General features: G+C 38.5%; 1 protein-coding gene across 1 annotated transcript; it reads left to right on the plus strand.

Annotated features, from left to right (window-relative positions):
- Positions 1–743: 743 nt before the first annotated feature.
- Positions 744–58,095, plus strand: RXFP2 (relaxin family peptide receptor 2; the record flags this gene model as incomplete). The annotated part of the gene is made up of 18 exons (XM_082700554.1): positions 744–821; positions 17,242–17,388; positions 19,866–19,943; positions 23,088–23,193; positions 24,035–24,106; positions 31,286–31,357; positions 31,956–32,027; positions 33,507–33,578; positions 34,633–34,704; positions 38,597–38,668; positions 40,128–40,199; positions 43,483–43,554; positions 43,662–43,733; positions 46,228–46,299; positions 48,901–49,130; positions 49,746–50,156; positions 53,377–53,595; positions 57,836–58,095. The coding sequence occupies exons 1-18, from the start codon at positions 779–781 to the stop codon at positions 58,093–58,095; spliced, it is 2,214 nt and encodes a 737-aa protein (XP_082556680.1). The 5' UTR covers positions 744–778.
- Between the last annotated feature and the right edge of the window lie 13,994 nt (positions 58,096–72,089).

Below are 72,089 nucleotides of genomic sequence, written 5' to 3' on the forward strand. Positions count from 1 at the left end.
CTGCTGTGTTAGAAGCCGCTCTCAGGATGTAAGAACTAAGCTGTAATTCATGTTTTCTAATAGGCGTTCAACAAGAATTGAAGGCAAGAATAAAATTATCCACTTCAAAAAAGGAATATGGTTATAGAAGAAGTAAATGTTTAAAATATTGTGCAAGTGTTTTACAGTGACTATTAAACCCAAGGCCATATATTTTCATTATTACTATCTTTCTGTATATTATTTGAAAACATTTAAGTACACTTGCATAGGTATTCTCTGTGTATTAGTCAGTAAGTAGCTTTTTGTCATTTGTTTCTTGCGTTAAAAAACATATTCGTAGTTTCCTCACCTAATCAGTGAAAATCTATATCCCTTCGTATGTAAGAACTGTGTATGTTTGGATTTTAAGTAAGAGCAAATTGCACTACATGCTTTGAGGGGAAACAATTCTTACATGATTTAAATAAAATGTTTCCTATCTAACAATTCCAAAGTCTTCTTTGTGCCTCTCTGTCCATCCTATAATGAAATAACGACCAAGAATACAACTGTAGGTTTAAAATAAAATGAAACAGAAAAGAAAGAGTGAAAAAGATAGGCTGCTAGTGACAAGACTGTCTCCCCTCATGCCAGTAAGGTTCTAGCTGTGAGCATGCTCAGACACATGGGAGGACAGAAGTTACTATATCAGAACTCCTTCGGAGGTATAAGGAGGATACATCCAATACTTCAATTGCTGTAAACCTATTGTTATTTTTCTGGTATTAAACATCTCTTCAGCCTCAGACTGATTGCAATGTTCCTTCTCCTTCATTTCATCGTCCTGATAGATATCAAAGGTAAGGCTGCTACTTTCTCGCTTAAATGAGTGCAATTCCAAAAGAATAGGAAATAGAATATTTCTATTTAGTTCTAACATATTTATAATAGACTCGGTGCAGTGTTTGAGAAACAGACATCTAGTTTACACGATCATTGTCATGATCACTAATTGCTTATAGTCCCATCCTAGCAACAAATTTTTCATGGAAACTTGCTTTTATGTGTTACTAAAATCGTAGATAAAACATCTTTAAAAAACAATGTTGAACATGTCAGTTATAATGGAGAAAATAATTTTTAGTATTTGTAACAAAAGGATGACAAATTAATAAATTAAAATGTTGCCTTATGAAACTTCAACCTGTTGAAATAGCTTCATAAAATGCATGTAACTGTTAGTTGCTATGTTTCGTTGTTAACATAGTTAAACTGGGAACTGCAAAAAAAAAAAAAAAAAAAATGAAAGCCACAGATAAATCTAAAAATCAGAAGCTCTCCAGAAGGACCAACCTATATAAAATAAAATCATTTAAAATGTACAAAAGTATACCTATTTAGATAATTCTCTTTACTGTTCTTGATTTTTAAAGATTTTTATTTCAGCCAAGCTGGTAATTTTCAAGTTAGTGGTATTTTTCTTGTAAAGTTAAGAAAAAAAATTAATCTTCACATATTTTTAAAGAAAAATATAGACTTGTTTTGTTATGAGCTTGTACACTTATATCTCTATATAAGATCCACGGCATGTGAGTTTTATTATTATTATTATTCAAAATATCTGTTTAAGTTCATAGTTTTTCTTAAAGAATTTTGATAAAACTGAGAGTAAAAGAATTTGAAATTATTTTTATTTTCTGAGAAATTTGTTATAGGTTTTTAATAAACTCAAAAATGAACTCAACTGAACATTTATAATCTCGAAATAAAATGCAATACTTATGAGCAGTTATTTACAAACTAACAAATAAAATATTTTTAAAATATTAAATTTAGTTTGAATTTGAAATATTAAAATTTTGTTTGAAATTATTTTAAAATATTATTTTAATACATGATTTTTATTTTGGAATTTAAACTCTTTTATATGAAAACATAAGTTATCATTTAAGTGTGATCTTACGTGTTTCTTAAAGAGAAAGAATATATGAATTCACTTGACATGAAGTACTGTTGTAGAAAGCAGTCCATTTCTTTGATTTAAGGTCTTCCTTTGGTTCATATCTTATGTACATTTGTAATATTCTATTTAGTATGATTTTTAAGAATAGAAGTTAAGAAATAGGTTCTTGGAGCCAAAACACTTTATAGAGGTCATCTGTGCCCTTAATTCTTAACTGTACAGGAATTGCAACTATAGTTAACCAATTTTACTATAGTACTGCTTTTGCTTGTGGTAATGCATTTAATTGATTTTGAAAAACAAAATCTTTGGGATGAAAAACATCTATTCCTGAAATAATGTTTTAAGGTTGACCATAATGTAATGGTATTCTTTAAAAAAAAGAAGGAAAGAAATTTTAAACAGATGATTTGAGGTTTTATTTCTAAGTATATGCCGTATTTCAGATCCGTAGTACCACCCTGATAAATATTTCAATTGTAATTTCAATTGTAATTGCCTGGAAATTTTCATTTTCTGATTTTACATTACTTTTAATTGCCAATTTAACCCTTTATATTTAAAGTTATTTATTTTCAAAATTAGACATACTAATGCTTTGATATCTTACTCCTTTTTATAAAAATAATAATCACTTGTTACATAATTAGTGAACCTTCTTTTTCACAATAAAATTATAGATAGATAAAGCAGTTAGGCTATAATAAAGAAAAGTCATTCAGAATTATGTAAGAGCACAGACTGCTTCTTAAATTTACTTAAATATTTGCGATAGATTCTTAGGCCACAGCTAAACAAAAGTAAAATGTAGACATTTTGCTATTATCTTTTCTCTTCTGGCTAGGATCACCCTTGAATGCCTAAGGGATGAATGAAACTGACTAACTTAAGCTACAGACATTAACTGTTAAGTAAAGATAACATATCCTCTTATAACTCCATACATGTATTTTATCAATTTATTCACTGGGTATCCTTATTAACCAGCCTCAAACCACCTCCTCCTCAAAAAAAGTTTTTTGTGGACTAATTATGGACAGTATTACCAACCAAAAAGTCCAGGCTTCTGTGGGAAATTAATAGCATGAATGCCTACAATGCTACTCGGTAACTACCAGTTGCTACTTAAATAACTTGCAAACCTTCAAAATATGGAGTCAGTGGAAATAGGGCCCGAACAGTATTTTGAAGTGAGCAGTATTTGACTGCCCCCTAGTGGACAAGTTCAAAGCTCAGCTTGGAGGCCTCTTTTCCAAGTAACGTCACTTCTGATTGGTTGCTGTGACTTCAGAAAAGGTTTTCAACTAAATTTTAATTTCACACAATTACATCATGCTGCTGGGAGCTGTGAAAATCAATTATACTGCAAGCCAGTCATACAGAGAGGCTAACGAGGCACCACTAATGAAAAAGAAACTCACCTGCTTGAAGGCTGAAAGGAGCCCACTGTGAGCCAAGAGGGAAAACATCAGAAACCCAGAAGGGAAAGCTATTTGAGATATGTTCTCTCTAAAGGCACTAAGTAAATACACCCCGGACCAGACGTTATTCATTTGTTCATCTTATTACAAACAAATATGACCAGATATGTTAGGAGTTTTAAGGACTCTTACTAGAACTAACAAAATTGGCTGTCGCCTGGATTTTAGAGGAAAAGATTGGTATGCCTTCAAATAAGTTAGTATTGAAATATGGTACACTTTTATCCTAACTAGAAAACTGTGGCCTGAATAAAATTCAGTTAACTAAGAATATCTTTTGTGTACATAATTATATAATGATAAATGCACAACATTTTCTGGAATACATATTAATACTATATATAAATATACTTATATATATTAGTATTTGTATTTATACATATATTTATACTATACATATATATATTTCTACATCCATGTATAGTATTTAAGAGCCCAAAGTGGCTTGGTTTACTTTTTATTTGTTTGGTTAATATATAATTTAACATTCATCAGAAAAAAATTAATGTGCTTGTTTTACATGAATTATCTGAAAATGAAAAAAAAAAACCTGTCTTCTATGCTTTATTCACACTCATCATTTTCTCAGTCCATACTTCCAGTCATTGAGTATGTGCAGAAAAAAATTAAATTTGCAATCATTTCAACCGTGTTAAATACTTCAGAAGAGTGTCTTCCAATCAAAGTAAACTGATTTATTTATGCTCCTGTGACTAAATAAATTTTTGAACATCATAAGATTAGAAAGCAATTTCAAATGAGGAATTGGCTTTATTGATAAAATGGTAGACCACTTGTCTTATGCTGCTCCTTCTCTCCACTGTTCTTCTGGCTTCTGTCCTTACCTCTGTTCTTGTTTACACCTCTCTCTTTCCCAAAAGCCCCCCCCCCATCCCCTGCAGTCCCACAGCAGACCCTTGCTTAGATTCGCCTCCCACCACATTTACCCCCTCTTCTCCTCACCTCTGCACACACCCATCTCAGATGCCTGCGCAGCCTCTCTTGCTGTCATTTCTCCAGCTCGGCCTCTCACTGTGGTCTCCTCCAAGCCTCCTGGCCTCTGAAACCTCTTCTCTCTCATCTTGCTGCCTCCACTTTTCAACTCTTTTGTTCTTGGAGCTCTTACCTTCTCAGACTCAAGCTTCCCGCTTTCCATAGCTCAAGCCCCCTAATTCCTATACCTACTCTGCTTTGATTGTTAGCATCTGTCTGGTCATCTCCCCTTGGAATCCATCTGCCATTCCATTTCCTCCTTCCTCAAGCAGGCCTCGCCTCTCATAGCCTCCTGTCGCTCTTGAGCTTCCTGCCCAGAACTTCCTGTATCTGTCTTGTCCCCCTCGGAGGCCCTTGTCTCCTTGCTGTTGTTTGTGGCTGGTCCCAGTGGCTCCTGGCCTGGTCGGCGGTCCTCATTTCTTTGGCTCACATTGCTAGAGCACGTGTCCCAACACAAGCTCATTCCTTATACATATCGTGTCTCCTTATAACTTCAACCCCACCGTGCACTCGTGTTTTAGGTCCATGGTAATTGCCTGACAATTCTGAAATCCAGAAAGCTCTGAAAACGGAGGATATAAACTCTTTTGTCAAAATTGACCGTAAGCCATATAGACTCTTCACTTATCATTTTATTAAAAAATTTCACCATTGTGATACAGATAAATGTGTGTTCTTATATTTTGTGAATTTAAATATGTGTTTGATTAGGTGATTTTGCCCCACACCCAGCAGGGAATGTTATCTCATTTATAGCATATGCATCATATTAACTTTCTAGATTCTAAAGCAAATTATAAATTCTCAAATAAACGTTTCACCAATTGGGTTTCTTTGAAGGTGTTAAAGATCTGTACTCGCCATCACCCTATTCAGATTACCAACCGTCCCATGCCACATGACTCTCCCCAGTGCTATATGACTATTTTCTTTCCCCAGAGAAGTTCTGTATTATTAGAATAAGTGTTCAATGAAAGAGAGAGATCATTTTAACTATTTCTTCCTTCCTGTAATTCCAGTTTATTTTTTACTCAATCTGTTCAGATTTTTTTTAAAAATGTTTGGTGATGAAAATATTTTCCATTTCAATAATTCCAACTGTATTTAAATATGTCTGTTCTGGTTTTATAAACTTCCATTCCTACCTCATTATATTTTTCCTTCCATTATTTCTTTGAGAATTTTAATCATACAGATTTACACGGCTTTTTAAAATACTATCATCTAATTTCCCGGGGATGAATCCTCCCTTTTCTGAAGCCCTGGACATTTTCATAAAGTCAGAGGGACTTTCCTCCTGCATGCCTCTCCCTCGGAGGGATGCCATCATCGCCTCGACATCACCCACTGAAGTGTTCAGATCTGAGATGTAGTTGATGTTTGAATCCTGGGGATTTTACCAGTTCCGAATCTTTTGTGTTCAGTTTGCAAAGCACTACTGCTTCTTTCGCTGCTGGCATGGGCAGGGAGATTTCCAATTCCCAACCTTGGGTGGTCATCCCCCATTCATCATCGGGATCTCGGCCCTGTAGGTCCATGCACCTGTTGGCCCAGGCTGCATTCAGTCCCTATCACAAAGGGTTTTCGTGCCCAGGCCTAGTGCTCATCCAGTCCCACCTATGGTGCTAGCTCCGTGGCTTTTGCTTTGTTCATATTTGTGGAGAGTCCTCTCTGCTATGAGCTTTAAGTTTTAATGAAGAAACATAGTATCAATCTTTTTTGTGCCTATGGAAAAGTTGTGGGGAGCATATTCAGAACTTGCTCATATCAGAACACCTTGATGCAGAAGCTCAGAAAAGAAGGTAGTTTTCATTCTTCCGATTTTGCTTTATCAGAAAATGGACACTGATAGGCTCACAAACCAGAGATTTGGAGTACTAAAATGAAGTGCCATATGAATGTAAGATTTAGGGTAGGGGAGGTAGCAGTGTGGCAAGGAGGCTAGACAGGGTTAGGAGAACTGTGTTCGAGTCACTGCCTTATCCTTTACCAGCCTTGCCTTCAGCATACCAAATAATCTCTTAGCCTCAGCCATAATATCATTATATCTGCTGGGTTTCTAAATACCACTTGTGGTGATGTTAAGGGAATAGATTCTAGGATTCCGCCCCCAGTAGATTCTGTAGGTCTAGGCTAGGGCACAGGACTCTGCACTGTACAGAATCAGGCCAGGTGATCTGATAAATTTTTCTTATGGATAACATCTCTAGAAACACTGCTCTTACAGTTAGCCCATCAAAATAGAAGTAGGCTTTTTTCCAAGAAGAGATGCTGATTCCTGGCTATACTCCTTGTGCATATCAGGCTGCTAATTGGGTTCACTGCATGATGTAACATATTAATTCTACTTGAAATTTTCTTAATTTTGAGAATTATATGAACAAATTAAATATTTAGCAAGGGAATAGCTGAACCCATATTGTCTAATGATCAATATACAGCCTCTTAGTGGGTAGAAAAAAATATATAAATGATTTGCACATTTAACAATGAGGTAGTCCTGATATTAATTACCACTCCCCTTTTTTTTTTTTTTTTTTGGAAGAATCTGTCAATCCATGACAAAATGACTAGGGAGGCATCTCTTCTGATTTAGAGTGAGATCCTCTTTTTCTTTCGTCCCCTGGTTTTCATTACCCATTTTTTTTTTTTTTGTTTGATTATGGTCCAGTCAGCAGATGCCAGATAGTCATTTGCCTATCGCAGGACAAAAGTGCGAATTCAGGCACTCTCCTCACTCCTCTGCCCTCCCCCCACCCACATCTGTGTCTCTTTCATACTCACCCGTTTGTCTGAGATTTTCAGGCTCAACCACATAGGCTAAAAATAGTTTATCTATTATTGTAGATATTTCTACTCTTAATTCTTTTTCATGTAAATTCACAAAATATAAGAAATTCAAAGGATATTGATTCACCTCCATTCTTCCGTGGCGGGCTACTGCAAAAATATGCCCTCAAAAGTCTTAAATTCTGAGAGTGAGATAAGAGAGTCTTTAGGTAAACTTACTTATAGTCAGGAAAGGGATAATACTCCATGCTGAGTGTTGGTGAAGAATTCTGTTCCTTTGCTCAGAAACTATTCCTTTATTGGCTTTTTCCTACTTCCACTTATAAATGCCACTCTTGCTATAACTACCATTAAAATTATCTACTTGGAAAAATAAGTGGCCCTCACAAAGAGCACAGGGTTTTTCAAATGCAATGTGATGTTTATCCATTGTATGAGTGAACTGCAAGCGTTTTGTAAAGAGGAAAGCATGAGGAAATTATTTGTGCTATAACCTGACTCCCAGACATAGAGCATATAATATAAGTCAGTGTGGGCCACCTTACCTCCACCTACATAGAATCTACCTGGAAATCAGGAGAAACTAACCACCTCTCCCTTTCAATGGTACATAACTTAAGCAAAAATGTCAACATATGGGACTCCTGGGTGGCTCCGTCAGTGAGCCAGGATCCTGGGACAGAGCCCCTGTGGGGCTCCCTGCTCAGCGGGGAGCCTGCGTCTCCCTCTCCCTCTGCACTCTCCCTGCTCATTCTCTCTCTCTCTCTCTCTCTCTCTCTCAAATAAATAAATAAAAGCTTTTTTAAAATGCCAACATAGGGGGGCGCCTCCACCAGGGTGGCTCAGTTGGTTAAGAAGCTGCCTTCCGCTCAGGTCATGATCCCAGCGTCCTGGAATCAAGTCCCACAGGGGCACGTGGGTGGCTCAGTGGGTTAAAACTTCTGCCTTCGGCTCAAGTCATGATCCCAGGGTCTGGAATCGAGCCCCACATCAGACTCTCCCTGCTTGGCAGGGAGCCTACTTCTCCCTCTCCCTCTGCCTGCTGTTCTGCCTACTTCTGCTCTCTATCTCTCTGTCAAATAAATAAATAAAATCTAAACAAACAAACAAAAAAAACCCCACACAACATAAATTGATTTTCCTACAGTTCTGTAGATCAGAAGTCTTTAAAAAAAAATACTATATATATATATATATTTTTTTTAACATTTTATTTATTTGACAGAGATCACAAGCAGGCAGAGGAGGCAGACAGAGAGAGAGGGGAAAGCAGGCTCCCCACTGAGGAGAGAGCCCAAGGCGGGGCTCAATCCCAGGACACCAAGATCATGACCTGAGCCGAAGGCATTGGCTTAACCCACTGAGCCTCCAGGCACCCCTCAATACTATATTATATGCCATTAATGAACACACTACAATTTTTATCTATTTTATTTTTGAGGACATTTGGGTTTGCTTCCAGTTTGAGGTTGTTATGAAGAATGCTTCTGTGAGTATTGTCTGAGTCTCTGGGCACACAGGTGCGTGCATTTCTCTGGGCACATGCCCAGAAATAAAACTGCTGACTCATCAGGCTTTCAAGGCATTGAGTTTAGCGGATAATGACAGATGGTTTCCCAAACCCTTGCTCCAAGGAACACCCCATTGGGGCATGAGAGTTTGCATAGCCGCACATCCTCGCTAAATAGTATAGAATCAGTGGTTTTTAACATTAGAGTCATACTGGTAGTCTGTAATGATAGATTATAGTTTTAATTTGCATTTCCCTACGTACTAATTAGATTTAATGGTTTTCCAAATGTTTTTTAGCCATTTGTGTATACGCTTTTGTTACATGTCTCTTCAGTTTCTTGCCCGTTTTCTATTTACTCTCTTCTACTCATTAATTTATAGGAATTCCCTTTCCCCGCCCCCCATACACATACTCACATACACTCACACACACTCACACATATGTATATTCTAATTACAAATTTTCTGAACCATCTTCTACTCTGTAGCTTGCCTTTACACTTTCTTAATGATATCTTTTTTCATTTTTTTGCAACAGACCTTCTTACTTTTAATATAGTCTAATTCGGGTCTCTTTTTCTTTATGATTAATGCTTTTGTTTCTTTTCTGGTTTTTTGTTTGTTTGTTCATTTGTTTTATTGTAGTCTCCTTAAAATCTCTACCCCAAAGCCATAAAGACTTTTCCCTTCTTATCTTCCAGAAAGTCTATTGGTTTACGTTTAATATTTAAATATAATCCACCTAGAAACACCTTTCCCCTACCGCTGTTCTGCAGTGCCACTTGGTCATAAATCAAACGTTCACATCTGTCTCTTTCAGAACTTTCTATTCTATTCGATTTGTCTATTGTTCACCCTTTCCCCCCAGTATTACACTACATAAATTATTTTAGCCTCGTAATAAGTCTTAGTTTACAGATAAATCCTTTTGCTTTGCACACTTCTTCCAGACTGACCAGGCTCTTATTGAGCTTCTAGAAATATGTGCCCTTTAGAAACAATGTATCCATTTCTATGTGCATGTACATACACACTCCTGGATTTTTACTGTAATTTCTTTGAACCTGTAGATCAATTGGGGGAAGAATTAACATCTTTAAAATATTAAGTCTCCATTTATTTGTGTCTTTAATGTCACTTGGCATACTTTACATATTTATCCCCAAATATAGAACACTGTTGATACTATAATAGAAGGTATTTTTTGAACATTTTCGTTTCTAATTGTTTGTTGCTGACATAGAGAAATGACATTGATTTTCAGAAACTTTGCTGAATTCACTAATACTAGTAATTTTTTTGTTTTTTATGTTCACAATCATATCATTCATAAATACAGTTGTATTTCTTCTCTTCCAATATTTAAACCATCAGTTTACTTGCCTGTCTCACTACATTTGCTAAAGTCCTTGACTACAGTGTTGAATAGATATACAAATAGTGAACATTGCTGTCCTGTTTCCAATCTCAAAGGGAAAGCCTTCAAAATTCCATTATTAAGCATATTATATGCTACCAGTTCTTACAGATATTTTTTATTAAATCAAGCAAGCTACCTTCTATTTTTAGTTTGCATACTTATTTTAAAGTCAGAACTTGATACATCCATCTCTGGATCCCCTGTCATAAGCAAAATTAATGACAAATGACAGACTGAATGAAAATGTTTGTGAGTTATAGACCAGAGGGCTAAGCTCTCTAAAGAATTCTAATAACATTGCCAAATTCGATTTTCTCACACATAGTTCCAAACACTATGTTCCAGGCCTCTGCTATCAGGAATGAAAGTTTTACCAGTCCAAAAGCATAAATAAATGAGTTTTTTTTTTCATAAAGCTAAGTGTATTCCTTTAAAGGATTGTCTTTTTTCGTGTGTAATTTTTTTGGTGTAATTTTTAATGATAAAATGCTGTTTTCTAATAAATCATTATTGTAATACCCTAATTGTAATTTAGGGTTTTAATTTTTTTTTCTTATTTGACAAACTAAAATATTAGTAACTTGTTGCAGGTCCCTTTTAATTTTTTAATTGACTTGATGGTCTCAGAAGTCTCTGACCATATGCTTATCAATGATCTTTAGGGTGTTGACAAAAAAAAAGGAGCCAACGCATCAATGAGATATAGATATAGATTATACAGATATAGATATAGATGAGATATATAGAGATATATGAGCTTTAGAGAATATGGAGCAGAAGTAAACCAGGGCAGTGAGATATCACAAAGCCATGAGAAAAAAGGTTTTCAGCCTGGTGGCTATGGTTGGCTGTGTCAAATGCTACAGAGAACTGAGTAAGAGGAAGACTATAAAATATCTACTGCTTCTAATAACAAAGAGGACATGATTCCAATGGGAGACTTTTAGCAGAGCATCAAGGCCAAGACCAAACACTGTGGGTTGAAGACAGAAAGGTTGGTGAAGAAGTGGAGACATTGACTTGTATGAATTTTTGAGAAATTTAATTTTGAAGAGAGAAGTGCATCTCAGTTCTGCTGCAGATACAGTAGAATTTGGGTTGATGGGTTGGTTGATTTTGTTTGCTTGATTGGCTGGTTGGTTGGTTGGTTGGTTTTGAAGGTGATATCTGATTGAATAAGATTAATATTTAAAAACCAGTGGAGAAGGACACCTGGGTGCCTCAGTTGGTTAACCGTCTGCCTTCAGCTCAGATCATGATCTCAGGGTCCTGGGATGGCTCTCTGCTCCGCAGGGAGACTGCTGCTCCCCCTGCTTCTGTTCTCTCCCTCTCTCTCTCTGACAAATAAATAAATAAAATCTTTTTTAAAATGGTGGAGAAACAGGGATATTAAAATATAGAAGTAAGAGATGATAATTAACGAGTGAGATTCTGAGAACATGAGGTCAAGTGGAATATAGAACATAGATGAACAACTTCAGCACAGGCGGGGAAGGAGATCTTCATCCTTTGTCATCAAAGAAGCACTTAGGGCCTCAGTCTAGGACTGTTGGCTTCTATTGGCTCAATACCAGCTGTCTATGTGAATGGTGCCCCGTGCTTATGTGAGGTACATCCTGCCCAGGCACACGCAGAGTTTTGTATGTAGGTAAATCTGTAAGTCAGTGGAACTAGAATTGTGGAGAATTACCAGCAACAGGAGGAAGAGCTGATGAAATTCCCTTGACAGAGCAGTCAGCAGACTGGGGGTGAATTGGAAGAGCAAGAGAAGGGAAAGGGAGCCACCCTCACTCCCTTCCACACTTCTCATGCCAAGTTTCCATCAGGCTTCACTTTCACAAACACTCTTTCCATGTTCTTCTTCCTCTCATCCACCACGGTGATCATTCTCCAAGTGCATTGTGCTCAGGCAGGTTTTAAGAAGAAAAGTCTCTCAAACTCATGAAGAACAAGTTAGGTATCTAAATACTAAAAGATAATATTTTAACTTAAAAGAATTCATCCTTAAGGTGAGGTTTAAGCAGTTTAATGGTGAGTAGCAGAGATATTTTTGGAAGAGAAGTCTTCCTGTTGTCTTTATATCTTTTATAACCCATTAAGGGACACAACATTTAGTTCATAAGTCACATAAAGGCACCCAGCAAAGGAAAACATGGGTCTGAGATCCATCCTTGTTGATGGTGATACTGGCAATTTGAAGTTCTCTTGTTTTCTAATTTAAACATCTATTGAGCTTATACTCTGTTCCACCTGGTTTCTCATCATTTCCCCCAATCTGTTTGTTCAAACATTGGACAATCATCTTCAGAGGGAGATGGGGTGGTAGTTTCTGCAGAACATCTGTGAATAGAATCCTGAGGGACTTGCGCAGGCTGAGATGGTTGGTTTGTCCCAGAAGAACATGTCAGAGATAGAAGCTTAGAGAAACTCTGTTAAGGCAGCAGTCTTTAAAATGAAAAGTAGGTGGGTAAATGTATAAATAAAACTGGATTGAATCCTATACAACCTGGTTGATATGGTCACACAATACTGTCAGGGAAGGGAGGACCACACAGAGGCATAAAAACATAAGATTTCTAAGTTAAAAAAAAAAACAACAAACAAGAGGCCAATTTCTGCCCACTCACCTTAGCATAAAAGTTTTTTAGAAAGACTTTACTTGTTACCACCAAACAATAAATCATCCATCCCACAAGAGTGGGCTTTTATGATGCTCAGACTCTTCCTAGAAATAGGAGGGCTTCTAGAAGGTGGATTCAGTGACTGAGCTGGATTTGCTTTTGCTTTGCATCGTGAACAGAGTTGATGCTTCTCTTAGACATCCTAGCACCTCAGCTCTAGGTAGGATTAGGCGTTGTCTACCCTAATGACCTAGCACATCGAAGGCACTGTTAACATTTCTGCATGTGGAATAACTGTTTCTCCTGGTGCTGCCTCTCTTTAGAGGAAAGAGTAGCAGGCTCTTCAGTCAATAGCAGAGGCATCATCTGCATCTGAATTGAACTCCACTAGGAGTGGAGCATTCTGGGAAATGGCCTCATTGGCCGGGATCCTGTATATTCCCCCTGAGACTGTAGAGCTGTCATCCCTGGTGTTAGTGTGGAAAGAATCTCAGCCAGAACACCAGGTTGAAGGGAAAAGTGCTTTCTTCAGCTTCACACAGGACTATTATTGGCAAAGAATCAGAGAAAACAAAGAGGGACTTGCACATCTCCATGGATTCTTAAACTGAGGGCCTAAAAAAGCATTTTCACCTGTTGTTTCCCAGTAACACGAGGAAGGCGTTGGCAGGCAACAAAAAATGTCTTGGGCAGCAGTCCAGTTGGCCTCAAAAGGCTATCAAGGAGTCATTTAAAAAGCTCTTTTCACGGACATGTCCAGAATATTGACCAGAAGAGAGAAGAAGCACTCACTGAGCAATTTTCTCTCACATGTTCGAACCTCCCCTCAGCTGTGTGTTTGGCAAGGGTCCCATAGAAATCGCTGCAGAAGCTATCAACATAGCTTTTATGTAGGCATCCTCCATTTTAATAATCCCCAAGTTTCAATAAAAACTTATCTCTTTCCACTTCCACAGATGGCAGGAAGACTAGATGGCAGAATATGCTTTCTACAGACTGCTATTGATTCTTTTTCAGTATGTGCCAAATACTGCAGGAATTCTTAATTATTTTAAATTATATAATGAGCAGGAAAAAATAATAAATGGAGTACTTTGAAAACTAAACAATATTTTTGTTATTAAAATAAAAATACAAGCTCGCAATTTTGGGAAGTTTAAATCTTGAAAAGAGCTCTTCCTTCAATTCTTTTTATCCCTAAATGATCCATTTATTCATTTATTCATTCACTCATTTAAAAAATGACTGAGCATCAAGTAAGCACCAGGCACTTCAACAAAAGGGATTTAGAATACAGAAGGGACGGCATAAGAAATAGATTTCATTTATTTATTTTCTTTCCACATAAAATTTATACCTTGAGAATGTCTTCAGGAAGATGCCATTTTTGAGTGCAAAATAGGGGCTAAGAGGAATGTAATGATAAGTTCAGTTTGCACATGGTTAGGTCTCTCCCTTCCCCTTTCCTCACCTTAACTTGCCAGATGTATTCCATTTTCCTTCCAGGGACAGGGAAATAAGGTTTTTCCCTCTTGTCTGTGACAGTTGATTACTTATCTTGCTCTGAATCTGCATCTGGGAGATGGATCTTAGTTAGGTTCAGCCCGCAAGGAATTCAAGGTTACCTTCATGGTAAACCCCCAAGGGAACACAATATATTGCCTTTAAAATGTCTTAGCTTTCTATTTCAAAATTGTCTTTGATGAAATGTCTAATCACCTCTACTAGGTCATTAAGAGTATACTATTATTATGACGTTGTAAGGGCATTTTCATTGCTTTTCTGACACTTACAACTCCCTGTTAGCTTTCAAAGTGATTTGAGGCTGCTTAAAATAGAAACCATATATGTCATATGGATTTTCAAATAGAAAAACCTGAGGAAGTAGGGGAAGCTTTCGTTTGGTCCCTGTTATTTTTTTCTTAGAAATCACATAAAAAATTCTTCAATGCTAAAGCACAGCAAGCTTTCTTTCTACTTTAGAGTTTCTTTCTTAAAGTCCTATTTTCTTGCTCTGTGTTGAAATTGCCCTCATACCAACATTAACTGAGGGCTTATTATGGGCCAGGCACTCTCTAGTACTTCATAAGCATTAGCTTATCTAGCTCCTGAAACACATCCAGAGGGAGGATATTACATGAACTTTATTTTAAATATGAGGAAACTAAATTTTGAGCTTAAGTAGTTTGCTTGAAGTCTAGTGAGTGGCAGAGAAAATTCCAGTCTAGGCAGGTCTGATGGTCCCCAGAGTACTTCATCACGAATGAATATTTGTCATATACCATTAGTGGATCATGAGATCAGTTTAGTGGCTTGTAATCCCAAATGTGAGTAAGATAGAATAGCAATGATCAGAGTATATCCCACAAAGTAAAAAGCAAGTTATATTTCAAGAATTTTTTTTTAATTTTTAATTTTTTTTATAAACATATATTTTTATCCCCAGGGGTACAGGTCTGTGAATCACCAGGTTTACACACTTCACAGCACTCACCAAAGCACATACCCTCCCCAATGTCCATAACCCCACCCCCTTCTCCCAAACCCCCTCCCCCCAGCAACCCTCAGTTTGTTTTGTGAGATTAAGAGTCACTTATGGTTTGTCTCCCTCCCAATCCCATCTTGTTTCATTTCAAGAAATTTTATTTTCAGTGTGAGTCTGTCTGTATGTTGAATTGTGACACTAAATACATGTCTATGAGTTAGTATCATAAAAAATTTCAAAGCTGCTTCACTAAGATATATTGACTCTCACTCATCTACATTCCAAACACAGGAGGACTACTAGTTTTGTATAAATCTTCCCTCTACAGAAACGTTACAAGAAAGGAGAGACTTAAAAATATGTGACTCAGTACACCTTTCCCTGTGTGAATAGGCTTACGAAGCCAACTCTCAGAGCCATGCAGCAGAATTTCCCTGAAACAGTCAGACCTGACTGGTCTTGTGCCAACTGGCTAAGAGTAAATCACTCATCGACCACTGCAACAACAGCAAAACAAGTATTTTTTGCTTTGGTAAGAACAAAAATCCAATGTGTAGAAAAGCATCCCAGAGCCACCCTCCCCATCTAGGGAAGGCGTAGCGGATGGAGCAGCAGCAGTGTCTGGAGTAGAGTCTGCATTGGTATGTCCAGCGGTCTGTCCCCCAGGAGGGCCAGCTTCTCTTTGTGTCTCTGTGTGTACTTATTAAAGGGAAGTGAAAATTAGACAAAGTGAGCAAAGACATACCAAATATTATGTGTTTTCTAAGATGTTAAACTATTTTTTATGAACCTCCTCCCTATGAAAGACAATTTAGTTCTCATATCCTCTCTCCCCATACATTGTGTTATGAAGATATCAATTAAAGCAGGAAGCTGCATTTCAAGGGGCGTAAGTTCTCTTCAAGAGCGGATTAAAAATAGTCTCCTTGTTCAGGGAACATAAGAGAGGACAAAAGCTGAATAGTGGCTAGGTCGAATGAGAAAATAAAAAAGGAATAAAAAAGAATGTAATTAACTTTGACAAAATTACTCTGTGGATAGGATGACCAAAAACACTTCAGAAATTTAGATGTAAGAGACATTCTTTGAATTTCAAAAGAGTACTTTCTAGAAAATAAAGAGATGCTTTCTGCAAATACTCTAGTATAATTGTGGAAGTCATGTATTTTTTTAAAGGAATGCAAGACAAAACTTCACGAAAATTGACTGAAGGAGAGGCACTCAGTCATGACTGTGGTTCATTATAACTAATTGAAGGGAGCAAGGGGCATTAGCAAGGTGTTTCTATCTCTGCCACTGAAGGTTGGCATCAAGGCCAGGAGCTCCCTTGGACTGGTGATATCACACTTTTTAATATAGCAGAAGGACAGAGAACAAACCTTCTATGCCTTTCTAAACTGATGAAAGCACTTACGTTCCTTACACCTGAAACACAAAGGAAAATATCCCCCATACATAGAGTGGTAGAAGGAATAACTGAGATAAACCCCTTGTGCAATTGTCCTGGGACACAGTAAGTTCAGTGAGTGTTACGTGTCATTACTTACCATTATATCTCCCTATTCAAATGTAGTTCTAGATTTCTCTCTAATTCACTCTTAAGCTGTCCTTTTGCATGTATGTTTTTATTATGTCACCTCAACTCCTTCTCATAAAGGATTAAAAAGTAAATAAATCCATCTATTTAATTCCGTTAGCTCATGACTTTACGTTTCTGTTTCCAAGAGTGGACAACTCTTTGATTTCACATGAAAGTAAGACAAATTCCTTTAGTTTTATTTACTACTGCCTTCCTGAAATTAGTTCAAAATGAACGTTGATCCCATTGTTGATACAGCTGGGGTTAGATATGACCATGATTGTTTAGAACGTTATAATTAAGAATATTATTCAAAGAAATTGTGTGCTGGGAATAATAACATCAGACAAACTCAACTTTTAGGGTTCTTTTAAATGGGATACCATGAAAAGAGTTTAGCCCTATTAACAATATTTCTGTCCCCTCTTTTGCATAGATTTTCCACTGACTGAAGGCAGTACAATCACTCCTTTGTGCCAAAAAGGATACTTTCCCTGTGGGAATCTTACCAAGTGCTTACCCCGTGCTTTTCACTGTGATGGTGTGGATGACTGTGGGAATGGGGCTGATGAGGACAACTGTGGTGAGTTTCCCCACTCAGCTCCAGATGCCCACCTCCCCTTGTGAATGCCCTCAAAGTGTGCTTGGACCAAATAATAATTGTCCTGAAAGGAAAGAGATGATTTGGTATTGTCCAGGGAATCCTACTGTAACACAAGTAATTGCGCCCCAAATTTATTTGTGAGATGACCAGAATTTTCACAGGTAGAAGTTGCTTAAATCAGAAATATAAAATTGATAAAAATTGAAGTCATATTTTGAAATCTACTTGGATGCCCATATTCTAATTTTAAATGTCTTCTTATGACTACCTCTTTTTGGCTCGGTAATTTGGTTCAGCTACAAGAATACCTTTCATAAAGTGTGAATGGGCTCTGTCTAGAGAATGGATTTATTGAACAGATCTATATTGAGTCCCCACTATGTGCCAGGGGCTGTTCAACTCACCCAACTAGAGCAGGCTTAAGGGAGAGGAGGTCTTACCCTCAAGGAGTTCACATGGGCAATGTGAACAAGGAGGACTATAAACCTGTACATAAGTAAATGAAATGTATTTAAATATTAATACTTATTTAAATAATAAATATTTCAGAGAGTGGTAAGTGCCACAAAGAATAGAAAACAAAATGATAGAATAGAAAGTGTCATGAAGAGAGGGCTATTTTAAAGATGCAACCAGAGAAAACCTCTCTGAGATGATAGCATTTGAATTGAGAGCCAAACCATGAAAAATTGTAGAGAAACAGAGTTTCAGACCAAAAAAAGAGCAAGTGCAAAGGCCCTGAGGCTCAGTGAAATAAGAAAATATGTTTGTGGGACAGAAAAGCCAGTATGGCTTGAGCAGAGTGAACAAGGATATAGAGGGTGAGGAGGTGACAGAGGCCAGATCACCAAAAGTACTACAGGCCATTTCAGATCTGTATGTTGGGAATGTATATATTGTCTAATGTAATACTATTTTTACTTGAAGAAGTATATTTTTACTTGAAGAAGCTGATGCCAAGTTGACATGTCCAGTTACTGAGCTAATGAGCGAGTAGACACTAGAACCCAGATCTCCGCAATTTAAAAAATCCTGTGTGTCTTCTACCACACAGAACTGCCCTTCCTTGGAATTGCCCAACTAGCAATCAAAGTGAGACAACATCGTCCAGAAAAGCCAGGTGTCTGTCTCTAGAATCTGCTTTCCTGCCCTTGAGTATTCATGCATGCTTCCTACTCATGGAACCTACCATCCTCACCTTCTGTGGATCATTCATGCTCCTCTTTGGGATGCAGTTCACATCCCCTTTTCACCTGAGAGACTTGGCTTCCCTGGCCCCACTTCCCTACCCTGAAGCTCTCCCACCGGTCTAAGATAAGCATTTTTTCTCTCTGTTTCCACGGCATCCTGCTATACCTGTATAGTCATACTAAGGGCTGCCTTGTCTCTTCACTGTACTTCTTTCACTAGACATGAACTTTTTGAGAAGAGTTCTTCTTTGTGTCTTATTTGTTTTGGTGTCTCCAGAGCCTAAGACAATAGAGTATATCATAGGTGCTCAAACACTGCTCAGTGATGAGGGCAGCTGTCAGGATGCCAATAGGCAAGTCAGTCAAATGTTTGGCATTCCCTCTCCACTGCATGGAAATCAGATACCCTGCATGTTTATCTACCTCATGAGGGTGTTCTGAATGCAAATTAAAAATAATTTGTGTGAAGGCATCAAATAGAATCATTTGAAAAACCATTGTGGGTATTAATAAAAAAAAAATAGAAACGAGTTAAAGGTTTCAGGCATCAAAGGGGACCTGTGGAAAACTATTTAAATTTACCCTTCTATTTGTATGAACTTTAGTATGGTGTATTATAATATGTATCTTACCATTTTAATAGCAAATATTGAAGAAATGATATTTCAGAACCAGTCTTCTCTTTTAAAAAGAGTAGAATTTTCTTGCAGAAAAGGAGAAGGGAATTTGGCAAATAAGCATGTTGTGTCCTCGGACACATTGAGAAAATATGATTTCACTCCATAGAAACAGATGGTCTTTATTAAAAGGCACTTTGCTTTTGCTTTATTAAGAAGGTCAGGTGACACATATTTTATTATTAGTCATTAAACCTATCAAGTACGTAACTACATATACATATGCAGCAATATGCAGATGACAAAACAATTCAGATTGTATTTTCTTCTGAGGGTTTCAAAATTAAAGATGAAACATTTAAACTGTCAGCATTAGAAACAAGTAACATTTTTCAAGATGGACATATAGTAAAATAGTCATCTATTTCCATTCCATATTTTCCAATACACACATTTGAAATATTTGTAACCTCAAAAAAGGGGAAAACTCCAAATGTTGGCCTAGCTTTTTCTCCCTTACCATCTATGTTATCATTCAATTACTTAAACTGATTTTAACTGATTTCATTATCAATTTCTTATACTTTTGTTTTGTAATTTGATATTTGAATTATAGAATAACTGACACATATTCATCACCATTTCGCAGGAGACACTAGTGGATGGGCGACTATATTTGGCACAGTCCATGGAAATGCTAATAATGTGGCATTAACACAGGAGTGCTGTAAGTGGTATTGATTCAAAGACTCAGTATCAGCTTTGTGAGCAACATGATTTGCGGTGCATGGATTCATATGGGGAGTGTGATTAAATTCCCTCTGGAATTTCGATTTCAGTTCAATGTGTTTCACTGGTCAGCTGCTCTGTTGTCTGCCATGGGACTAAGAGATGGAAGAAAACAGCGTGCTTTATTCATGTTTATTTGATGTATTAGCCTATGATTACCAGAATATATAGATGTTCAATAATTATGACAAATAATAAAGATCTTTTTCCCTTTACTGAAGAAAGTGTTTCAATAAAGATATTGAGCACCAACTACTTTCCAGTCCCTATGTTAAGGACTGAGTGTACAATGATAAATAAGATGTGGCTGCAACTCACAAATAGTTCATACTGTAGCAAGAAAGACAAATCCTCATGGAAGCAGGGAAGGTACAACATAGTGTTAAACTGCAGGAATGATGTTTGCACAAGGGAATGTAAAAGCCCATTAGAAGAAATGAAGACTGTGTTAGGGGTGGGGAAAGATTCTCAGAGAAGATGACATTGAGATGGACATAGAAGTCCCTGGATGAAGGAATGATTGGAGGTAACAGGACAAGCTGGGAAGCAAGATCTGCAAAACACTGGGGTAGGAAGGTGTAAAGATCACGATGTCTTTCCCAGTGGTTCTGAGTGCATGGGGCAGAGGAGCTGGAGCTAGACCTAGAAGATGAGGCCAGCCCATAAAAGGTTTTGGGTGCACACTTTAGACATTGGCCTCTACCCTGTACATAAAATCATGTCTTTATACATACCTATGTTACATACATGCATATAATGTATATATAGGCATAATTATGAAGGTGCATGTACAATTATGTATGTATAATATTATGTATCTATAATGTACCTACACTAAAAACTATATTAATACTATATTATACACTTTGTAACAACCAGTTTATAATCACCACTTACTATATGCTTTCATATACATCACAGGAGGATCAAATATAAAAATGATAAATTAAAAGTTTAAAAATAAATATAACTGAAAGTTCTAGTATTTTCTTCCTGAACCACAATAGGTCACTTCGTATGCATCCCATTGTGCAGATCACTGCTGTACACAATTTTGGGCAATCACCAAAATTGTGGGCTTATTTTCTTTTAATGAATAGGCAGAAGCACGTGATAAGGGGCATGTGTGAGACAGAATTATAGAGAATGGAATAGAAGAGCAGTCCTCAGCCCTGGGCAACTTTTGCCCCCAGAGAACATTTGACAATTGTCTGGAGACATTTCGGTTGTCACAGCTTGGTGTTTGCTACTGGCATCTAGTGTGTAGAGAACAAGGATGCTGTTGAACATCCTCTAATGTACGGACAGCCCCTCACAGTGGAGAATGAGGTTCCCCAAATGTCAACCTTGCCAAGGCTGAGGAGAAAGTATGGTGAAAGAGATACTAATCATTATGTTTCCTATAATACTTCAGACTAATACTCAGAATCTGAGCCCAGAAAATGTCAGTGAGAAAAGTGAGATAGAGAGAGATGTAAGAAGCATTTATAAAGAAGAATCCAGAGTTTATGGGTATCACTGACTTACAGGGGAGGGATCTATGCTCACATTGCTGGTTTAGACAACAGGCCCAGCTTGACTACATTGGATTTTTTTATTAGGAAATAAAAGTTTCAAACACTAGGTTTTCCATCTAATAATAACCACTATTTTTAATGTCAATAAACATTGAAGTAAACATTCTGAACTCAGCTTTAAGAAGTTGAGCTAATTAGCATAAACTTATAAACAACATAGAATTCAGAATTTTATACACTAGAATACATCTTTCGAATTAAGCAAATACTCAATAAACGTTTGTTGAATTTACCAAAATTCAGTGAAATTGATTTTTTAAAGTTTGGATAAAGTGATTTAAAGGAAGCAGAGCAATTAGAAAGAACTTATAAAGATTTAAATACATAATAGCAAATATAAAAATTGGAAAATAATCCTCATTTTCTTAGCTCCCATCAAAAGAGTTACTCATAGGATCAGAGGCAAAATCAAGTGCTCCATAAATATCACTCCTCTGTCTCTGTCTCTGTCTCTGTCTCTGTCTCTCTCTCTCTCTCTCACACACACACACACACACACACACACACACACACACAGTGTGATTATCTGTCCTATGGGACAACTTGGCCCGGTTTCTCCTTGGATTTCTCACTCCTTTATATGACATTATCTTAATAACTATGTAAGCTTCTTCACAGTAAATTCAGAAGTTGGTTTTTTTTTTTTTTTCCCTTCAGAATGTTTCAGATAGATGGATCTTTGGTTCTCTCAGCCTTATAGCTTCTCTACAATTTTTGTCTTCCACTATATCTTTATAGGAATGAAAAACAAAGAACCACAGTAAGAGGGGATCTAACTTGGTCGATTTTAATAAGGCACAATGGAGGGTCTCGCAGAAACTGCATCTCTTTTTTACCAGCTCCAGAAGTTTGAAAGGGGAAAAAGAATGGAATTTAATTTTAATCAACAAGCATTTTTTTAAAGATTTTATTTATTTATTTGACAGAGAGAGAGATCACAAATAGGCAGAGAGACAGACAGAGAGAGAGATGAGGAGAAGCAGGCTTCCTGCTGAGCAGAGAGCCCTATGCGGGACTCGATCCCAGGCCCCTGGGATCATGACCTGAGCCGAAGGTAGAGGCTTAACCCACTGAGCCACCCAGGCGCCCCTCAACAAGCATTTGTTGAGCAACCTCTTTGTGTCATGCAATTCAATTAAACTGACACAATTATACCCATTACAGATTTACTCCATCATAGTAATGTTTTTCATGGAGGAGAACTTAATCTTGCTTCACTATACACTTTTTTGCCATTTAAACCTTTCTGTGGTTTCTTTCTAATCACTTGCTAAGTGCCTCTGAAATGACCACTGGAAGCTAGAACTGAGATGAAACATCACATTAGCCTGTATTTGACTAGGTGAGAATTCTTACTTGCTTTTATTATGGACCCATATTAGTGCCCTGAAGGTGTAAATGTTATACATTCAATGAAGAGAGAACAATGTCATTTATTAGAGAAAAGGTCATAATTAAAGAAAAGTATTTTTTCCCCAGTGAAATACTACTCTTTTGCCCCCTAGTTCTAAATCAGTATCCACAACCCTGTGACTGCAAAGGAACTGAATTGGAATGTGTAAATGTCGGCTTAAAGTCTGTGCCAAGGATTTCCAACAATACGACATTACTGTGAGTAGAATTCACAACGTGCTGATATTTGCCTATAAAGTCATATGAAAACCATGTAGTCTAATCTAACCTCCCCTTGTTCTGTTTTATGTTACTTGTATACTAGCAAAATAATAGAAGCTCCCTTTAAACCACCAGCCGTCAGAGAATTCCTCACGCTTCTTCTCCAGAGAAAACAGGTTTTAAAGAGTGTTAGATTGCCTGGATATCATTTAGCTCACAAATGTCTGTGGTCTGGAGTGTTCATTTCAGTTACTTTCTGATCTCTTGTTTTTGCCAAAATGCCAATACTGTACAACCAAAGATGGAAATAAAAAAGAAAACCTCTAGCTTATTTTCTCTTGTTTTAAATAGTGATAACTGTCCAAGTTTGCAAAGATATAAAAGGTCCATGAAGCTAGCTGTGTTATCACTGTGGAAGTTTTCCTGTACTTTGCAAAATGTTCTGAGAGTCTCAGAAATTACAGTCATGTTATAATTTGAGCAAGTATGATTTAGTTAGGATTATCTGTTGTTTTTGTTGTTGTTGGTGGTGGTGGTGGTTTTGCTTGTTGTATTTTGTTAAATTACCCAGAGAGTAAAGATGTTAAATCACAGTAGACATTCTAGTCTATGATACTAACTGGCCAGACTTGTCAAATGTTTGCAAACTGCTTTAATTTTGTTTTATGGACTTCTCATTCTCATGTGAGGAAGTTTTCAGTTACTACAGTCATTTTCAGATGTGTGTTAAGTAGCATGGAGTATCATTAAATATCCTGTTTTCAAGCATGCACTTTCTAGGGATAACTTTGGTTCGCCATTAAACTCGTAATGAAGTCTGCTTTAACTGTTATTTTAGGTCTCTTAAGAAAAACAAAATTCACAGTCTTCCAGATAAAGTTTTCATCAAATACACAGAACTTAAACAGATGTAAGTAGCTATTAATAGTGCTTTTATGAAGAAATCCTTATGATGTTTTATTTAAGATGCCTTTTGTCTTTTTATTTTTATTTTTTAAAGATTTTATTTTTATTTATTTGAAAGACAGAGATCACAAGTAGGCAGAGAGGCAGACAGAGGGAGAGGGAAGCAGGCTCCCTGCCAAGCAGAGAGCCCGATGCGGGGCTCGATCCCAGGACCCGAGGATCATGACCTGAGCTGAAAGCAGAGGCTCTAACCCACTGAGCCACCCAGGAACCCCTGCCTTTTATTTTTTAAATGAAATATAAACTTGATAAGCTTTATCAGGTAATTTATTTTTCCAAATGTAATTAATATTAGTAAATTAAGCTTTGAAAACTAGCATATTATCTTTCCATTTCATAATATAAAGTAGCTGAATTGATTTTATTTAGACTATTTTTAGAAAATTAAATTGGAGTTGAGATCAGGCATCTCCATAAGAAAACACATAGTTCCATATGAATTTTCAAGATCATTTGGAAAATGACATTGTAGATTCAGAGGCACTTGATGCACTTTTTAATTTAAAGAGGAATGTTAGTATAGACCAAAATGTTCAGATCATTTAGAACACATAATGAAAGAATATAGACTATCTCCTAGGATAATATGAACAAAACACAATCTTAGTGAAATCAGTGATATTAGCATATCTGAGAAAAGAAAATGTTAATAAATACAGCACAGTCAGCAATGAAGAAATCGTAGTCAGAGAGAAACAAAGTATCAAGATGCTATCTTCCAAGAAAGAAAACCAGGATCTGGGAGACATACTCCCTAGAGAAGTCTATTCTGGAGGACAGGGTTGGATTGTTAATTTCCACCATAACTAGCATGAACTATCTTTTGATGGAGATTACCTTTGCTTTGATTCCTTGCTCACCAAGCGACGTTATGATGAGTGCATTAACTTCTCAAATTATTCATACTGAAGTATTTGGGCAGTTATCTTGGATAGGGTATAAGAACATTTCTATTGGTGAAATTGGATACCTCCTATTTAAATAAAGAAATTGAGAATATTCAAATGCTCATGAATTTGCTTACTGTATGTCAGTTCCTCTGAGCCCAGTCAGTCTGGGATAATGAAGAGATCAAGTTTCTATACTTGCCAAGATGATTGTTACACTAGATTTAAAAATTAACAAGGTAGGGACACCTGGGTGGCTCAGTGGGTTAAGCCACTGCCTTGGGCTCAGGTCATGATCTCAGGGTCCTGGGATCGAGCCCCACATCGGGCTCTCTGCTCAGTGGGGAGCCTGCTTCCCCGCCCCCTCTGCCTGCCTCTCTGCCTACTTGGGATCTGTTTGTCAAATAAATAAATAAAATCTTAAAGAAAAAAATAACAAGGTAATGTTGTAAGGTCCCTTGGCAGTACAATCATATTGTTTTATCCTTCAGCATAAAAAGTTTCTAGAAATGTGAAATATGTTAAAAAGAATAAAAATAATCTGATCTTTGGATGACACTGGACAGACGTATTTGGTTAAAAAATGCCATCAACAATTCTATGCTGTTCATGAAATTTTTTTGTTAGTTTAAAGATTTTATTTATTTATTTGACAGAGATCACAAGTAGGCAGAGAGGCAGGCAGAGAGAGGAGAAGGAAAACGGGCTCCCTGCTGAGCAGAGAGTCCAATGTGGGGCTCGATCCCAGGACCCTGAGATCATGACCTGAGCCCAAGGCAGAGGCTTAACCCACTGAGCCACCCATGCGCCCCTGTTCATAATTTAGGTACAGATTTTCTCATATAGGAAAAGAAGTCACTGAAGGAAGTCCATAAGTGAGGTAGAATCTTATATGAACAGAGATAATCATGCCTGCATTTGATTACAGCCTTTGTAAATATCATTTCACATCTCTATAAATACCATCCTGGAGCATGTGGTCATGTTGACATCATCACCATGGAGTGGCTGTGCACATTCTCTGGGTTTCCAGATCCCTCCAGAGAGGAAATCCTCACTATACTGCTGCTAATCTTACTGGAATTCCTTAGAATCACATGTTCATTCTATGAATCGATATTATGTTTGCAACTGCCAGGATAATGCTCAAGGGAGGAAAAATACAATAGCAGGAAGGAAGGGGGGAAAGGCTCATGCTGTAGGGTACCTTTTTCAATTCTATGATCTAGAGTCATAGAAAGTTTATGAATTTTTAATTAAATCTTATTATTCAGGAGGCAACTAAGGTCTGCAATGGTTAAATGATTTAACTAGGATCTACAACTAGGAAGTGGAAGAGCCAGAATTAGAGCCCCTATCTTCTGATGCCTGATGCAGTGTTTATTTTATAATAACCAGAAACTAGAGATGGAAAGAAATCATTCTAGCAACAGATTGAGTGTTCTACTAATCCATACTGTCCTGCCCCATGCAGAACTCTCTTCTCTATGTTCGCCCTCTTAGTGGGGACAAATTGACTTCTGGGAAGGCAGAGCCATCACCAGAGAATCAAGCAAAAGACAGCTAAATTTCAGCTACTCAGACCAAGTCCTTTTGTGGACCACTGATCTATGTCAATACTTATTTACTGTAGTATAAGCTAGCCCACTTAAGGGAAGAATATGGAATCACTCCTTTTGATAATTAAGGCCCCAGTTTTTCCCAGTGAAATAACATAGGGATTAACCTTAATTGCCCAGATCAGCTGGAAAATTCTCCAAGTAAATATTGACTTCTACTTTGTATGAGAAAGCCTAGGGGCCACATCATCACCCAGCAGAGGCTCTCTCAATGCAAGCTGCTATTTGATGCTTTCTAGTCAGGTTGATTCTCCTGGAGACTGAGAGAAAAGAGATCAGGAGACCATCATCAGTAAATATTCACTAACTATCTATTATAGGCAAAGTACGATATAACACTTTTTAAAGTTTACAAAGAAGTCGGCATTTGGAACTCCCACTTGGACTTTGATCCCCAAAATCTGTGAGGTCGAGGCAGACATCATGAGATCCTTTTAGGAATGAGGATACCTACTCTGGAGAAGAAGGGTTGTTTGCTTAAAGGCAGCCAGCTGACAATTATTAGAGTATGGCCTCAAACCCAGACCTCTGACTGTGATCCTTTGGAAGCTTAGTTGCATGGTCCTGTCTCAGAATATTGTTACTGTTGATGAAAACATCCATTAACCAAACTTTGATTTGAAAATAACTCAAGTTCTTCATAAACATTACCCAAATATCGCAAAGTAGCTCATGAGTTCACCCAGGCCCTTTTCTCCTCCTTCTCCAGCCCCTCGCCTTAGACACACCCTTCCCTCCAGTCTTACTCTCGTCTTCTCCTTCCCCATTCTGCATTACAATAACCCAAATAACCGGTGTCACAAAGCCCAAACCATGCCCAAAAGAAGGTGTCCGGAGAATGGACAACCCCCGGAACCCTTGGTGGCATTCAACAGGAGGGTAAATGCTGAAGAAACCACATGTACATTCATTCTTTCAATGAATATTTCTTGATACCTGAGAGGTACCAGGCACCTACAAAAAAGCCCTCTCTTCATGGAGCTTAAGGTACAAGGGAGGAGGATAAATAATAAAATTAAAAATACTTAGTGTATTACATACTGATTAGGGCCATGGAGAAAAATAAGCCAGGAAGAGAATGAGGGCAAGCCAAGGAAAAGAAATATTAAGGAGTGTTAATAAATTTTGTCCTGTCACAAAACTCTACTACTGGCAAAGCTTCCCATCTTTCTTAGACTTATGCCATGAAACTGATCAGAATACACCCAATCAACCATCCATGTAACTGTTGGTATTTCAAGCTGCACACCCACAAGTCTCTTCAAGCAGAATTCTCCCCCAAAAGGACCTGGTTTCATATCTAATCATCATTCTGATCACACTAATCTGTATATGTTCACCTACATTTGCCTTACATGTAGTATCTAGAATAAATGCAATATTTTCACTGTGACATAACCAGAGCAGGGAAGGAGAAAGCTAGCAACACTTCCTTCCTAAACTCTATATGCCCTAAGCTTACATTTGCTTTTTGGTGGCTGCTTCATTCCCTTAACTCCTACCAATCATGCCTCTAAAATTCCCAATCCCATGCCACATTTGTTTCCGCTCAGGGATGGCTACTCCATCCTGCATTTGTACACTCGGCATTTGAGAGCTAGTGGTAGGTCCATAAATTTATCTCTATTCAGTTTCATGTTGTTAGAGTCAGCTTTTCTTATCAGACTGTAAAGAACTTTTTGGAAAACTCAATGTATTCGCTGTTCTTTCTAGCATTCTGTCATCTCAAAATTAGATGAACCACCTTTCCCAAATCATGCATAAAACATTGAAGAGGACAGTGCCGAATACTTTTTCCTGACTCCTCCATCATCATCCTTCAAATAATGTATATTGTTCTTTATCTTGTCCATAAAACCGTCATAAAGCCATTTGATCAATGCCTAATAGACCTATAAGCAAGGTCAGGCACATAGTTGTTTGAATTTAGGACTGATCAGTTTTTCAAAGAAAAAAAATCAAGTTGGCCCAACATGCCCTGATTCTCATGTAGTCCCCTGTTTACTCTCTCTCTCTGAGGCATTCACAGGCAGTGTCCGAAATAGCCTGTTCTGTGATCTTGCCCACAGCCAACATCATGCTCATCATTCTATGCACTGGGATATATCCTAAGAGATCACTGAATCTTACTTTGAGTGAGTCTGTGGTCTAGAAAGCTCTAAATATTCAGTAGATTGAGGTCAGTTTGGCATCCCAAAAAAATAAACTTAGAAATCAAAATGAAATTTTAATTGCCAGATGACTAAATGTTGTTCAACTTATCTGAATGCTTTTACTGTTGATCAGATTACTCGTTTTAATAACCTTTTAAAATATCAAGACTTTCTAATGTTGGGGGGAGGACATTTAAGATGATCTTTCAGAGAAATAAAATATAATTTATAACATTGATGTAATACTCTATCACCACTACCGTGGAAACCAATAGCAGTTCTCCTCCCTATTGTAACATAAACCTTATATAAATTAGAAATTCCTACTTAGAAATGGTTCTAGGTCAAGGCAATCATTGGCAACAAAATGTAGCTCAAGGAGTCTGCCTGGTTCATGAATACAAAATGTTGCATTAAAAAATAGCCTATAAACATGCATGTCATTAAAGCATTTATTTGCTTTAGTTTCAGGTACATAAATTCCTGGCGTTTCTGCTTGAAAAGTCCTGACAGCTGAAACAGCAGGAATTCATGAACCAGTAAGTTATTCTTAGAAAAGCCATTCAATGTAAAGTATATTAAATGGGCTCATATCTCAGCTCTGAATAAAAAGAGGACACCACTTGCCAAATTGTCATGTTTCCAAATTTTCCTTCATACTCACTAAGCTTCTGTTCTGCAAAGAGAAAAGGGGATAGCACAGGATCATGTTAAAATTCACTAGCCTAAGTCTGAGACAGGGGACTTGGAACTCTGGTTATCTGTGGGGAGCCAGCAAGCTGAAGCCAAACCAGAAGACTAGAGGCTCTTCGTTATTTAAGGAGTTGGAATCTTAACTCGTGTCAGGGAAGGCAGAGAGGCTGTACATGTCCAGTGAGTCATGCAGATGGAAAGCACAAAGTCAAATTCACAATTTATGACTGCCCATCTCTTCAAGATTGAGAGCATGTAGGTAAAATGTGCATTCCACTTTTGAATTCATTATCTTGAATAAAATAGAAATCGTACTAGTTAGGTGGTAAATCTTATCTTCATGAGAAACTTCAATATACTTGTATTATAACATTATATTCTTTTTCTAGTCTCCTTTACTATTTTAACACAATTCATTATATTAATTTTTATTACATCACTCAAGAGCTCTGAAATGCTAAAACAGATATTGATCTATATGGATTCATTCTATTCATAGCAGAACTTTAAAACCAAAAGCACAACTTACATTGCAATGGGAAGCATCTCTTCATAGACATGGTGGAGGGGGAGAAGGGTTGGAAGGGTATGAGGTCTCTATGGGTTTCAAGTTTACTTTGTGGGATTGAAATTGATATTTTGTGTATCTATGGATGTAATGCCTGTGCTCTGTAGTACCAACATTTTCCACTTGGCGGTACATAGAGAAAATGACAATATTTAACGCTTAGGGTAATAGATGCATTAGCTGATAACTGGGAACAGCATCTCTGCTTTACCTGAACGTCTGAGAGCTTCAGCATCCTGATACACCTATAATGCCTTCATGACTCAACGGCTGGGAAGCTTAGCTAGAGAATGAATAGTTACATTATAACAAAATTCAGAGTACAGTCAGATGCTGAAGGAGAACATGTTCTATGAATAGTTTTGCAGTGAAGTACCCTAACAATCAAGAAAATGTTGTATAAGATTAAAGAATCAAATAAAATAAAAACAAGAGATAGGGAAGCCATTCAAAAGATGATGTAGTCATTAGTTACTATTATTACTGGACATTTCCTGCTCCTAAATACCTTTAGAAAATATGAATGCAAGGTTAACCTCCCATTGTATAATGAGCACAGGAAATGGAAATTATTTGCTTAGATACTTCCAACAGTGCTATTATTGAATATTATATTGCAAAATTGCTTCAGGGGTTAAGTAAATTATGACCTGGTGAGCTGAAGTAGATGTATTAGCTCCGGTTCAACTACTCATGCCATTCCTGACCTTGAGCACCTAATTCCCTTTGTGCTTCTCATTCTGCATCTCAAAATAGAAAAGAATAAGGCTTGCCCTCTCCTTTTCCCATGGGAATAAAATGAAGAGAAATGGGGAATTAAAGTTAGAACCCTGCCCTGAAAAAATAAAGCTCAACAGTGAGACTGGCTGGTCTCACATGGGGCATATCTCTCTTTAGTCAGAATAAGAAAACTGCAAAACAAAACCACTTCGACCCTCAAACTCATCACACATGAGCTCAGCAGTGCAAACCAGAGATGGCAGAAATCTCACTGCATGGGTGCTAGCGGGAAAGAAGAATTAGCTAGTTCACAGCCATCTCTCATGGGCAACGCCTCTACTGCCCAACATAAAAGTAGGACTTGGGACTTTATAAGCCAGTTTCACAAACTGTTTTTAGATGAAGAAAGTGCAGACCACATTCAACAACTTGATAAAAAGCCTAAACCATAATCACATGACTCTTCTATCTTATTCCAACCAGATTTCTTCAGCATAATTGTATTACACACATATCCAGGAAAGCATTTTTTGGATTACATAACCTGCAAATATTGTAAGTAACTTCTTTATAATTATGAGCACAATTTTAAGTGAAGGTTATAAAGGTAGAATGGTCATTTTTGAAGACTTGACTTATCTATAGTGAACTGGGAGGAACTGTTATCACGAAGTACTTAGATTAATTATTATGCTAAAAGAATTATTAAAAGATTCCTAGTTTTACCAGCTATAAAAGCTCTCCTTAACCTTGTCTTCTCAAGTTTGGGTCATTTCCACAATGTTTTAGCATTTTATTTTTTCTAACCCTCACTAACTTACCTGTATGTTTTCTTAAAATACTAGTCTACTAAGGATGGAACCAAAAAGGACAAAAGCAAAAATAACCTACTCTTATACTCTTAACAAAATACAATATTCCACCCATTACTTTGGCCATTTTGCTGGTCCTGGCCCCAGGGTCGCACACATTAGGCTTGTTATCTGTATCTCCCAGTTGTTCCTTGATTTCTCCCCCTCTTCTTATCCAGTTGGGTGCTTTCAGAAACAGATGTCCATACTCCATAATCATCAGCAGCAGCTCATATTCTAATTATATATGACTAAAATGGAGTACTGAGTTTGCTTAATTGACTTGCTCATGCTATTTATAGGTATCTCAGCCACAACTGCATTACAACTCTCAGACCCGGAGTATTCAAAGACTTGCATCAGCTAACTTGGCTGTAAGTATTCCAGCTTTTCCTTCCCCAACAAAAGAGCAGTCTTGATGATATACATCAATGCTTATAGTTTCCATCTGTTTATGGATCTTGTTTATTATACTCATTTTTCTGTCACATAATCTGGAGAATTTTACCCAAGCAACTCATATGGTTAAGGTCCAAGTTAAGGAGTTTTTTGATTTCCAGAACATTCATAGAAAGGTCTGAAAATACGGTAAGTTGTGGTGTTTCATTACTTTCCAGGATAGCCACCAGCTCTGTACTGAGGAGTCCCACATCAGATGTTTGTGTTTTCCTCAGAAAAATAAACATGAGGCAGTTAGAAGGCTCTATGTGTCAGTTTGCCCATTTTCTGTCGGTTGGTCTGGCCTAGTAGAAAAGCCAGAACTTCAACTAGTCCTAGTCCTTCAACAAGTCCTAGGCTTAATGTTCCAGGCAACTTTCTTAATCTTCAGAGGCTAGCTGTTTTTTTTTTTTCTCATCTGTAAACTATAATCACAGTTCCTTTCTAAAAGCAATGTTTTGAGGATTAAATCACAGAGCATATATAAATGGCCACATGGAGAGCTCCTGGCATATAGAAGGTGCCCAATGTCACTCCCTTCTCCAAATTTTACCCTCAAGGAACCCTGAGAGTAAGAGGAAAGGGTACCTGGCTTCAAAGGCACAAGAGAAAAGAAGGCATATTTCCCTTAGTCTATTTCTTTCTAGGAAAATACCATATTTGGTTAGAAATGGTGATTTGGGGGCGCCTGGGTGGCTTAGTGGTTTAAGGCCTCTGCCTTCTGCTCAGGTCATGATCTCAGGGTCCTGGGATCGAGCCCCACATCGGGCTCTCTGCTCCGTGGAGAGCCTGTTTCCTCCTCTCTCTCTGCCTGTCTCTCTGACTACTTGTGATTTCTGTCTGTCAAATAAATAAATAAAATCTTTAAAAAAAAAAAAAAAGAAATGGTGATTTGAATATATGAATATTTCCGCTCGTTCACCCTCAAAGCTCCTAATGAGTTTGTTTGTATAGACCTTATTAAATGTGTCATTTAAACCCCATGAAACCAAAGAACCATTTGTGATTTCCTAAGAATTTTTTTTTCTCACTCACTCTTCATTCAGTCAATCAGTAGGTCAAAGCTTTCACTGAGTCTGTAGTCAGCTGATTAACAATTCAGCTTGTGCTGGACCCAAGTATCCAAAGGTGAAGGGTGTGACTCGGGTCTTAAAGTCCAGTGGGAGGTGGATGCAAGCAGAGAAAACAATCAGGACAGAGCTTGTAATAACTGGGATGGAGGGTAGTGGGAATGAGGAAAGACCCAGGGTGAAGGAGGGGCTTTCAAGGAAGAGGATAGGGACCAAGTATGGACGGGCAGGTAGGAGGAGAGCAGGTGTTGGGGGAGACAGGATTGTCATGCGCCATTTCTTGTTTCCTGGTTTTATTTCATAAATGTCTCTAACGTTGGAAATGTTTGTGATATGTTTTCTCAGAATTCTAGATGACAATCCAATAACCAGAATTTCACAGAAGTTGTTTACTGGATTAAAGTCCTTGTTTTTCTTGTAAGTGTTCATTTACCCTTCAATACATCTGTCTATAAATTGCAATGACATCTAACACTAGCTTTCAAAAAGAGCTTTAAAAAACTCAAGCCTGCTAACATTTTTATTAGTCAAAACCTTTCCTGTGTGTCTAGCCACAGTTACTGTTGCAGTTTCCTGACCATGGCTCATAGTCAGGAAAGCTGACCATGACCATTTAAGCTTACTGGTTGATTGCTTTTTGATCTCCTTTAATTTCCTTTAATCCTAAAGCATGTTTGGCCTGCAGTGGTTAACCAAAGGTAGTATTCATTTTTATCTGCTTACTACATTTAAATCTATCAGAATCTCCTGGGAATTCAGCTCTGACTACATTTTTAACAGAGGGAAATGTGCCTTTGCCCAGCAAGAATCACTAAAAATTCCAAAATCTTTGTCCCACCAAAAGAGCTATTCTCATAATTACATTCTCACTGTTTATTAATACACTGGAATGATTTATCAGCAGGGGATTATTATATTCCTTTATAGTTGATCATATAGCATCATTATTTTTCCATTTGCCAGAAGGAACCACAATATCATAAATTAATAGTGCAGCTTAACATGCTGATGAGTTGTCTTCTTTCCCCCAGTGCCCCCTGCTGTCACTTCTTAGATTTAATGCAGTTTGCGATGTGGCCTTTTAATACTATAAGTGATTGATGTTTCCCTTAAGAAAAAATTCTAAATGTAGGATGCTAGAAATGATTGCAAATTAAAAGTTTACAAGGAAAATTACCATGAACTTCAAAATTATTACTCAATATATACTTTGTTTTCATCTCGTAAAATTAAACTGTCCAATGTTTATTCCCAGGTTATATATCATACTTTTATATTCATAGCTTCTCTGACATCTGCTTCCTTTTCCACACATTTCCAGACACCATTTTGAAGAGGTAGTTATGTGTTTATTCTTTATCTGGGTGTGTTGATTTTAGCATGCAACTTTCCAAATGGTGGAAATAATAAAAATGCTCTTCTTAAAGTGGCATATCTTCTTGCTTCTAATTAACATCTTCTTTGTGTAAAGGTCTATGGTTAATAACTACTTAGAAGCCCTTCCCAAACAGATGTGTGCCCAAATGCCTCAGCTCAACTGGATGTGAGTATGCATTTCGGAGCTAATTTGTCTTTCATCCAGATTAAGGAAACTAGACCTGAAGTTAATTCATGATCACATAAAAAGGCCATTGGTGATCTTCTTCCCAAAACCCAAAACCAAGTACGTTATTTCCTGGTTTAAATATCTTTTGAAAATTCCAGTGGGTGTACAAGTCAAATTCAGACTTAACACTTGAGCACCCAAGGCCCCCCATTTTCTGTCCCTTCCTCCATGTAGTCTACCATCCTCCTCCTCCCCCTCATGTGCCTTCCTTCCAGATGCACCAAAGTGCTACAATCAATTCCCCGAGCACATATTATCCCTTCGATTCTGAAAGTCTTGCTCCTTTATTCTTTAGTTAACTCCAACATCACCTTCAAAGGTCAGCTTAAACATCCCCTCTAGGAGGCCATCCCTGACATGCCAGCCAATTTCATTGCCTGCCCCTCTGCCTCTTTTACACTATGGGCAGACGTCCACCATGCCAGTTGGTCCCTATACGGCATACTTATCTTGTTATCGCTATCATAGACCCATTGGTTTACATGTCTGTTCCCCACCATTCTGTAAATTCTATGAGGGCAGAAACCCACCTTGGGATTTATATCCCAGCATCTGTACAATGACCAGCACACAATAACTGCTCAACAGATCTTTGTGAAATGAATGTACTAAACCATTTCCACTCCTTGTTAGCTTTGAACAAATACCTGTTTAAAACATGTAAACTGAGGTGGCCTGGGTGGCTCAGTTGGTTGGACGATGGCCTTCGGTTCAGGTCATGATCCTGGAGTCCCGGGATCGAGTCCCGCATCAGGCTCCCAGCTCCATGGGGAGTCCGCTTCTGTCTCTGACCTTCTCCTCGCTCATGCTCTCTCTCAAATAAATAAATAAAATCTTTAAAAAAAAAAAAAACACACATTTAGTTAGTTTACTTCATGGTTTCACTACCTCTACTCCCCATTCCCTGCCACCTTCATCTTCACAGTTTCCAGAGACAGGCAGTGTTGCGATCTCTTGCCCTGTAAAATGCTGATTGTGCTGTCCCCCAGAATACTTCTCATGGTCAAATCAGGGATTCAATAATCGTACGAGGATAAAACTAGTACCTCAGCTTTTTTTTTTTTTAAGATTTTATTTATTTATTTGACAGAGAGAGAGAGAGAGAGAGAGATCACAAGTAGGCAGAGAGGCAGGCAGAGAGAGAGGGGCAGGCAGGCTCCCTGCTGAGCAGAGAGCCTGATGCGGGGCTCGATCCCAGAACCCTGAGATCATGACCTGAGCCGAAGGCAGAGGCTTAACCCACTGAGCCACCCAGGTGCCCCAGTACCTCAGCTTTTGATTCTTTCTGAGCTAGACTTAGAATTACTTGTTACAACTACTAGGTGCCCTTGTGTTTATTTACTGACATACATACATACATACATTTATTGATTGATTTAATTACTTATTTATTATTTATATACTTGTTATCAAAAAACTCTTAAGGCAATAGAGGTCTCATGTAAATGTGCCACTGCTGAAAGGGAAATAAAAGTCTGAACAACGTGAGAATGAAACTTGTTAAGAAAGAAAACACATGAGCACATCCGCACAATGAGAAGCAAACAGGGAAGAGTGATGGTAGCAGAAAAAGATCAGAAGTCCAGACTTGCCCCCCAGGATGGACATCAACAACCAAGAGTAGATCAGAAACCAGTGTCAAAACTCAGGGTTCTGGCATACTTGTGGTCACTCTAGGCTCCCTCAAATACTAGGGGGAAATTTTTACACCCAGTAAAAATTTGTCATTCGTAGCATTGTCTGATCACACATGGAAAAGGGCCTTTAAACCAAGAGGACAAAGAACTGAGAGGTCGGTCCCATAAAAATCCAGTGAGACAGAAAAAAAGTCTGACCTGGCCAGGCTTTTCCTCCCTCACTTGCCATCAGTAGGGCTATACTCTTAAATCCTTACTGTTATACTTGCAAAATGTAAAAAGATTTATTCCCATTCCATTTAACAATATTTGGACTTTAAAGAGAGTACAGTGTTTATTATTTTAACCACAGTATTTTAAGGCTGAAAAAAATATCAAGTTCCTACAAGACCACCTGGATGGCTATAAAATAAAACTTAAAAGGGAAGGACAAAAGAATTTGTGATTTTAATGTTAACCTGAGAAATGTTCAGAATCAGCAAAATAGCTATCGTCACATACAGAGAAGATTATAGGAAGCAAACAATAAAAAGAAGTTAAGAGACTTAGCAGGAAAGCTGCCTCTGTCTCCTTCTTTGGAACTGCTGGGAGAGGTAATTTTCGAGTGCTCCCAAGGTGGGGGCTCCCTGATGGTGGGATGTCCTGTCATAAGGGATCACTAGCAGGATGCACTAATTCCACCAGTGCTTCTCCAGTGATAGCACACATCTCAGACAATACGAGGGCTAGTTAAGGCCTCAGTCCCTTTGCAACGATGTGGACGGAGTATCATGCTAAGTGAAATAAATCAGTCAGAGAAAGAAAAATACCATATGATCTCACACATAGGTAGAATTTAAGAAACAAAACAAATGAGCAAAGGAAAAAGAGAGAGAGAAGCCAAGAAACTGACTCTTAACTATTGAGAACAAACTGATGGTGACCAGAGAGAGAGGAACTGGGTTGGGGGATGGAGGAAATAGGGCTGACGGAGGGTACTTGGGATGAGCACGGAGGGTTGTATGGAAGTGTTGACTCACTGTATCTTACACCTGAATCTAATATAATACTGTCTGTGAACTATACTGGAATTAAAACGAAGACCTCGGGGCGACTGGGTGGCTCAGTGGGTTAAGGCCTCTGCTTTCAGCTTGGGTCATGGTCCCGGGGTCCTGGTATCGAGCCCCACGTGGGGCTCTCTGCTTGGCAGGGAGACTGCTTCCCTTCCTCTCTCTGCCTGCCTCTCTGCCTACTTGTGATCTATCTGTCAAATAAATAGGTAAAATCTTTAAAAAAATAAATAAATAAATAAAACGAAGACCTCAGTCCTGGAGTAGGACTGGGATGGAGCCTGAGAGTCTGCATTTCTGAGGAGTTCCCAGGTGATGCTGGGGGCTGTCCCAGCCACACTGGGGCAGCGCGACACTCAACAGTAGCCTCTCAGAAGCATGGTAGAAAGACCGGTCATTTCATTTCTGGGTTTCAGCACCAAAAACAAACAAACAAACAAACAAAAAAAAAAAAACAAAATAAAAGAAAGAGCATTTGCTTTCCATCATGCAGATGGATACATATCCTGACTCTGGTGTTCGGTATCTGGAAGATAAATTTGCCTGATTTTCTCCTTTAGCAAAATAGAGACCAAAGTATCTGTGTGATGTCAGAGGAATGTGAGATTATAAGGGTCTATGATGCCATGCTTTAGTGTCTAGGCTTTAGACACAGACAGACCTGGGTTAGAAGGTCAGTTCTACCATTTACCAGCTGTGTGACCAGAAATTAAGTGAATTCCCAAGAGCCTCACATTCCTCATATGTAAATGGACAGGGGGAGGAGGGAATAATACCAACTTTCCAGGAGTGCTTTTATACACTCAGAAGAGTACCTGACACTGTAAAACTCTAATAAATGGTGGTTACTCCTATTATGGTGGCAATGTAATGTTAATTAATAGCATGGTATCTAGCACAGAGGGACACTCACAAAATGTTGGGCTGCCCTTTCCCTCAATTTTATTAAGTTCGAACATTAACTGGAAAGGGAAAAGAAGCATAATATTAATTATATCATTAACCCTGCAATGATTAGGAAGAAAACATAAAAATTGGAATGAGGTAAAATACAAAGTTCAGAACTGTTATATCAACAAAAGTGCCTGTAGACATGTGATTTGTGCAAAAACACTGAAAATATTTCTTCTCCATGCCTTTTAGGGATTTGGAAGGCAATGGGATAAAATATCTTACGAATTCCACTTTTCTGTCATGTAATTCACTCACAGTGCTGTAAGTATATAATGGAAATCAGTAAACCAAGGGGAAACCCAATAGATTTGGAAGTCAAAAGAAAACACTGACAAGGAATTTTAAAGTCGTGTTTTGTTTACAGCCTCTGTCTGAAACTGCAGTCCTAGAAAATGTACACACAGACTTACCGATTTTGATGGTGAGGCCCAGCCTTCAATGTAGCTGCCCAGCATTTAGGTCTCCAGCTGATCTCCTTCTTGCCGAGGGCAATCATTATTTCCATGCATCCTCTCAGCTGAGCTGGCATCTAACACTGTGATCACCAAGGAAATGAGATAATGTGTGTGAAAACGGTTAGCTATACCACAGTTAGCTGTTACTGCCAGTGAGCAATTATCCCTTGATGTCTCTTCTTTCTCTCTAAAGAAAAAATAATAATTTTATTCTTAAGGGAAGAATATCTAATGTATTCTGATTTCCCAAAGATTCTGATTGGTGATTCTGATTGCTGATTATGTTTTTTGAAGTGGGGGCACTGTTACGCACGTGGATCGGCTATGGCACATTTGCACTGGTAAAAACACAAGAATTTCGCTTCGGATTGAATCATAGTTTCCACATGTAGTAAGCAGTTAGCAATGTTTGATGGTTGCACAGGTGGTTGGATAAGAAAAATTGGAGTTTAGTTTTTTGTAGTCGTCTAACCACTGTTTTTCAATGAACTAAGAGATGAGGTTATTGCCAGTCTATGTATTTATCAATCAGACCGCAGACTAGCATATTTAATGATTAAAGAGGGACTATCCCACTGAAGAGATGCAAAGAGTTGATTCCTTTTCTCATAGATAATGAGAGCATACCCTGGTAAACCAAACAAATTCCACTGACACCTTCTATTTTATAACTCCATGTAGCGTTTGAATCACGGTCACATTCATTATCTCATTTGTTAACACCTCTGTAAAGCAGCTAGTGGCAGACCCCCTCTTTTTACTGTATGTCTTGGAGAATTCCATTTCTAGACAAAGAAAATGTAAAACCAGTCTCTTCCCCACCACCATCCAATTTAAAATACATTTGTGGCCCCAGAAACTGATATGGGGTTTGTTTAAGCTTTGTTCTTTCTGGCATTTTCCTAAGGAATGTGCCTTATACAAGAATCCTTTCAAAGTCTACTCTAATTAATTAACAAATTTGACATCTGTGTGTGCATATTGGGAAATGAACATTTTCTGAATTAATCAGAATCCAAACAAAATGCAGCTTCATAGACTACACTCAGTCCCTCAAATCACCTCCAGCAGCATTTCCTAGAGAGAACACATGGATATCTTTCGTGAGAAATTCTTGCCTTAAGTTCCACACCAGAACAAGCCTTACTTTGAGATTTCAAAGGAGGCCTTGTGGAATTACCCCCGGATCAGTGGCATCTCCCAATGAGAACTGGTTCTTACAGCAGACACAGACCAACAGTGCTGACTCTCACCATGTCTTACAGGTTTCTGCCTAGAAATCAAATTGATTTTGTTCCAGAGAAGACATTTTCTTCATTAAAAAATTTAGGAGAACTGTAAGTAGCATTGTCTACTAGGAAAATAGGATTGCTTCTTCCAAGATTATAAATTTAAGTGACGAGGGAGGCTGCTTTTTCACTAGTGGCAACCAAATCCTGAAGACTCCTGGATATTCAAAATCAATTAAGAAAATCAACATTATCCTAAAGTCAAAAGCAAATTAAAATCAAGTACTGGGCTTAATATGGATTTAGCCTACTCTAATTTCTCTCCCTGTTTTCTTGGGTGAGTGTGTGTGTGTGTGTGTGTGTGTGTGTGTGTGTGTGTGTGTTTTGAAGCAAATGAGTTTTCCAGAGCTCCTTAAACTCCAGGATCATTATCTCTAATGGCTGCAGTATAGTTAATTCTCAATAACTATACTTGCTTGCTAAATGAATGACTGACTGAAATCATATTAATCATGACCGAACAAAGGAACAAAGATGCTTATTATCCCTTGAGAAATTATGACTTGCAGAGCTGATGAAGCAAACATAAATGTCTAGAATGATCGGGTTTATTGAAAAATATTCAGAAAGCTCATGTAACTTTTTCTGCTCAAATAGGTTTTGTAGAGCTAAAACTTTTAAAAGCATCTATCTTGCTATTAATTTGTTGCTATCCCCATAACTGTGTATCACTGGAAGTTAAAACTAAGTCTGTTACATTACAAAGGGGCATGACTCGGGTACAGAACTCCTCCTGGTATGAAGCCTAAAAATGGAAATTAATTTCTTAATTAATCTCTCCCCCATTCTTTATATCTCACTTCAAAATCCAAGAAGTACTGTGGAAAATAGGAAGAGTAATTTGAAAACTAATTCATGAATAATTGACTCAAATGAATTTTTAAGTATCACAAACCAAATCCACCTATATTTACTAAGTACCTAGTATGTGCAAGACACTGCATTAGAACTAAAAATATTGTCATTTTATGGCAAAAAGTGAAAGGCAGCTCCCTCAGAATCGCTCACTCATTCTTCACCAGGGCACTCCTGATGAGACTTTAGAGGGTTAATAGGGATTGGGGATATAGGGTAGAGCAGGCAAGCAGCCCAGGACACACCCAAGCATGTTACAAACATAAGGAAGCAGTGGTATGGAGTCCACATTTTGAAAAATATTCTAATCCTCTTTTCATCCTATGCTTAGGCAAAGCCACACACGTTCCCACCCCCCACCCCAAAAAAGAGCCTGATTAAGAGATATTAGCTTGTTCTTTAAAACATCACCAATCATCTATTCCAATCCACTGCTCATCAGTAAGTGAAAGCAAGAAATTCAGTTTACAGAACTAACTTGAACAAGACACTTTTACTTCCAGAATTTACAAAAATGTTAGACAATTTTACCATGCCTTCATGACAACAAACCCTGCTGGAGAGGAAAAGCACATTTAGGTGAGGCCACTAAAGTCCTTTCTTCCAAAAGGCTGCACTTAGTTTTTCAACCTAACACTAGCAGGATGTTTTCTAGCCGCACAAGACATCATCATCTTGCTCTGTTGTGCTCTCTCTGACCCTTGCATACCTGTGGCTTCCCTTCTGCTCTAGACCCAGGTGTCCTGTCTTACCTGCAGCCCCAGATCAGAACTCCCAGCTGGCGGGACATCTACACTTGAATACCATGGTAGCACCTGAAAAGGAATCTGTTACAATGGATTCTTAGATGACCCTTACCTCCTGCCAGCTTCTTTCCCTGAACTTACTATCATAGCAGTATGGCATCCTTCCTGGCAGCCAGGCTTGAAGCCTCTTCCTTTCCCTCCAAACCTCCTTACATTTCATGTCCTATCAGATGGTAAGACCTGCCCATGAGCCCCTTAAGCCCTCATCAGCTTTCATGTGGTCCAGGGCCAAAGCCCCCTGCCTGGTCTCCATTGTTTGATTCTCCGACTTTTCATGCTTCTGACAGAACCATCATCCCATAAACCAGAGCATAATATGCCGCTCTCCTGCTTCATATTCTCACTCTTTGTTGTCAGCTTTCAAGATTAATGTTCAGAAGAATCATGAGGGATACTGGCTTTAAATCCATGTTACCAGGCTCCCTCCCAGAGATTCTGAGGTGATAGTTCTGGAGTAGACACCAGGAATGTGCCCTTTTTATAAGCATCCTCTTTGGTTCTGATGCCTGTACTAAGCCCTGGACTATCCAAGGAAGTTCTGCCTTGGAATGTATTCACGGCCCTTCTATTTGTCTCCATGCTCATTTCCAGATTTATTTCCTCTGTATCTCGCTATGCTTTCCAAATACTGGACCATTTGCCAACTCCAGAAGTTGTCATTGAATCTCAAGTTTCTGTTTCACTGATCTTGCTTAATTCTCACCTAAAAAGCTGTTCTTCTTTTATACTAGCTATGAAAATCATAAAGCTTTGTTCAAACAGTTCCTGACTTTTAACTCCTTCCTCCATTTTTTATCAGTATATCTATAATAGCACTTACTTCATTACTTCCTTGTTTTATAATCTAGTTGTTTATTCTAATTGTAAGGTTCTTTAGAAAGAGACGTGAGTCTTAGTTATTCATAACTTCCACATATTCATCAGCATTTCCAAAACATCAAAAATAGATAAGATCTTTTGCTTGAGTCTTAAGCAATTGCATGTCTGTTTCACCTTGGAACATCTTTCCTTCAGAAGGATATTTTGGACCCTTGAAGAGTCCTGATTCCTTCTGATATGAGCAAATCCTTTTCTACATTCTACAGAAGCAGTTCCCTATGATTCTTCGTGGATTGGACAGTCCTAATATATTTCATTCTACATTTTTAATCTATTTTTAAAAATAGATTTAAAATGTGCAAACTTATTCATTTGAAAGTGTCTGGGCAGATAATATGTGGCCAATACTGTCTTATCTGGAATGCAGAATAAGTAGAAGACATAGGTCTTGGCTTCAGAAAGCTTGTAATACAGTTGGATAAACAAGATACTACATACTTGAAACAAAGAGGAGTCAAAGAAATAATGAATGATTGAAGTGTACAGAGAGTACCTGAAACAGAGAAAATTACCCAAAGTAGACACTGAAGCCAGGTTGGAATGTGTTGGAAAGAGACTGAGAGGAAATTCCAGACAGGAACTGGATGAGCAAAATGTCACATGTCTGAAAGTGATGGAAAACATATCCATTTGTCTGTCTCATACAGCCTTGTTTTGTAACAAGTTATCAGGTGGGTTAAATTAGATCATATTTTCTGTTACGTCAAATGGGATGATGATAATTGTAAGAAGTAATAACCCTGTCAATTATTTCCAATATAACTGTGTTGGGTTTTCACTGTCATCAACAGGGACCTGTCTAGCAATATGATAATGGAGCTGCCACCTCACATTTTTAAAGACCTGAAGCTTCTACAAAAACTGTGAGTTCTTTTTCCCACCATCATCAGATTTAAATGGCAATATCTTGAGCTTCCAAAATAATAACATCCTGATGCTTCTTTCCTCCCTCTTTCTGATGGTACAAAAGGAATCTGTCGTCCAATCCTCTTTTGTATCTCCACAAGAACCAGTTTGAAAGTCTTAAACAACTTCAGTCTCTGTAAGTGAAATATAATGACATGTTGATTATCATTTTAGTGGATGTACTTTACTCGGAACCACATTTATTTTTAAATGGGTGCTTTATACACAGAGAGCTTTTTACTTGAACATGTATCATCAGACAGTTGTAAATATCATTGTTATCATCAAGCATGTACTGCATGACAACGAAAACCATTCAATATGTTTAAAGAACATTTCTTTGTTTGAAGTTACCTATACCAGATTTACGTGGAAAAATCTCAACCTGCAATCCTCCCAAAAAATTAAATTTTCTGTAGTTTGGTTACTGAAAAACTGGTTAAAAAAAAAAAAAACAATTATGTAAGACTTGCTTGCTTTTTCTTTTCCCCTTTGCTACAACAGTTTCCTTAATATTGATCTATGGTGTATGCTTTCTATATTTCAAAAGTAAAGAAAAAAATTATCCCACCAATATGAATATTCAGGCACTTAATGTTGTTTAGTATTTTTTTTTTTATCTTTTAATTTTTTATTTTTTATAAACATATATTTTTATCCCCAGGGGTACAGGTCTGTGAATCACCAGGTTTACACACTTCACAGCACTCACCAAAGCACATACCCTCCCCAATGTCCATAATCCCACCCCCTTCTCTCAAACCCCCTCCCCCCAGCAACCCTCAGTTTGTTTTGTGAGATTAAGAGTCACTTATGGTTTGTCTCCCTCCCAATCCAAGGTTCTAGCCGGGCTCGAAAAAGGCATGGAAGATATTAGAGAAACCCTCTCGAGAGATATAAAAGCCCTTTCTGGAGAAATAAAAGAACTAAAATCTAACCAAGTTGAAATAAAAAAAGCTATTAATGAGGTTTAGTATTTTTAAATTTCAAATGTATTAGGTTTAAATACCGTCAAGAACTCTGCCAGTTTTTCTTTGAACTTCCTCATTCCTTTCCCAGAAATAACCATTTTTGGTTCAAGTTTGTTGTTTGTTTTTACGCAGAGGACATACACGTTACGTGACCACAGCCTAAAGCTTTTGTTCATTTAATTCTAAAGACTAATCTTAAAAAAAAAAATAAAGACTAATCTTTAATATCACTTTTTCCTCTTGCTAAATAGTTTTCTTTTGGAAATTAATTTCAGATTTAGATTCCCTTTCAATATGTATAGGTGAGCATCCACTGATGAAAAAGACTTGGTTCCTGTTCTTAAGAAGCAAGAATACAAAAAAAAGAACAATGATATACATGTTATATGTGTGTGTTATATGTTATATACATGTTATTTGTTAAATATGTTATATATATATATATAGCATATTTTTTTCATATAAAATAGGCCTTAGGATGTGAACAAAATGATTTTTCACTTACTGCACACTGAATTCTAAAAGCTAAAATATCATGCTATCATAGCATGCCTTTCTAAAAATCAAATTAGAAACAATTTACCCAACACTTTTCTTTATTATTTCATTTCTTTTTTTTTTTAATTCATTTACACATTTACTTTTCAAACATTTGCTGGTCACCAATTTATCCATAGCACTGGCTTGGGCACCCAAGATATAGTAACCTCTGCCCCTTTGGAGACTATTGGCTATTAATCAAATAATCACACAATCCATGTAGAGCGAAAACTGTGGTGAATCCAGGAGAAAGCCAGAGGGCAAAAGAAAGACGAGGGAAACAAATCCTTTAAAAATGACTCAAGAGTTTCCTACAGAAGAGGCCCTGGGACAATTCTGGAGTATAATTGCTCCACAAGGTTTCATTTCTGACTGCCAAAGAACAAGGCAGTTCTGTGAAGGACTCCATGGATAAAGGAAAACTCAGAACCATGTCAAGAAATCCTTATTCAGATCAGCCAAAAAAGAAACTGAGTGAGAATCAAACATCTTTCAAAATAAACCTTAAAAGTAAATGTTTCCGTTTTCTTAGACTTTCCTCTCTCCATCTGTTTCCTGAGAACATGGCAGACTCCCTTAATTCATGTCACCCTAAACAGTCTTCAAAGAATCTGTATTTGAAGAAGCTTCTGGATAAATGAGGAATATAGGGGTTTCCACTGGAGCCCTCCAAGGATATCTCATAGGGTTGGAGGAAGGAAAGGCATTATGCTTCCATTCAAATCCAGGTTCTCACAAAACTTACTTCAGTGATTTTCTCAGGTTGGAAATACGAGTTCCTGTCTGAAAGCCTCTAAAACTCACATGGCGTGGTCTATAAAATCAAACGAGGCAGCCAATTTCATGATCACACAAATCACCACTGCCATTTTTAAATCAAAGAAATGTATGAGAATGTTCTATTAGAATGTAATTCTGCATATGAAGTGACAAAATCAGATCCAACTTACAGTAGTCATAAATAGAAATGGCGATCTTCTAGGATAGCTTACTGTAAAACTTTCATCCTAATTTGGACTGGTAATAAGACTTTGAAGTATGGTATCTAGCATACGACACACAATGCAATTATTAAAGTTCAGTCCTGAAAACATGAAACCTATTGTGCATATTTTCCAGAGACCTGGAAAGGATAGAGATTCCAAATATAAACACACGGATGTTTCAACCCATGACGAATCTTTCTCACATGTATGTATGTATGAAAGAATGGAGAAGTAAGCATGGCCAAGTATTGCCAATATTCTAGTATAAACTGTCTAATGTATCACTGCAATGTGTTTATATGCAAGAAAAGTTTTTTTATTGAGAACTTTTTAATTTTGTCACCTTTGGTCCCTGTTCAAATAGAGTTCAATATAATGATGTGCCGACACGAATGACACTTCTCTCTGGAAACACGCTGTTTATCCAATTGAGGCCCAATAAGAGATCAGGGTACCAGAATGCCACACATTACACAAGATGAAGTCCCTGGCTAAATGGTACTCAGGAGACCTGGAAACATTAATTCACCTCACATGAATGAGCAGTCGGCTGCTCTAAGATTTGAGCCCTTAGGAAGAAAGGTGCTATATAAATTCCAGGTGTTGTTACTGTTACTAAGTGCATTACAAAATGGAGGTAATTAATCTTTATAGTAGTTTTTGATGTCACTTTAATATATTTGGCTAAAGTACACTGTGTAAGTTGTGTTAATATATATGTTTATGACATGATTCATTTTTATCAACTGTGTAATCTATGTGTTCATGATTTCAAAAATTAACCCTTGTTATCCACAACAATAGGGAGGATTCGGTGTAAGATTACACGTTGGGTGCAGCAAGTGGATGAAATGGTTGGTGTGAAGGTGCTTTTTTGGGAGAACATTTTGTTTAAGTCTGCAGTAGGTGTGATTACTAAAAGACAAGTACTTAATGCATATCCACATGGTTTTTCATAATTTCTCTTTCTGTGGCACCAGTAGATACTTACTTAATGAGGCTATCATTTCACTATTGGGGGTAGAATCTGAAGTCCTCTTAGAATAGAGAAATTCAACCTTTTCAGAACTTGATAGAGAAGGCGTCACTTAAAATATGAACCTTGGGTTGAGGTCAAGAAGGACCGAACAATTAACAGAAAATGTGTTAAGTTGGTTATTTCCCTACTAAGTGACCTAGTTATTCTTCAACTTATTTGTCCATCATTTATTGAAATATGTCCCCACCTCATAATCCCCTGTTCTTCCACCTGCCAACCAGTGCCATGGTCACAGCAGGAGGAGAGAATGAATAACCAAGAGACCCAAGCTGGGTCCATCTGAAGACAGGGGACATAATGGAAACTTAAAGGAACAAAGAGGTTAAGTCAAGTGTGTGGAGAAGATAAAAAGGCAATTATATATCAAGTTCCTTTAATTGGATAGATGATTTCAGGAAGCTAGACTGTCAGCTGCTTGAGGGCAATGATTGCCCCCTATTTCTCTACCTGACAAGCCCAGCACTAAATTCTCCATATTTCACTTACTCACCTAGAAAGTATTTGTTGAGTACTTCCCATGTGTCAGGCACTGTTCTAGATCTGAGAACCCAGGACAAACAGGAGACAGAAGTGTCGGCCCATGGAGCTTCCATTTAGCTTTGGGAAACAGAAAGTGAACAAATAAATTGTGAAAAAACACTGTGAAGAAAAATATAGCAAGATGAAAGGACACAAAGAGGATACAGATGGTTCACATCGAAGAGAGAAGTGATGTCTGAGCAGACCTGAATGCAGGGAGAGACCAGGACTGGCAATGTCTAGGGAAAGAATCTTCCAGGCAGAGGGAACAGCAAAAGCACTGCAGTGCCAAGAGGGGGGTGAGCCTGGCTCCTTTGAGAATTGGAAGAAGGCCAATATGCCTGAATGGAATGAACAATGAAGGAAGGGAAGGTGAGGTGGGTCTGGGCAGCCAGTCAACCGCAGGGACCTTGAGTCCACGGCCAAGTAAAGCTAGTTCACGTTGCTAGTCTCAAAACTGAATGGGGAGATGGCAAAAAAAGGATTAGATGAAGAGAAATGAGCTACAAGAGATGGTATGAGAAAACAAAAATGGAATATGTTTTATGGGGATGGTGGGGGAAGCCTAAACACACAGGTTTGGAGAAGGGCAATAAGCCACATGAACTCCCAATTCAAACATTTCAAGCGTCCATACACCTAGATCCAACACAAACCTATATTTGCCTCTAGAAATTGTTTAAGCCCTATGAGGCCCTGGTATGAAATCTGCTTCTTCTCCTAGCTCCCGTGAGACTGAGTTTTCCTAGTCTCAGAGACCCTCCCTTCCTGCCAGTGTCAGGGAGAAAGAGGCTGGTTAAGTGAGTATACTTAAAACAAAGTACAAGACAGAGATGTTTTCAGTGAGCTGCTATAGGTCCTTTACATCCCAAACCCAAGTCCCTGAATGTTTGCTGTAGATCAGTGTAACAAAGACAATTTCCTTTTTATAACACCCTAGAGAATCATCCAATGTGATGAGGAAAATGGAGTCCTGGAGACTTCACATTCTCATGTCCCCACAATTCATCTCAGTCAAGACATGGAATTTCTGTGTCCTTAGGGTTCTTCATCTTCCCAAGAAGCACACTGCCTAGAGTAACGTCCTATTTAATGAGGAATTCTATAATTGCATAATCACTACTACACAAAAATAAACAGGCCTAGTGAAGTTGCATACCTGACAGAGCGGTAGCTCTGATACGGGATGGCAACTGTAGTTTCTCTGTCATTGCTGTAAAGTGACTCTTTTTTTCCCTTTGAATTTAGTTATTTCACAAACTTTCGATACTGCTCCTATGCTCCCCATGTCCGCATATGTATGCCCTTGACTGACGGCATTTCTTCATTTGAGGACCTCTTGGCTAACAATATCCTCAGAATATTTGTGTGGGTTATAGCTTTCATAACCTGCTTTGGAAATCTTTTTGTCATTGGCATGAGATCTTTCATTAAAGCTGAAAATACGACTCACGCTACGTCCATCAAAATCCTTTGTTGTAAGTATGTTTCCTATCTAAATGGATTTAGGATGTCTTCTGTGACCTGTGCACAAGATACATACTGGCCTTCAACAATGGCACTTAATATAAATTATCTGAGCTGTACAGCTTTTTCTCTAAGTATGAAGTTACTGTTCTCTTTGGCTCTCTGTTTTCGATAGCATGAGTTTGCAGTGACCCAGCACCCACTATTTATCTTGGAAATGGGGTAACAGGGAGCCAATGAATCAATCAATGGACAGATTATGGAGGACAGGTTGTGGATTATAAACTAAACTCTGTTTAACGTTTGATGACGATAGCACCCATGTTCCTCAAGCCCAGAAAACATTCTCTTTATTAACTATGCAAGTACTATTTGTTTGCTGTTCAAAAACTAGCTTGCCCCACACAAATTACCACCTCCCCACACACACACACTCTGCCATTTTTTTTTAACTATAAGTCAAAGACCTTAGAATTAGAACTTTCCTGAAGTCCTTGTCCTTTAGAGACTGTTGTCAGTGTTTATATTAGTTCATTTAATACAAGAAGGAGGAGGAAGACCTAATTAAAAAACCAAAACAGAGACGCTGGAAACTACCAACAGACACTGTATTGGTTCTTTAACAGGTGCAGACTGCCTGATGGGTATTTATTTGTTCTTCATTGGCTTTTTTGATATAAAATACCGTGGGCAATATCAGAAGTATGCGCTGCTGTGGATGGAGAGTTTAGAATGCCGCCTCATGGGGTTCCTGGCCATGCTATCTACTGAAGTCTCCGTCCTGCTCCTGACATACTTGACTTTGGAGAAGTTCCTGGTCATTGTCTTTCCCTTCAGTAACATCCGTCCGGGAAAAGGGCAGACCTCAGTCATCCTCATTTGCATCTGGATTGTGGGATTTTTAATAGCTGTGATTCCATTTTGGAATGAAGATTATTTTGGAAACTTTTATGGAAAAAATGGCGTATGTTTCCCACTGTATTATGACCAAACGGAAGATATTGGAAGCAAAGGGTATTCTCTTGGAATTTTCCTAGGTAAATTATATTTCTCATTTTCTGAACCAACGTAATTCTGATGGAAATACCAGAAATTTTAGCAAAGGTGTGTTTGTCCACCTCAGAAAGTAAACAATTTTACTCCAGACTGGGTCCTTTTTGAAAGAAAAGTTCTTACTAAGTATTGATAGTTTTTATTAAACGTTTAACTATAGAGATTTAGTAGGGGAAACTAAAGCATACTGTCAAGATCTCTGGATAGTCTTTTATTATCTGTAAGACCCTTTGATTCTCACACCGTGACTCTGAGCTTTAGTGCCTTGAACTGTGACCCCACCAAGTTATCTGAAATCATTTATTCTTACAATCTAGATATGACTTATAAGTGAATAATAATAATAAAATTCTGGAAACTCATTGGCAGGAGATTATTGGAATGGAAATACCAAGAATGTTTATTGTCTTTGGTAAATGCAGCTCTAAAGTCAACAATGTAAGAGTGCTGAATAAAACGGCTCACTTTTCAGTTTTCTTAATTCCCCCTAATTTTTAAAAGATCTTACTTCCTCTGTTTAAAAAAAAAAAAATGAATGGGAAGTTTAGCTCTTTAAGGTTAGAAAAAAGCATTTGTTATTGCCTAATAGGTAACCCTCCTGCTTAAAGACAATTTCCATGTCATTTTTTAACTAGGGGAGTATTATCATTTTAATTCCCTTTTTCTCATCTTTTCTACTCCTCAAAGTGGTCAATAAGCTCTATCATCCTTTCTTTTACATTGGATAATTTTTTCATCCAACTATGCCTCTGCCTTCTATTTCCTAGTAACCTACTAGCACCTTCATGTAAAACCTCACTACCTCAACCCCCAAGGGCTTATAAATAAGGTTTATTACATTAGCCCTTACTTGTCATTCGGCCTTGGAGGCTTTCTCTCTCCTGGTAACCTGTTCCCTACCTGAATATCCAAAAGACTGTTTCCCCTTCCAAGACCTTCAGTGACTTCCTGCTACTCTCAAGGTCAATCGTCAATGAGTTTGCAGTGACCCAGCACCCACTGGGTCTAACCACCAGTCACAGCTCTTCATCTATTCCTTCTCTTCTTCTGAGAAATACACTTTCTTAGCACCACTTTAATAATACTCTTCACATACTACCTGACCTATAGCTATTTTTTCATGGATATTGTAAGCTCTTCCTAGCATAGATGCACTTTGTAGATACACACACACACACACACACACACACACACACACTACATTATATTCACTCATTCATCAAGGATTTATTAAGCACCTGGTATAGGCCAGGCACTACTTGGGGCACTGGAGATACAACAGATCAGCCCTCACAGACAACCACTAGAAAGAGGAATAAAGACAAGTAAACGCATTCTTACATCACAGATTCACAAATGCTATAAAAAAGGAGTACTGGATGTTCAAGGAGCCTCAAATCTAAGCACCAGGGGAATTTTTCCAGTAGAGGTGAATTGAAATCCTTGGTCTCAAAGGATAAGGAGGTATTAGCTAAATGAAGTCTATTCCAGGAAAAAGACATAGTGGATGTAGAGGTCCATAACCAAGGAACAGGTTCAGATGAAGGGCCAAGGAGTTAGGTTTGGCTGGATCTTAAAGGTTGTGAGATAGGCTAAAATGGGTGTGAGATAGGCTAAAATGGGTGTAGCACCTGTGATGTATTCCAGATAGACAATGAGATAAACTGTAACACACACACACACACACATACACACACGTATCTCATCACCTATATACACTTGGTTTACCTATGAGAGTAGGAGTCCTAGAGCCCTTTCTTCTCTTTAAAGAGTATAAGAATACACAGTTTTTAAACAAATTCATTATTTTAGAACAGAATTAGATTTAGAGAGAAGTTGCAAAGATAGTATAGTTTCCTTATGCCCCTCGCCCAGTATCTTCTGTTGCTAACCTCTCACATCCCTATGTTGCTTTCAGAACACACACTTTTGGTCTGTTCACATCTGTTTTCATAATATGCATCAGGGGGTCATCTTAACAGTCATTTTCTATTGTTTTTTTTTTTTAAGATTTTATTTATTTAGTTGACAGACAGAGATCACAAGTAGGCAGAGAGGCAGGCAGAGAGAGAGAAGGAAGCAGGCTCCCTGCTTAGCGGAGAGCCCGATGCAGGGCTCGATCTCAGGACCCTGAGATCATGACCTGAGCAGAAGGCAGAGGCCTTAACCCTCTGAGCCACCCAGGCACCCCCATTTTCTATTGTTCTTAACTGAAGTTTCTGACAAGAGGCCCAACATAAACCAATTTTATAAAATTCTATTTTATGGCTTTATTATGAGATTCTGTGGAATGTGAAATATTTTAGATAAAAACAATAGAACACTGGGAATTTATAGAACTTTCCTTTAGACTTCACCTGTCTTACATAGTCTAGATTCAGAAGAACATTTTTTTAAACAACTTTGAAATTGTGTGCATATTTTATGTTCATAGTGAGGAATAAGATCATTACTCTTAGGAATTTTATTATAGAAAAAATATAACAAAGTGACTGAGAAGTCAACACTATAAGATAGTGATGTTCAGTGAGAATCGTCCAAACATATTTGACCCTAAAAAAATTCATAGTTGAATTTATTATTTTTTCTTATATATATATTTTTTCTAAAACAAGTCTAAAGGGTTCTGAATCTTAGCTTAAATTATTATAAGGTATCTGAAAAAATTGATTTTTGTTCTATATATTATTTTTACTTAGGACCAAAAAAACCATGAGAAGTAGTGTTTCTGTGGCTATTATCTTCTTGATATTCCAAGGTTATCTTGTTCATACTTATAAGATAAAGAAACGGAATCATATTTATTCTTTGAGGTGTACATATGATTACAGTAATCCTTTAAGATTTGAATCTGCAGAGAGCAAAAAATGAAAATAGCTTTTTTTTGACTTTAAAAAAGCTAAAATTTGCCTCATGATACACACCTAGATCTGAATTTCAGAGATCTGTAACTGAATTTCAGAGATCTGTAACTCTTCATAAAAGTTTTGTGTATTTCCAATATCTTTTTGATTTGGCAAACGCAATTCCATTAGCTTATAGGCTTAGATTCAAGGTTTTCAGCTGATTACAACTGGGCTTATACAAAAGAATGTTTCTTGGAACTACAGCGTAAGAAGAGGCACCATAATGAACATCTATGTAACACAGTATTTTACTGTTGATTTATACCTGAGATGTTAATAGCTGTGCTTTTTCCAACAGGTGTGAACTTGCTGGCTTTTCTCATCATTGTGTTTTCCTATACTATTATGTTCTGTTCCATTAAAAAAACTGCCTTGCAGACTTCAGAAGTGAGGAATCACATTGGAAGAGAGGTGGCTGTTGCAAATCGTTTCTTTTTTATAGTGTTCTCTGATGCCATCTGCTGGATTCCTGTATTTGTAATTAAAATTCTCTCCCTCTTCCGGGTGGAAATACCAGGTCAGTCCCTTCTATTATTCCCAAGTACATTGTGCCATCTTACATTCCCTGACGAGGTCAGAATACAGTGCTTGACGTATAGTAAATTCTCTGTAAACAACTACAACTTTGGTGCAAACAGCTATTATTTTCCTCAACATTTTATAATCTAAGATAGAAACTGGGTAGTGGTATAACCCAGACAAGAACGATGAGAAAACAGGAGCTAGGAAAAATAACTAACTCAATTCCCTAGATAGTGATTCTTAATCAAGAGTTAACATACAAAATCAAAATACACATGCCCAGGTTCCTCCCTGGGCTTCTAGATTTAATCTATAGGGGCAAAGAGCTGTACCCTGGGATTTTGGAAAAGTTCCCCTCATGCTTCTGAGACACACACCCCTGGTTGAGATCTGCAGGTCTACTTCATGGTCCTTACCCTGTGGTTGTCACACAAGCTGCAGAATGTCAGATGTTCTGTTCAAGTGCTTCATCCAGAGGGCCAGGTTTCCCACCCACATGCCTACTTCAACTAGAGGAAAAAATCTTTCATGAGTTAGGATTTCATCTGAATCCCTTTCTAGGATCTAGAAATCACAGCCATGGAGAGCCCCCCACCCTGGGGCTTTGGCCTAACTTTGTGAAATAGATTGGGTCTTTTTCATCCTGGCACCCCAGTGTTACACATGGTTTGGCACTTCAGAAGCACTTACAAAAGTATGATGAATGTACAAGTAACCAACAGCTGGAACAGTTTATGTCCCTCCAGCTTGTGCAGAGTCATGGGAGGCCTTGTCATTGTCTCACTGCAAAATGACACAACATCCACAACTCCCCCTTCACCTGTCGTCCATTTAGCCTGACCGCAAGGCAGAGGCATCCCTGAAGCCATGTAAGGTGTGAATGTGCAGGTCAAGAGAGCAATCGGGGCTGACTACTTGGGAACCTCCACTGGGCAGGGAGAGCAGAGGACACAAGAATGTGTGTGCCATTACTTAGGAGTAGGGGAGAGCCTAGAGGCTGGAAGGAGCAGAGTTCATTAAGATGAGAGCTGAATTATCCAGTCTGAATTGTCCGGTCTACTACAGCTTCCTGGGCATCTCAATGTTTATATCCTTACATTCCAAATTTAACAGGACTAAAATGGCCTTTGGCCTCCATTGCTCATAGAATAAAGTCCAAATGCTGGGATCAGCTTGAGAAATGTTACCTCCCACTCTGCCCTCAGGTATTCTGTGATCCAGGACCCATCAGAATTATTGGGATTCTTTTCTTCGGCACCTTTTTAATGCCTTGCCTTTGCTGAAGTTGTTCTCTCCAACTGTGTTGTATCTTCAATCTGTAAGACTTAAGCTTACTAAATAGCCCTTTTCATCCTTCAAAATTCAACCCAAATATTCACTCACCCATGGTGCCATTCCATACCTCTCTCCAACCCACTCCCATCCAACTCAATTGCTTAAATGTCTGTAACATTTTGTTCATACTTTACTTATTAGCCTCATCTGAACCACTTCTTACCAGTGTTATTTTTTAATATGTTCATTGCTCCCCTCAGTTTATAAGCTTCAGAATATTAGGGACCATGTCTCATTCATCTTTCCACAGTGTTTTTCACATAGTGTTATTTAATACATGCATGTTCAACAAAAGATGCTGTGCTGGTCCAAGAATGATGGAACAGGGTAGGAGGATGATCTCATCAACCTCCCCAGCTTCTCTTTCCATGTTTCTGATGTCCTTCCTCACCTCAGGCACTTGATTTTCTTGGATGTGGGAGGAGGCAGCCTAGTGTGGTGGAAGAAGGACCAAGCGAGGCAGGAGTCCTAGGTTTCTGTCCTAACCCCGCCACTGAGCAGCTGAGGAAATGTAGGGAGGTCACCTCACCTCACTGAGAAGATTTTCATAAGGCCTCTCGAATTCCTTCCAGTTTTCTTATTCTGTGAGTCTGTCAGCTCCTTGAGGCCCTTCTCTCTGTATTACTCTGCTTGGGCTGCCATAACACAGTAACACGACCTGGGTGGCTGAAGCAACAGAATTTATTTTTCACAGTCCTGGAGGGCTGGAATTCCAGAATAAAGTGTCAACAGATTTCTGCTGTGGCCTCTCTCCTTGGCTGGCAGATGGCCACCTTCTCACTGTGTCCTCACATGGTTTTTCCTCTGTGCGTGTTCCCATTGTATCTCTCATATAGGAAAGTTTCCCTCTTCTTATAAGCACACCTGTCAAATTGGACTAAGGCCCACCCCAATGTCCTTATTTTAACATAATGACATCTTTAAAGGGCTGTCACATATAGTCACATTCTGAGGTCCTGGGGGTTAGGACTTCAATGTATGAATTTGGGGTGGGGGACAAAATTCATCCCATAACACTGTCTGATTTAAAATCAGGAGATGTCTGGTGATCCAGGGTACCAGAGAGCTACAGGAGTAGTCATTGTCCTTGAAAGCTTATGACATTTCAGATCATGATGGGAAACTGGAATAGGAAAAAAAGTGTCTTATGAAATCCTTAATGGGCCATACATCAGTCTTTCTCTATGTTTGTAGCAGAGTACTTTGAAGTTTGTCTTGAATACATCAGTGGACCTAGGAGAGTAGCCCTGATCATTTTTTACTAAGCCCCTTCTTGTTTGCCTGACTTCCCATGTGTTGTAGGAAATGCTGTACTCACTGAACTAAACCCATCTTGTGCCCACCCTCCAAGAACTCTGGGGTGTGCTCCACCATGGCATGTCACTGATAGTATGTGTGATCAGCCTGAAAGATAAGGCAGCATTAGCGCTCCTTTCTCAGAACTCACCTGCTGACCTTATAAAGTGAGTTACCCTGAGACTGAATGGGAAGTCTCATTCCTGGTCACAATTTCATTTGGGGATGTAACAGACAAAAAGCAACTTAATTTGTTCTGTTTTGATTTGTTGTTTCTTTTTTTTCAATCATGCACTGTCCATATTGTCTAATTTAAAAAAAAATAAATACAAGTGATATAGTAATATGAAACTTTAATAAATCTAAGATATGCTAAATATAGATATTTTTCTTCCATATTCTTTCCAGTTCAAAAAAATAAATAAGGACAAGAAAGAGAAGATGGGATAGGAAAAGAGGAAGGCAAACAGGAAAAAGGAGAAGGGAGAGATAGCAGGAGAGGAGGAAAGGCCAGATAAGCAGTCAGGAAGAATAGAAAAGAAAGAGAAGAACAGAAAAGATGGAAGGAACAAAACAAGGCAAAGAAGAACAAGTAATGGTGTTTAAAGGATAAGAAAATTGTGAGGGTGGGTAGGAAAGAGAAGGTGACAAAGGGGGTGGGACAGGGAACATATCCCTGGTCTTAGGATTCAGCTCTTCATCTGAGCTGGGAGTTCCTTGCATCTTTGGAGACGTGGAAAGAGGCAGCATAGTGTGGTGGGGTCAGAGGATCACAGGTATTAGTGCTGAAGAGGGACGTCAGCAGAGCCGCCGACTCTGACCCAGCCCCCTGACTTCGATCAAGTAAGTTATCATCAGCCCCTTCCACAGATAGGGTAGTTGAGGTCCAGGGAGCTTAGGTAATTTGCCCATAGTCCCGTAGCTAAGTGTCTGGCCCTAAGAGCAGGCTGTGCATAAAGGGGAAAACACACTTCATCCTAACCAAGTGCATGATGTATTTGGAAAGGACACTACCATCACAAATTTCTCCTCACAAAGGACTTTTTGTGGCATCTTTCCCTTAATATTCTAACTAGTATCTGTAATGCTTCACAAGATAAGATTGATTAAGTTGGAAGATGTATTCTTGTTTGCTCTTCACAACTTCAGCCTCCACTCTGGAAAGGATGGTTGGAATAGGGGGTGGGCAATAAGGCTTTCAAGAGTGGAGTTAAGACCCAGGTCAGATATGACCCTGGACCAGATGTTTTCTCAACACTGACATATTGATTAAGAAGTATTTCCTCATTTTCTTACTTTTCTATCAAGAAAACAAGAAAAATAAATTACATATCAACTTACATCTATGAAGTGTATTTTACATACCTCCTCTCATTTGACCTTACAAAAAACTACCAAATAGTTACTGAAATTCAGAATGGTAGGACGTTGGATTCATAGTTCCTATGCTCCTCCAACAGACAGATTTTCAATAAGGTGAAAGAAAACTTGAGTGAACTGGGTAGCCCTCCCCAAATAGCACTGACCACAAAATGTTATATGTTATTTGTGTTGTTTAACACTTCCACTTCATGAAATTTTCCACACTTCATTTCCCTCTCCAGGCACAATCATCTCTTGGATAGTCATTTTTTTCCTTCCAGTAAACAGTGCCTTGAATCCAATCCTCTACACTCTCACAACCAGCTTTTTCAAGGACAAGTTGAAACAGCTGCTGCACAAACATCGAAGGAAATCGATTTTCAAAACCAAAAAAAAGAGTCTCTCTACATCCATTGTGTGGACAGATGATTCCTCTTCACTTAAACTTGGGGTTTTGAACAAAATAACCCTTGGGGATGGTACAGTGAAACCAATTTCCTAGTAATGGTTTCAGATCCCTGGACTTTTAGTGGACTACCTTTAAGAAAAGTACAGTGTTTGGAAGATGACGTCTGCAATGCTTTCCATCTCCACCAACACCAAACCTTTCTACACAGAGAGCACAGCAGAATGACTTCTGGCCTGCACCACATTCCAGGGGCAGCTGTACTATTTATCAACAGTGCCGAGAACTATACGTATGGGTTCTTCTCACCCTTATGTTCCTGACATGCATGAGTGAATCCGTGTATAGTAGGCTGATGTGCAGTTGATCTACAGCTAGTCAACATGACCAACCTACCAGTGAACACCCACATGTTGGCACTGCATAGTCTGCTTATAAGTTGGGCTGCACTGTCTACAAAATAAAAACATTCAGGACATCTAATTCCAGTGTAGCCATAATAACATAATCTTAGCATCTCTTCCCTTGTTTTTTCAATGTTAAATGAAATCATCAACATTCTGCTATACTGATGGAAAAAGATTTCTGAGATGTTTACCTGCCTCAAGCCTGGCCCTCCAGAGGCCAAAGGAGTAGAAACTTTGAAAGAAGATCTTCACACAAAGCTATCGCATCCAGTGGAGAAGCAGAAAGACACACTGACTAAACCTAGTACCGTTTGCCTTCTTGGATATTATTTAATGTCGATAGAGCTGAGATCTCAAACAAGATATCTTTCTTCAGTTTTCCCAAGACAGTTCAGGGTACCTGAACTGTCAATGCTATATTTTAGTAACTTTCAGGTCTAATTTCCGTACAGCAGTATTCCTATTGCTAGAAAGTTCTGCCTTCACAGAACCCATTGATGAGCGATATTAAAGGGGATTTAAGAACAGTGGTTTGATTGGGACCATTTGCATACTCAGAGAAATTCCCATTCTTTTTAACAAAAAGGCCAGTGAGTTTAGATTTGATTTTTGAGGATGAAAAGTAATGGTGAAGACCTGGACATATTGTTATCATGAAAGTTTATATGTGGAAAAAAATCGGGTAAATAAAGTTATATTTTGCATTTGTCCACATATTATTTTATGTTTATGTTAAAGCAAAGTCTACAGATAGTGTTTATTAGCTGTTACCATGTTTCTCCTGACAGAGACTATAGCTAGGAAACACAACACCTTAATTAACAAGACATATCTTGGATTTTTCTCTTCCCCCTTTTTCCAAAGCATGAGGGAATAACTGAATGTCTTCATTGCTGGCTTCATTCTGAGTGCCTTTAATGAGTGGGATGTAAGCAGCTGACTGAGAACTCCTGATTACCTCCTATTATGGGGACCCAGTAGCATCCAAGAAAGAACCTTAGAGTTCATATGTCACAGCAGTTCTGGTAATTTACCTGTTATTGCTTAATAGTGACTAAAAGAACCATTTTGTTTTGATCAAGTGAAATATTTTTTTGCATCAGTCAAATCTTTCCATTAGGATTCTATAAATAATTTTCCTCTCCATTAAGTAGGCTGTCCTTTTCCTTTATGGTTTCAAACTTTCCTCCATCTTGTCTTTTCACTACAGTGAGTTACTTCCCAGCTTCTTTTCTTTATTTGCTGACATTTTATGAAGTGTCCTTTGCCAGTCTTTGGTCATCAAATGATTTGTTTCCTAATACATTTCACAACTTCAGGAACATAAATAAGCAATAGACCCTGAGCCCAGAGTATTTCGATCTTAGCACAAATGTGTGTCTCTCATTCTTGAAAAGCATCGGGCATGGCCCACGCATCAAGCATCTGGGAACTGTTTGTGAATGTCTACACTCTCACTGTTAAGTAACAGACATGAAAAGCACAAGGTCAGGTATGTTAGGGAAGTTGGCAGCAAATTTCACAGAAAAACTGAAGCTCTATACTAGTCAGTTGTGAGCCAACAGATAGTATAAAACTGAATACTAATGGGTTAATGATCTACACTCTTATTCTGTACTGTTATATGAATAGAAACCTGTAAGAAATATGTTTGATTTTAGCAAATAGGTCTTTTATTTGGATTGGGTAAGGTCTTTTGTATTAGGTTACGCTTGTCTTCTAAACCTGGTATTTCTGGATGGTTATGAAAATACCCACCTCTGTTTTTGAACTGCTTCCCATGACAATACAAACAGCAAGTAAACATGACTTGAGAATATAAGAGGCCATAGACTGTGCCATCTCTCAGTAGGAAAAAATGGGGCAAATTATCCAATCCACATTCTCACCATGTTTCTATGTATTACTAATGACTGGTCTTGAAATAAAGATACTCTAAAAAATCGACATGGAGTCTCAAATGAGTATACAAAAAGAGGGTACATGGTTTATCTGTGTTAGACCTAGGTAAGCTTACATACATCATTTTGTTTTGTTCTTAAGGTTTATTTGTAATCAAAATTAGAGTTTATGCGCACTGCAGTTGCTGAAAGAGGCCTTGATGATGAGGGAAATTAAGTGGGATTACACATACCTGAGCTTTAGCTCCCAGGTGGCAGTATACCATCCCTCTACCCCGCCATACACTACAGCTCTGCAGCCCCAACCACCTAGTCTCTATAGGGTATCATGAGTCCACAAATGCAGGCCCATCACCCTGATGTTTGTCTCTTAAGGGGACTCTGGTACCAGATCAAGTCATTATTGGGTAATTTGCCACATATATACTTATGCTACATTGTCAAGAATTTATCTCACCCAATATGATCCTTCACTCCAGTTTGTAAGCAAAGCAAAGATTCGAAGAACACATATGATAAAAATGAAAAATGGTAAATTGTCACCAATCACGTTCCCCATCATTTTATAAATGCTCCAGGAGAGGTCTGAAGGAAATGGATATTCCAAAATTAACAAGGAATACATGTAAGACATATTTCTCTTTAATTTTTCCAAGGTAGCATCAATGGGCATATGGTCCTATTTAACAAACAGCCTTAGGCAATTTTACTCTAGAAACAAAGCATTGTAGATAAATATTTGTATTTTCTTATATCCTGAATAAGGAAAAGAAAGATTGATTACAAAGATTTATCCTTATATATATATATCTGTTTATATGTCAGTTGTCTGATATCGTGTTCCTGAAAGATGGAAGATACATATTTAATAAAGAAAATGTTTATTTCTGAGCCAGTAATAAAAAATGCAATTAGAGTATTCTTTTAAATGGCTTTGTAGTAGGAGAACTCAAAGTCCTTGAGGAATACTTTTTAAAGCCCTGTAAGCTGATTGAAACCTATTACTCAATGTATGTTTTGGAATAGTCTTCGGTCTACATGACACATATGGAAGAAATCAGTTACAAATAAAGATATAGAAAATAATAAGGCTAAATGACAAAATTGCAGATCCAAGAATGGGTGCCTTATGGCATCTGAATAGCCCAGCTCCAGTTCACGATGAAACCACTTACCTCTAGGACTTGAACAAGCATAACTACTTTGAATTATAAACTCACAACTAGTTTAGATACTAGAAGAAAGTATTTCTGGACTGTCTGGGAACCAATAAAACTTTCACCTGTTTACTGATTCTCTAAATTCATGGTGCTAGGGTATTTGATTCAGTAACAATTTTGTAGTGGACACTGTATATTTTCCTGCTACAGACAATACACCTTCAGGACAAAGAAATACAGAGTCAAAGTCAGGGTCTAGTGCCATAGTTGTAGTCAGTCATCAACTACTTATAACACCTTAGACAAATACCTTTAAATCTCTTCTATTCTCTATAACTGAGTTTTCTTAAGATCATATCACATAAATTGATGTCCTGTCCCATTTCTGGGAATATCTATAATGTGGATTAAACCACTTACTGAAGGTCCATGTGGCTTAAAAATCCAGAAGTTTATATTAAGTTCAAGGATCATAAGAGGATAATAAAGTTCTAACTCTCAGTTTCCCTGGGATAATACATTGCACAGGTCACCAATGTTCAGAAATCCATTTCTTCCAGGAGGCTTACAGGGCCTATTCTATTTTGGAATTCTGAAATGAAGTCTCAGACAATGAGGCTTTCCTAATATGTGGAAGATTATAAGAGTACAGCAATAAGTAAAATCTAGGAATACAAACAGTGATATAATTAACAAGCAACCATTCTAATTAACTACAAATCATAAACGAGTCTCTTTACCTAAGTGATTAATAGGTCTACTACCACCTACATTATCCTGGAAAACACAAATGCACAAGCATATTAAACGCTTATGATTAGGTATATTCTTGGGGAAAATGCTGTTAGGGTAAAGACACAACATATCTAATTCCAGTCATAGGATACAACTAGGATACAACAGGTGGTCCTTGACCCAAAATTGATATCTGCCTTAAACCTTGCTCCATCAGCCACAAACTCCCTCCCCTGTACCATTAACCTTGCTTCTCTGCTGGCCCTTTCTGCTCAGCTCACAATGCTCCAATTTCTCATATCTAAGAAGACAGTCCTGCCATCCAACACCCTGCTTTAGCATCTGCCTATTCTCACCTTCTCTTTATAGCTAAACATTTAGAAAGGATGGTAAACTCTCTGTCATCACTGTTTTGACTTCTCAACAAGTGAATACCTCTACCTTCACCACTCCACAGAGGCTCCCCTCCTTGAGATCTTCATGATAACAACTCCACTGACAGTTTCCCTTCTTTAACTATTTCATTTCTCTGAAGAATTTCTCACTGATGGGCACCTCCTCCTTTAAACTCCTCTCTTGGAATGAAGGACACCACTCTCCTGTTTGACACTACTTTGCTAGCTCTTCCTTCTAACACGTTTATGAGTTTCCTCTTTTTCCACCTGTCCCATAAATGTATAAATAAGTTTCTGGGGCCCCTGTTCTTTATCCTCCATAAGCCCCTCCCAGGCTTCAACCTCTCTATATCCATCATAGCTAAGTAAATCAATGTTTAAAACTCACTTAAAATAATTATAAATATAAGGAGTTTATTTTGATAGCTCTTATTAAATCTTGACATTTTTTTTTTATTAATGTCTACTGTCATACAAGCTTGTCGAAATTTCTAACTTCCCTCCCGAGAATCAGTGATTCTCTCAAACTTCTCTAGAAGTGATGTATTTTTACATGTGGTGTATTTTACAAATGGATTCATAACCCATCAAAGTCATTTGTTTGGAAGATTTTTAATAGAAAAATCCCATAGGCTCAAACTACAGAAGTGACCTAAGCTGGAGAGGGGAGATGAAGTTTCTGGTGGCTCTCTATATAAATTTCCTCTCAATTCCTTTATTTTCAATCCAGGACCTAAGCTTATATAAACTTCTTACTTTTTCTTTATTTTTATTTGACCAGGTCAGAATGTGCAGACATGTCCACCAAAAGTATGAGATCCAGAGAGGGATCTCAAGGAAAAGTTTTACACACATTACTGAAGAGTCACTGGATGGAGTAGGGTGGAAACCTCAGATCATGTGGTAGCCATCATAGAGACTGAGCCAGTGGATACTAATTGATTTACCTTTCCTGTTTTTATGTAGCTGGCAGTAGCCTTAGAGATCAAAGGCTGTATCGTTCTGTGTTCAGTAAATAACAAAACCTTTTGTCTTAGTTTTTTCCACTCTTCCGTGGCTTATATTCTCCCTTAAAAATGCTTGCTTTCGGGGCACCTGGCTGGCTTAGTTGGCAGAGCATGCAACTCTTGATCTTGGGGTTATAAGTTTAAGCCCCATGTTGGGTATATAAATTACTTAAAAACAAAATCCTTAAAAAAATCTTGGTTCCTCACTTACTTTGAATTTTTCATTTCCACCTCTTTTATGTTATTGTTCAAAAAAAGAAAAGCCTCAAGTTTTTGTCCTGAATAGGGGCTAACTCTAAACCCACCAGGTGCTGAGTTTAACTTAGATTCACAACTGTTTCTTTCCAGCCTTAGCCCTGCCCTTTGCTCAGCCATCTTTGGAGTCCTGCCATGTTCTTTTTCAGCCAATAAGAAAACAGTTGGACATTATTTATGATTCTAAAATGACACATTTTTAAAGGAAGTGAATCACGTCTGAATTTCTATTGCCATTCATTTATTCAGTCAGCAAACAGGCCTTGTACAGTTACCTGGAGCTGCCATAGTGCTATGTGACAAGGTCATCTTCAAGGGCAGGTAATTCACACTTCATTAAAAGAGGTTCAGTGAGACAACTTCTCTAGAGTTGTCTTCAGAGGTTAAGTCCCAAATATGTACCAGTCTTAACATTTTATCCACAGAACATTCCTCTTTATTGCAATATCTTTTTCCTACTCTTCTTCCTTTTTCCTCTTTCAAACTTTTTGCTGACATTTATTGTTCTTTTTCTCTTGCTCTCTCACTACACACACACAGTCACGCTCCTTCTACCTCTTTCTAAATCTTCTTCTTTGCCTCCTTGCTTCTGTCCTGACTCTTTCTATTGCTGTCTGTCTGTCTGTCTCTCCCTGTGTAGGCAGTGTTTGGAGAGGGGATATAAGGCCAGAATGAAGCTAAAAAAGAGAGACAGACTCTTCTGCTGAGCACATTAGGGAGTAGAGTGATTGATCAGGTCCATTTTTATGTTCTCTGCCAACTATAAGCATCCAAAGTCAATGACAGGGGGTCTAACCATCTGACCACCATCATATAGCAACAAATAATACTAGTAACATCTATACTGAACAGTGCTTTACATGTAGCCTTTAATTTGCTTTCACGTAGCCTTTAACTTGCTGGAGGTCAAGCATTATTCATTCACAACTGTGTGGTTTTACAGACATGTACATACACACAACACCTCATTACGTTGGAATTAATCTACTTGGCAATCTCACCTACTTGGAACATAACTAAGTTAAAAGAATAAACCCATAAATTTTTAAAGGCCTTTAAGGAACTCCATACAAAAATAGTTGTTACAGACTTATAAACTAAAGCTCAGAAGTAGAATGGTGCATAAGCAAAAGCACAGAATATCTCATTTGAGCTACTCATTCATTCACAAATATATATCAGGTGCCATTATGCCAGGCAATATTCTAGGTAACAGAAATATTCAGTGTGAGGGGGTGGGACAAGATGGCAGAGGAGTAGGAGACCTAAATATCATTGGATCCCAGGAGTTCAACTAGATAGTTATCAAACAATTCTGAACACCTACAAACTCAACAGGAGATGAAAAGAAAAACAGCAATTCTAGGAACAGAAAAGTGACCAATTTCTGGAAGGCACTAAATACAATGGCACTAAATTTATATCTCTCAATAGTTACCCTGAATGTAAATGGGCAAAATGTCCCATCAAAAGACACAGGGTATCAGAATGGATTTCAACAAGGAAATAAAGGCTTTATTTTTTTAATATTTCTATTTATTTTTTTAAGAGAGACAGAGAGAGAATAAGAGAGAGAGTGAGCATGAGAAGGGGGAGGGTCAGAGGGAGAAGCAGACTCCCTACTGATGTGGGAGCCTGATGTGGGACTTGATTCCAGGACTCCAGGATCATGAACTGAGCCAAAGGCAGTCACTTAACCAACTGAGCCACCCAGGCACCCTGAAATAAAGGCTTTAAATAACACACTTTTCCACAGATTTATTCAGCTCATTCCATCCCAAAACAACAGAATACACATTCTTCTCTAGTACACATGGAACATTCTCCAGAATAGATCACATCCTGGGTCATAAGTAAAGTCTCAGTTCATACCAAAAGATTGGGATCATTCCCTGCTTCAGACTACAATGCTCTGAAACTAGAACTCAATGACAAGAGGAAAGTTGGAAAGAACTCAAATACAAGGAGTTAAAGAGTAGCCTACTAAAGAATGAATGGATCAACCAGAAAACTAAGAAGAATTTTTAAAATTCATGAAAATGAAGACATGACTGTTCAAAATCTTTGGGACACAGCAAAGAGAGTCCTGAGAGAAAAGTATATAGCAATAAGCCTTTCTCAAGAAAGAAGAAAGGTCTCCAGTACATGACCTAACCCTACACCTTTAGGATCTGGACAAAGAACAGCAAAAAAAAAAAAAAAAAAAAAAAAAAAGGCCTAAACCCAGCAGGAGAATAAAAATAAAAATAATAAAGATCAGGGCAGAAATCAATGAAATAGAAACCGAGAGAATAATAGAACAAATCAATGAATCTAGGTGCTGGTTCTTTGAAAGAATTAATAAGATTGAAAAACCTCTGGCCAGACTTCTCCAAAAGAAAAAAGATCCAAATCAGTAAAATCATGAATGAAAGAGATCACAACCAATACCAAAGAAATACAAACAATTACAAGAATATATTATGAGCAACTATATGCCAGCAAATTTGACAATCTGGAAGAAATGGATGCATTCCTAGAGACATGTAAACTACCGAAACTGAACGTGGAAGAAAAAAAAAAACTGAACAGACCCATAACCATTAAGTAGATGGAAGCAGTCATCAAAAATCTCCCAACAAACAAGAGCCCAGGACCAGAGAACTTACCAGGGGAATTCTACCCAAACATTTAAAGAATTAATACGTATTCTCCTGAAACTGTTCCAAAAAATAGAAATGGAAGGAGAACTTCCAAACTCATTTTATGAGGCCAGAATTACCTTAATCCCAAAACTGGACAAAGACCCCATCAAAAAGAAAAATTATAAAAGAGAGAGACAGAGACAGAGAATTACAGACCAATATCCCTGATAAAGATGGATGCAAAAATTATCACCAAAATACTAACCAATAGGATCCAACAGTACATTAAAAGGATTATTCTCCTTGACCAAGTGGGATTTATTCCTGGACTGCAAGCTTGATTCAATGTCCACAAATCAATGTGATACAATACACTAATAAAAGAAAGAACAAGAACCATATGATACTCTCAATGGATGCTGAAAAAGCATTTGACAAAGTACAGCATCCTTTCTTGATCAAAACTCCTCACATTGTAGGGATAAATGGTACATACATCAATATCATAAAGTCATCTGTGAAAAACCCACAGCAAATATCATTCTCAATGGGGAAAAACTGAGAGCTTTCCCCGTAAGGTCAGGAACAAGGCAAGGCTGTTCACTATCACCACTACTATTCAACATAGCACTAGAATTTCTATCCTCAGCGATCAGACAACAAAAAGAAACAAAAGGCATCCAAATTGGCAAAGAAGTCAAACTATCACTCTTTGTAGACAATGTTATACTTTCTGTAGAAAAACCAAAAGATTCTACCCTAAAATTGCTAGAATTCATCCAGAAATTCCGTTAAGTGGCAGGATATAAAATCAACGCACAGAAATCACTTGCATTTGTGCAACAAATGTTGCTGTTGTCATAGCAACAATGTGACAAAAGAGAAGTTAAGGAGATTAAGGAGTCCATCCCATGTAGAATTGCACCCCAAACCATAAGATTCTTAGGAATCCATCTAACCAATAAGACAAAGGACCTGTACTCAGAAAAATATATAATAGTCATGAAAGAAATGGAGGAAGACACAATGAAGTGGAAAAACATTCCAGGCTCATGGATTGGAAGAACAAATATTGCCAAAATATCTATGCTCCCTAGAACAAGCCAAAGAGTCCATGCAATCCCTACCAAAATACCATCCACATTTTTCACAGAACTGGAATAAATAATCCCAAGATTTGTATGGAAGCAGAAAAGACCCTGAATAGCCAAACGGATGTTGAAAAAGAAAACCAAAGCTGGTGGCAACCCAATTGCAAACTTCAAGTTCTATTACAAAGCTGTAATCATCAAGACAGTATGGTACTGGCATAAAAACAGACCCACAGATCAATGGAACAGAATAGAGAAACCAGAAATGGACCCTCAACTCTAGGGTCAACTAATCTTCTTCAAAGCAGGAAAGACTATTCAATGGAAAAACAAAGTGTCTTCAATAAATGCTGCTGGGAACATGGGATGGCCACATACAGAAGAATGAAACTGGACCATTTCCTTATAACATACACAAAAATTAGACTCCAAATGGATGAAAGACCTCAATGTGAGACAGGAATTCATCCAAATCCTTGAGGAAAACAGAGGCAGCAACCTCTTTGACCTCAGCCACAGCAAGTTCTTGCTATACATGTCTCCAAAGGCAAGGGATACAAAAGCAAAAATGAACTGTTGGGATTTCATCAAGATAGAAACTTTAGCACAGCAAAGAAACAGTCAACAAAACCAAAAGACAATAAACAGAATGAGAGAAGATATTTTCAAATGACATATCAGATAAAGGGCTAGTATCCAAAATCTAGAAAGAACTTATCAAACTCAACACCCACAGAACAAAAAATTTAATCAAGAAATAGACCAAAGACATGAACAGACATTTCTCCAAAGAAGACATCCAAATGGCCAAGAAACACATAAAAAAGTGCTCAACATCCCTCAAAATTAGGGAAATAGAAATCAAAACTATAATGAGATGCCACCTTATACCCGTTTGAGTGGTTAAAATTAACCAGACAGGAAACAAGTGTTGGCAAGGTTGTGGAGAAGAGAACCTTCTTACACTCTTGGTGGGAATGCAAGCTGGTGCAGTTACTCTGGAAAATAGTATGGAGATTCCTCAATAAGTTGAAGAGCTATGCTACAACCCAGCAATTGCACTCCCGGGTATTTACAGCAATGATATAGATGGATATAGATGTAGTGAAAAGAAGGGCTACCTGCACCCCAATGTTCATAGCAGCAATGTCCACAATAGCCAAATTGTGGGAAAGGCCTAGATGTCCCTCAACAGATGAACAGATAAAGAAAATGTGGTCCATAGATACAATGAAATATTAATAATCAATCAGAAAGGATGAATACCCACCATTCACCTTGACAAGGATGGAACTGGAGGGTATTATGCTGAGTGAAATAAGTCAAGCAGAGAAAGACAATTATTATATGGTTTCACTCATACATGGAACATAAGTAATAGAGCAGAGGACCACAGGGGAAGGAGGGAAAACTGAATGGGAAGAAATCAGAGAGGGAGACAAACCATGAGAGACTCTGGACTCCAGGAAACAAATAGGGTTATAGAAGGGAGGGGGTTGGGGGGATGGAGTAGCTGAATGACAGGTATTAAAGAGGGCACATGTGATGAGCACTGGATGTTACAGGCAATCATTGAATCACTGAACACTACATTAAAATCAAAACCATAATGAGATATCACCTCACACCAGTCAGAATGGCTAAAATTAACAAGTCAGGAAATGACAGATGCTGGCAAGGATGTGGAGAAAGGGGAACCATCCTACACTGTTGGTGGGAATGCAAGCTGGTGCAACCACTCTGGAAAACAGCATGGAGGTTCCTCAAAATGTTGAAAGTAGAACTACCCTACGACCCAGCAATTGCACTACTGAGTATTTACCCTAAAGATACAAACGTAGTGATCCAAAGGGGCACATGCACCCAAATGTTTATAGCAGCAATGTCTACAATAACCAAACTATGGAAACCTAGATGTCCATCAACAGATGAATGGATAAAGAAGATGTGGTATATATACACAATGGAATACTATGCAGCCATCAAAAGAAATGAAATCTTGCCATTTGCGATGATGTGGATGGAACTAGAGGGTATCATGCTTAGAAAAATAAGTCAATCAGAGAAAGACAACTATCATATGCTCTCCCTGATATGAGGAAGTGGAGATGCAACATGGAGGGTTAATGGGATAGGAGAAGAATAAATGAAACAAGATGGGATTGGGAGGGAGACAAACCATAAGTGACTCTTAATCTCACAAAACAAACTGAGGGTTGCTGGGGAGAGGGGGGTTGGGAGAAGGGGGGTGGGGTTAAAGACATTGGGGAGGGTATGTGCTATGGTGAGTGCTGTGAAGTGTGTAAACCTGGCGATTCACATACCTGTACCCCTGGGGATAAAAATATATGTTTATAAAAAATTTTAAAAATTTTTAAAAATCTACTGATATACTGATGTTGGCTAATGAATTTAAATTTTTAAAATTAAATTACATTAAATTAAAGTAAAAAATAAAAAATAAAACCAAGACAGAAACCGTACATAACCCAGAGGGCTCCATGCTCTTGGAGGCTGAGCTAGTGGCCATGGTCAAGACCTCTGGCAGTCAGGGGTCTGGATGTCTGAAAGGTGGCTCAGTGCACCCTTGACCCTGAAGCCCTATGGTCGTGGCAAGGTGCAGGGACTGGGAGAAAGACCCAACCAGAGTCCATTCTGCCTCCACAGATCAGCAGGACCACTCCCAGCCCTACCAGGCAGTGTCTGTCTAGAACCAGGAAGAAAACCTTTTCCCTCAACTGTTCTTTTTTAAGATGGTTGCTCAGCATTGACACAGAAAAACATGTGACATAAAACTGGGCCTGTTCACTGCTACAAATGACCCAGAAGCTATCAAAATGTAGTGACCACAAAGAGAGGACTGTGTGTCCCCAGGTAGGCCTCCTGTGGGCAGATACAGCTGGGGGCCCTGGACATGCCCATGTGGATAGTGGTGGGCTCCATGGTCTGTCTTGAGGGGACAGAAGTAAGAACATGACCTGACAACTCTGTTCAGGACAGCATCCCCTGATGGAGATGGGGACAGCCCCCCATGAGTTCTGGATGTCCTGGCGATTCTTGGGTACTGTCACAAGTATCAGCTTCTCCATGAAGGTGGGGGTAGAACAGACCAGTCGCCATGGGTCCCACAGGTCCTCCAGATAACAGCCTAGGAGCTGTGGGCCCCACAGGTCCTCTGGAAACAGCCTCTCATGAGTCCTGTATGTCCTGTTGATTCTTGAGCACAACAAATCTCAGCTTCTTCATGAAGTGGGGGGAGGGCAGCCCAGTGCTGTGGGTCCAACAGGTCCTCCAGGGTACAGACCAGCAGCTTTGGGTCCCACAGGTCCTCCTGGGACAGCCCCTCATGAGTTCTGGACATCCTGATAATTCTTGGGCATGGCCCAAATCTCAGCTTCTTCACGATGGGGGGTGGAGAGCATAGGGGGTGGGTGGGGCATGGTGAGGGCAGCCCAGTTGCTGCAGGTCCCACAAGTACTCCAGGGATAGCACCTTGGTGGGCTTGTGGTCCAGCAGATACATATTCAAGTGGCTCACATCATGCCACATTGGCCAGGTCGACCCTCATCACCTGGTGACAGGCCAAGGTCAGTCAGTTAACATCCACCACCAGCTCCCCCAAAAAGGCCTCCATGTAGTAAACCTCACCCTGGTCCCCAGGGATGTGGGCCTAGAACTGTGGCCAGTGCTGGTACCTGAAGTCTCTTGAAGTCTCTTCAAGGGCCACCTGGTAGAAACTGGGGTGCAGGGTGCCAAAGAGGGGGTACAGGATCTCCATGCCCACATAATCCCAGAATTTCATGTCCACATCCCCACACACAAGGTTGTCCATCTCATGGAGGAAGCCCTGAACATATAAGTGGCTGACCATTGCCATGCACTGCATAGACACATCGCACAACTCTCTAGCCAGCTCAGGGGGGCAGGGAACACAGACCAGGCAGCCCACTGGTTGGTGAAGACCTAGTAGGTGACCCTGTGTCCCACCATGATGGGCTTCTCTGCTCTCTGCAGGAACAGCTCCAGGAAGACCACCAATCTACAAGGACAAGGGACAAGGCAGGAGGAGGGTCACTGTCAGAGGCTGGCACCAGGACCCCAGAGCTGGGGGCCATGAATGTGTGCTTCTTCAAGGGGGCAGGCCCTGCGCTGCTTTAAGCAACAGCCACTGTCCCCGCCTGTCCTGAGCAAGTCACTGCATAGGGCCTCCCTAATTTCTACTCCCAGAGATGGGGGCCATCAGCACCCCATCATACAAAAGGGAGCCTGAGGCTTCAAAGGTGGGAAACCAACCCCACAGTCAGCATGCTGGAGCCAGAAACACTGCCCATGTGCTGAGCTCCCAGGCAAACCCTTCAGGCGTTCTCCCCTGGCTGACCCCATGTAGGTCCTGTCCTTATCTGCCAGGAGTAGAGCACCTTTGGGCACAGCCCTCCTTTCTATGGCCTACAGACTGAATAGAATCAGCAGGGCTGGTCTCCTGTTCCACTTTGTTTTGAGTCGGCTGTTGCTGGC

The sequence above is a fragment of the Mustela nivalis genome, assembly GCF_964662115.1.
Source record: "Mustela nivalis genome assembly, chromosome: 15".
In the NCBI taxonomy this organism is placed as follows: Eukaryota; Metazoa; Chordata; class Mammalia; order Carnivora; family Mustelidae; genus Mustela; species Mustela nivalis.